Source organism: Peromyscus maniculatus, chromosome 3 (genome assembly GCF_049852395.1).
Source record: "Peromyscus maniculatus bairdii isolate BWxNUB_F1_BW_parent chromosome 3, HU_Pman_BW_mat_3.1, whole genome shotgun sequence".
In the NCBI taxonomy this organism is placed as follows: Eukaryota; Metazoa; Chordata; class Mammalia; order Rodentia; family Cricetidae; genus Peromyscus; species Peromyscus maniculatus.
Window position 1 is genome coordinate 146,341,949 of NC_134854.1, and position 61,927 is coordinate 146,403,875.

General features: G+C 40.0%; 3 protein-coding genes across 3 annotated transcripts; 1 reads left to right on the forward strand and 2 right to left on the reverse strand.

The window, feature by feature from the left end:
* Window positions 1-3,870: 3,870 nt before the first annotated feature.
* LOC121828242 (uncharacterized) lies at window positions 3,871-5,927 on the reverse strand. The gene is given in 2 exon segments (XM_076567942.1): window positions 3,871-4,191; window positions 4,193-5,927. Coding segments are annotated over 2 exon segments (1,902 nt in total). The 5' UTR covers window positions 5,839-5,927; the 3' UTR covers window positions 3,871-3,935.
* A 2,036-nt stretch (window positions 5,928-7,963) lies between these two features.
* On the reverse strand, window positions 7,964-16,487 carry Clec4e (C-type lectin domain family 4 member E). The gene is made up of 6 exons (XM_006991160.4): window positions 16,315-16,487; window positions 15,427-15,522; window positions 13,887-13,976; window positions 12,812-12,963; window positions 12,058-12,173; window positions 7,964-11,121 (listed from the first exon to the last, which is right to left on the reverse strand). The coding sequence occupies exons 1-6, from the start codon at window positions 16,349-16,351 to the stop codon at window positions 10,965-10,967; spliced, it is 648 nt and encodes a 215-aa protein (XP_006991222.2). The 5' UTR covers window positions 16,352-16,487; the 3' UTR covers window positions 7,964-10,964.
* An 11,259-nt stretch (window positions 16,488-27,746) lies between these two features.
* LOC102926866 (vomeronasal type-2 receptor 26-like) lies at window positions 27,747-58,386 on the forward strand. The gene is made up of 6 exons (XM_042274607.2): window positions 27,747-27,961; window positions 29,024-29,321; window positions 39,748-40,557; window positions 50,778-51,002; window positions 52,032-52,155; window positions 57,482-58,386. Exons 1-6 carry the CDS (start codon window positions 27,747-27,749, stop codon window positions 58,384-58,386), a joined length of 2,577 nt encoding a protein of 858 aa, XP_042130541.2.
* Window positions 58,387-61,927: the final 3,541 nt, after the last annotated feature.

The window sequence follows — 61,927 nt, forward strand, 5'->3', positions numbered from 1 at the left end:
AAGCCAGATTTAAATTTTAATTGAATAGGGACTACAAAAAGACCATTTGCCTTAAATGTCTGTAGAGAACAGTAGAAACAAACATTTAGGACGATTTATGAAATTTAATCCTGTTGGAAATGTGCTTTACCATTGGGCCAATTTACGTTTCTTGGGACATTTTCTCTAAGTAATTTGTCCTTCTTCAGATGTCTCATTTGTCCAGTGATCTCCAGATTCCTTAGTTGGATGCTTTCATTCTCCTGGGAAAAAAAAGCAAATCCTACCCCAACCCTAACTTTTAGAAGTCCCTTTTTGGCAGATTATGTCTTTGTTAAGACAAAATGGTTTTTTGGCAACAGAAAAGTATTATCATTTAATGATAAAAAATTAATTTTTTTCATACTGATCAAATGAAAGGCATTTGTTAGTCTTATAAGTTAGTTATGATTGAAAGACCAAGCTGTTTTAGGAACTATTGCCTCTCCTAATCAAGAGGTCCCTCTTGTTCAGATCTAATCTTTATTGATTTTGATGGTATCCATAGCTTTTCTTCCACTGTGGAAACAAAAGCAAAACCTCTTCCCCAATGTAACACAAATCCTGGTTTCCATTCTGAAGTCAACACATCTTTAAAATATATAGGCTGGTTTAATTCAGCAGTTTTTTCTATTATCCTATGTCTCTCTGCAGTTGTTGTTTCTTTTTCATTAGCATTAAAAAAATTAAAGACAATAAGGCACTGTGTAATCTATTTTGGGGGTCTTTATTACCCCTTTCTCTTTATTAAGCATATCTTTTTTTTCAATCAGAAAAAAACAATATTTTATTGTTTTAATATTTCAGGTAATCTTATTTCAGCATCAACAAGACAGCTCTGTTAGAAATGTCTGTGTTGTACAAGGCTGTGACCTCATCTGGTTCACCATATGAATATGAACAAAAGACCCCACAAAGTTGTCTTCTATTCTTCACACTTCTGTCATGGCCTAAACACCCATAGTCACATAAAACACACACACACACACACACACACACACACACACATACACACACACACACACACACACACACACACACACCAGATTTTTAAAGTAAATGTCATGTTATTACATTATCTGGTACCTCTATAATACACTTAAAAGGCAATACTGCAATATATTATGCCAAATGGATAACTGGTGAGGACATGAAGATGCATGTAACTTCAAATAATATATACATATACATAGTACATCAAGTTTTATTATAAAATATTCAGTTGATTCCTGATTAACTTGAATTATTAATTCTCTTCCAGATAGATGAAAATGTTTCTTTGGATACACATATATTAAAAACATTAAACATTAAACATTAAATACATGTGTTTTATACTCTCTATTAAGTATTTTAACATTAATATTGTTAAAATATTTTGAGAAAATAATTATTGGAAGTAAATCATCTAACCTTTGACTTGTACTCAGGAGACTGACACAAGAATATCATGAATTCATATAATATCCATGACTGATAACTGACATTCAAGCTATTCTCTCACATTCATTTGTTGATCTGAGAAACTGCTATGAACAAATGTTTGGTCCTCAGAGTAAACTAAATAATTTCACATGCAATAAAAGGAAAAACAAAAGAGATAGCAATATATCATTTTCACTTGGAAATAGGATTTATCATTCAATTTCTCCTACTTTGCATTATCTTTCAAGGAAAATATGTTTACAATCTGAAAAGATGCTATTTGATTAATTTAACATTACAACTAATTTTATTTGAGCATCATTGAGACAGCTGTGGTGGAAATGTCTTTCCTGTGCATATCTGTAATGTTATGTTGATCACCATATGAAGTTGGACAAAAGTAGACACCACAAAATAAATCTCACTGCTATTACATTACCCAGCATTTCTGGATAATTCCCTTAGAAGACAATACTTTGGGATGAATTGCCAAATGCATAACAGATGAGGACATGAAGATACATGAGACTTTAAATAATGTATACATATTCATAGCACATTAATTTTATTGTGAAATATACAGTTGATTACCGATTCACTTAAATAATTACATCTCTTCCAGATAGATGAAAGTGTTTCTTTGGATACATACATGAAGTATTTAATGATTTGTATATTCTCTATTAAGTATTTTAAAATTAACATCATTAAAATGTTTTTGTAAGTAAATAGGTTGCAACAACTCTGAGTTTGGTCCCAGATTTTGGCACCAAAATATGAGTTTTGCAAATCTGAGGAAAGGCGTGCTGACTACCTGAGAGTCAGAAAACACCTTGAGCTGCTTGGCACAGCTCTGATAGCTGCAACTGCAATAAGACAGTTCAGTCCTAGAGGGCAAGGTATCCCAGACACCTCAAGCTGCTCAAAACAACAACTCTGCCCTGAAGGTGTCTTGGACACCTGGAGCTGTTTAGTCCAACCCTGGAGGGAATATTTTCTGACTTCTCAGGAAAGACAGGCCTGGGAATGCTTCAGCAGAGAAGGGTATCCTGACTCTTCAGAAAATATCCTGACTCTTCAGGCTATACCTGGTGTGATGGGTCATGGTCTCCCTGTAGGATATAGCAATCCTGCTCCTCTCCCGGAGAGCCACTACAGCTAAGGTTTGTTCAGCACCCATTTAAGGGGGCTTTCTAATAAAGCCCTGCTTTTCTGGCCAAAGAAATTACAAAAATGTAGCAATTTCCTCTGGCTCAGGAGAAAAGTATTACTTTTCAGCTTTTTTTTGCTCTGTCTACTCAGCAAGGACCTTCTGTTCAGCTCCCCACTTGCTCAATCCACTTGAGCCATCTCAGCAAGGTTCTTTTGTTCAGCTCCTTCTTGCTCAATCCACTATGGGATATCTCAGCAAGGATCTTCTATTCAGCTCCACCTTGTTCAATCCAACTTTGGACATCCTAATAAGGTTCTTCTGTGCACCGGTGAATGCAGGTCTTCACACCCAAAACAATTTTAGATTATTGATTGGGAAGGAGGAGTCCAGGAGAGTAGCTGCTTCTACCAGGTTGGAGACGACAACTTTCAATTGACGAGGTAGGGCAGTTTATACAGGATGTTTTGGAGATGGAATCAACCAATCAGTTTTTTTTTTCTGCCCAGCGATTGGCCAGTTTTATGGGCTAGGACAGAGATGGTCCTGATTACAGGGACAAATTGTTTTTCTTTCACTGGCTTTTTCTTGGCTTTTTGACACTACCTTTAAGGGAAGGGCATATTTCTTTCACTGACTCTGATTCTAGTGACCAAGAGTGTTATTTTGTCACCAGTTTCAGAGTCAGGGCATGTTTCCTTGGTTCATTTCTCTGGCTCAGGTCCAAAACATAAGTTGTGTTTCTTTCCCTGGTTCTGGGCCCTAGGGACAGGATTCTATTATCCTGTTTTGTGGTTGATTAGTTTCACAAGTCAGTTGGCCAGAGGCAGAGATGGCACTGATTTGAGCCAAAGTGTGTGTTTTTTTAACTGGCCTTATCTGTGTCATCTTTTCCTAATTCTGGGCCCCAGGGTTACTGTGGGTTTCTTTACCCAGCCCCCTTTCCCTACACTTTTGACAAAACAACAATCAATGAAAGTACATCATCTACCCTTAGACCAAGCTTCTTGCTAACTGTGCTTATACCTTAAATAAACCTATTTCTATTAATCTATAAGTGGCCACATGGCTTGTGACTTACCATTATCTTAATATGTTACTTCTCACAGCAGCTGAACGTGCCTCTCTGCCTCAGCCTTCACTTCCGAGAATTCTCTTGGCTTGTTCTGCCTATACTTCCTGTCAGGCTACTGGTGAATCAGCATTTTATTTATACAGAGTGATATTCACAGCAGAGATAAATTACACACTAAAAGATTTACCGTTATATGGTTGCTCTGAGTTGTGACTAGGTAATAACACATTGATTATATTCATAGGGTTACTCTCCAGTATGTGTTCTTTAAAATACTTTAAGATGACTGGGCTGTGAAATGGCTTTACCACACTGTTTACATTCATAGGTTTTTTTCTCAATCATGTTTTCTTTCATGAAATTGAAGACCATTGTGATGAGAAAGGCTTGAACACATTGATTACAGTTGTATGGTTTCACTCCAGTATGTGTTCTTTTATGCCTCTGAAGATGAGAGTGATGAGCAAAGACTTTAACACACTGATTGCATTCATAGGGTTTTTTCTCCAGTATGTGTTCTTTTATGTCCATGAAGATGACTGAGCTGTGCAAAGGCTTTACCACATTGATTACATTCATAGGGTTTTTCTCCAGTATGTGTTCTTTTATGTCCATGAAGATGACTGAGCTGTGCAAAGGCTTTACCACATTGATTACATTCATAGGGTTTTTCTCCAGTATGTGTTCTTTCATGCCTTTGAAGATGACTGGGCTTTGAAAAGGCTTTACCACACTGATTACATTCATAGGGTTTTTCTCCAGTATGTGATCTTTTATGTACTTGAAGAACACTTGGCCATGCAAAGGCTTTACCACACTGATTACATTCATAGGGTTTTTCTCCAGTATGTGTTCTTTCATGCCTTTGAAGATGACTGGGCTTTGAAAAGGCTTTACCACACTGATTACATTCATAGGGTTTTTCTCCAGTATGTGTTCTTTTATGTCCATGAAGATGACTGGGATGTGCAAAGGCTTTACCACATTGATTATATTCATAGGGTTTTTCTCCAGCATGTGTTCTTTTATGTCCATGAAGATGACTGCTACGTGCAAAAGCTTTACCACATTGATTACATTCATAGGGTTTCTCTCCAGTATGTGATCTTTTATGTACTTGAAGATCCCTTGGCCATGCAAAGGCTTTACCACACTGATTACATTCATAGAGTTTCTCTCCAGTATGTGTTCTTTTATGTCCATAAAGATGACTGGGCTGTGCAAAGGCTTTACCACATTGATTACATTGATAGGGTTTCTCTCCAGTATGTGTTCTTTTATGTACTTGAAGATCCCTTGGCCATGCAAAGGCTTTACCACACTGAATACATTTGTAGGGTTTCTCTCCAGTATGTGATCTTTTATGTACTTGAAGAACACTTGGCCATGCAAAGGCTTTACCACACTGATTACATTCATAGGGTTTCTCTGCAGTATGTGTTCTACCATGCCTTTGAAGAGTAAAGTATTGAGCAAAAGCTCTGCCACACTGATTACATTCAAAGGGTTTCTCTCCAGTATGTGTTCTTTCATGCAATTGAAGGGCACTGTTATGAGCAAAGGCTTTACCACACTGATTACATTCATAGGGTTTTTCTCCAGTATGTGTTCTTTTATGTCCTTGATGATGACTGGGCTGTGCAAAGGCTTTACCACATTGATTATATTCATAGGGTTTCTCCCATGTATGTGTTCTTCTATTCAATTGAAGAACTTTCCAATAAGCAAAGGTTTTGCCACATTGATTACATCTATAAGGTTTTTTAACCAAGTGTGTTGTTTCATGCCTTTGAAGATGACTGTGTTGTGCAAAGGTTTTACTACATTGATTATTTTCATAGGATTTCTCTCCAGTTTGTGTTTTTTCATGCCTTTGAGCATGACTATGACATACAAAGGCTTTACCACACCCCATATATTCACAGGATTTCTCTGTGGTATGAGGTCTTTCATGCCTTCCATGTTTTAGAGAATTTTGACAATGTTCTTCAACTTCAAGATCTTCCCAATTGTAACCTATAGCTGTGAGGTTCATATAGGTCTCCACCATCACATCTTTGTAGAGATTCCTCTGTGAAGGATCCATTAATGCCCATTCTTCCTGAGTGATGTCGACATGCACATCATTATAGGTCACTGCATTCTTGTCAGGGGTTCCTAGGTCAGCCATGCTCTCTGCTCACCTCCCTGCAGCAGGGCTCACAGCACAGCACACAAAGCCAATAGCACCAGCTCCTCTTGAAAGCCAAGTCTGAAACCTATGGCCAAGCATATCTTTTAAAGTATGATTAGACCCTTCTATAACTGCTTGTCTTATAGGATTGTGTGCTATACTTGTTGCATGAATACTAAATGGTCTCATAATAAAAACCCAGAGTCAGATGTTGGGTAAATGCTGAAAGATCAGAAAGACAAAGGAACAAGTCACAGTCACTTCTCACCTCACCAACTCCTCAGCCAGTCCTGTCTCCATGAATCCTCAGACTGAATGCCTCTGAGTCCTCAGCCAAAAAGCCTCAAGTTCCTGTCTCCTCACACTTTATACACCTTTCTCTGCCCAGCCACTTCACTTCCTATCTCAACCTTCCTAGTGCTGGGATTAATGGCATGTGTGCTTCCCAAATGCTGGTAGCAAAGGCATGAGATCTCAAGAGCTGGGATTAAAGGCATGTGACTCCCAAGTACTGAGGTTAAAGATGTGTGACACCACTGTCTTGCTGTTTCTCCTTTAAACTGGATTAATCTCATATAGTCCAGGGTGATTCTGAATTCACAGAGATCCAGATGGATCTCTGCCTCCCAAGTGTAAGATTAAAGGTGTGTGCCACCACTGCTTGGCCTTTATGTTTAATCTAGTGGCTGGCTCTATCCTCTGATCCTCAGGCAAACTTTATTTGATACACAATATATCACCACAATACTTGTAATATGCTTTATGTTGAAATATGCAACAAACTGTTTCATTTTACTAGAGACATGATGGAGCATTGTCAGTCTTAATTTATACAGATATTCCTATAATGGCCATAACTTCTAAGAACTCAAAGCAGTTGGCCATTGAAATCCTGAGTATGTATCCATGGTATGGTACACATACTTTAATTTTCCAAACTCTGAAAAATGAAACACACCCATTTGCCAAATTTAATTTCTTTGAGTACCTTTTGGGTTACTTCTTGCAGGTGATGGACTTTGATTACACAAAGAACAAATAGAAGAGTTCCTTATAATTTCCTGGGCTTGTTGCCAAGTGATAGAAAAATCTTTCTTCAAAACTTTGCTATTAACATTGTAAAATTCTGAGGCTTCTCGCACATTTTATACCAATAGCTGATCAATTTCATTATTACTTTGTACTAGAGGGCCTGGTAGACCTATATGGGATCTGGTACATGTTATATACAAGGGATTAATTCTATTTTTGATTATTTCTTGTAATTGAATAAATAACAAAGTTAATTCTGAATCATCTGGAATAAGTTCTGTGGTTTCAATATGGATAACAACTCTTTCTGCATATTGAGAATCAGTAACTATATTAAAAGAGACAGGAATATCTAATGATACCATGAGAATAGCATATAATTCTGACTTTTGAATAGATTCATACTGGCTTTGAGCCACGCTATTTAAATTTCCTGTCTTATAACCTGCTTTTCCTAATTAATTTGCATCAGTATAGAATGTAGCGAGTTCCAGAAATTGGTGTTCCCCATACAGTATGAGGAAGGATCCAATTAGTTCTCTTTATAAACCAAAGTCTCTTTCTTTGGGGATATTTGTTGCTAATCTCTCAAAAAAAATTGCTGCAAGCTCTTTGCCAATGTTCATTTTCTGTCCACAATGAGGCAATTTCAGCATTAGTAAAAGGCAGCACAATTTCTCCTGGATGAAGTCTTATTTTCCTTTATAGATCAATTCAGAAACCTTTTCTGCATAGGTCTTTAATTTTTTTTTACTCTGTGTGTCAAAAATACCCATTCTAAAATATTTTCTTCTCTCTGTATAGGAATTCCTGTGGGAGAATGCACAGAAGGTAAAATAACCAGAATATAATCAAGTTTTGAATCCAAATGATCTACATGTCATCCTGCAATTTCTCAGTTGATACTTTTCTTGGACTATTTAAGTTCTTATCATCTTGTAAAGTTTGAAATAAATTACTTAGTTCTTGAGTTGTCAATCCATTTGTAGGTTGTAGCTAGTTCATATCTCTCAGCAATTTTTGAAAACCATTTAGAGTTTGTAATTGAGCTCTCTGGATTTGTTCTTTTTGTGATTGTCGTTTTTGTAAACCAATCTTATATCCTAGGTAGTTAATGGAATCTCCTCTTTGTGTTTTTGTATTCTTTTCAGGAGCCATTTGTAATACCCAACAAGACAAAATTCTCTTTACCTCTTCAAACATGTTTTCTAAGTTATCTGCATCTGAATCAGCTAGTAAGATATCAATCATATAATGATAAATTATAGATTGAGGAAACTGATTACAAATTATTTCCAATGGCTGTTGTATGAAATATTGACACAGGTGGGGCTGTTTAACATCCTTTGTGGAAGAACTTTTCACGGATACCTTTTAACAGGCTGGGAGTCATTATAAGTAGGCACTGTGAAGGCAAATTTTTCTCTATCCTGTTCTTGTAAAAGTATAGTAAAAATGCAGTATTTTAAATCAATAACTATAATAGACCATCCTTTAGGTAATAAAGAAGGCAAGGGAATTCCAGGCTGTAAAGAGCCCATTGGCTGAATCACTTTATTTATGGCTCTTAAATCTGTCACCATCCTCCATTTTCCAGATATCTTTTTGATGACAAATACAGGATAATTCAAAGGACTGGTTGATTCTTCAATATATTGAGCATCTAGCTGTTCCTGTACCAGCTATTCTATTGTCTGTAATTTTTATGATGTCATAGTCCCTTGTTCCACCCACACAGGTTTGTCAGTTAACCATTTTAAAGAAGGGCTGTTGGTACCCTTGAAAGACCACCAGCTGTTGTGCCCTGCTTATGTACAACCTGAATGGTCTGTGACTGCTCTTGATAATAGCTCTTAAAATTTCTCTTAGAAACATTCTTTATTTTATGGTTTGTTTCTGAGATTGGAGGAATGTTAATCTGGGTTTTCTATTGCAGCAACAAATCATGTCCCCATAAATTGATTGCTATGTTGGCCACATATGGTTTGAATTTACCTATCTGTCGTTCTGGCCCTATACACTCAACCCATCTTGCACTTTATTTTATCTGAGATAAAGTTACAATTCTTAGAAGCTGAGCATTTACCTCCTGAAGAGGCCAATCTTGATGCCAAGATTTAGTGAAATTATGGTTACATCTGCATCTGTGTCTACCAAACCCTCAATTTCAATACCATTTATTTCTATTTTTAGCTTTTGTCTCTGATCATTTATGGCAGTTTGCCAAAATGCTCTCCTGAAAAATTTGTTTTATCTAATAAGCTGTTCTGTCACCCGGGGCAGTATGGTTTTAAACAACAGGCATTAAGTTTTTAATTTCTCTGTGGAGGGTTTTCCCCAATGCTGACAGGGAATTATTTAATCAAAGTTGACATCAGGGCCTATGAGAGGCCCCTAAGGCATTTCCCAATGGCAAAGGATTACCTTGTCTGTCCCCTGTTGATCTGCATTCATTAGTCCAATGTCAGCCTTTGCCATACCTTCTGCATAGTACAGAAGGCTGGGGCCTTCTGTTTGGACTATCTCTAGAAAAAAACATCATTTCTAGGAATGCCTTGCCTGCAATACCTTTTTAGATGACTTTGTTTACCACAATTAAAACATCTAACCTTTTGATTTTTCTTTAAAAATTTTAGAAATTATTTCTCCTCTCCAAGTATTATCATAAGTGTAAGATCTAATATCAGCTTTATTTTTTATCCAATAAAACTTCTGGTGATTCTAGGGGCACAGGGGACATATCTCAACACAATAAAGGTAATAGAAGACATCCCAAATCCCAGCATGGATGGCATGGAGCTCATGGAGTGCTATCCTCAGAGGAGAAGCTATTGACAAGGGTTGGTTGCTGGAGGAGTTGGAGTGCAGGATGTGATTTTTGAGAGGCTGCCCATGCTCCATAGAAGATATTACACCCAAGTGCATACAAGCAGCACTGAGCAGACACTATGGGTTTCAAAAGAAAAGGAGCACATGAAGCTGGGAGGGGAAGGAAGTGAGGTGGCTAGGGGTAGGTTGTAGTGGAGCAAATGAGAATGGGTTTGTTAAAAGTGAATTCTATACAGTGCATGAAATTTTCAAACAGAAATAATTTTTAAAAATGAATTAGAGAGTCAAATGTATGGTTGTAAGATTTCTTTTAGTTTAAGTGACTTTGTGTTTAAAAGAAGGATTTTAATTTCAAAATCAGATTGTTAAGATGCCTAATTGAAATACTTGTAAAGACTGTTAATATATCAAATTGATTTGTTTAGTTAAATTCCCCTACTCAAGGATACATGTTATTCCAGCGTGTGAATGCTGCTGAAGATCTCTTTATGACTCTGTCTGGAAGAACCATGGTCTTCACTGACAGAATATCATATGATAAATGGAAAGTCTTGAGACAAGAAAGTGTGAAACTGAACTTCTAAAGGGCAATCTCACTTTGAACTCTGGTTCTACTTGAGCAGCAGATACAAACACAGGCAAGATCCAGTTGATAGAGGAAAACACAGAGAAAACGGAGGTCCAGGGAAGAGTGGACTAGACCACCCGTCTGTTTGGAGCTGAAGTTTGGCCTTTCCCTATGGAGATGTGCTGATGGCCATGCCATTCTTCTGAGCTGCAGTAAGCCTCAAGACTCACAGATGCTTCTTCCTTGCTGTTGGAGAACATGGACATGATCTATGCATTAACAACATGAGGAGATAAGCTAGATCCTTGGATGTCGAAAGAAGAGGAAGATCTGGTGACCATCCAAAGTCTATAGATTTCTTCACTAGACTGCATACTCACTCTCTCTGTACCTATATTTTCATTTTAATTCTCATAAGCAAGATGGATGTCAAAAGAACAGTCCCTTTTCTCTTGCTGCATTTATTAGTGGATTATTCCACAAGTTCTGAAAACAGGACTTGCAGGTTATGGCGAGAACATCGGTCAGTACTAGGGATTTTAACAATGGAACAAGTCACTTTTACTTAGAGTAACACACACTTAAGTGGTCCTTGTGGTCCATAATGGATGTTTTCCCATGTTGGATTTTGGGTGTTGTTACATTCCTGTTTCTCCTCACGCATTTAAATCACGTCTCCCCTGTTCAATTGCATTTAGTTCGAAGGACTTATTTCTGGCATTTCACAAATCCAAGGCATGCTGTAAAAACACGGAATATCATTCCAATTCTTCCTGGGATTTCCAGAGTCCCTTATGGTGACACAGTCCTCCACATAAACTATATTGTTAGGCTCTCCAGCATCCCAGAAACTGTGAAGAGGAAACACAGGAGATTTTCAGTCTCAAGAAAAGGAGTCACCACCTTAAACAACTTATATATCTGTCATTTAACTATCCTTTTGTGAAGTGAAATTATAAGATCCATTTTTACCAACAAAGAAACACCCGCTTGCCTATGTCATCGGCTGGTGGGCTCTTCCTGGGTTTCTATACTGTCGTGCTGCTTCGTAGACTTGGACTCAGAAAGAGATGTCATGGTAAGGGTTACCTGGACTGGTGACAGGGCAGATGCGCTGCCTCTGTCCCCCTACCTCACGCTACCCTCGCTCTCCTCCATGTTCTCCTAGGGCATCATTCACTGTGCAGTGAAGCACGCCTCCTCAGGACTCAGGGCAGCCAAGCCCTGGACTCACAGCTGCCGCTTGTTAGCTGAGTGGGTCCCTCATTCCCTTCCTCATTTAGTTTCTTCAAATGCTGGATAAAGATTAATAACATTGATATGACTCCAAAACCTATAATTATTTCAATAAAGAGGGATAATGAAAACCAATTGTAAACTCTAAAATGTGATGTTATAAAGACACAAGGCCATTATTAAGGGGAAGGGCGGTAGGATTAGAAGAGTATTCTGTCCTTTCTAAGTCACTATGTTTCACTTACTTATGTTTTAGAGCATAAGATTTAACTTTACTCTTTTTAAAATCTACACTGTAGATAACTTAATCTACACTACAGTTCTGATTTCCTTATTATTTTCATCTATCATTCCTCTTCTATTCTTTTGGCATTCCTAGGGAACAGAAGGGTTAGGAGCCTGTGCCTCCAATTTCCTTCCCTGTATTCAGTATCACCAATGATGGACCTGAACTTGCATCATCGGAGCAAAAGCCATTCTGAGAATTCCCCTCAGCGTGGTCTCACTTTAGGATTACCTGATGTAACCATTTTCCCACAGGATGTACTTACCTCAGGTTCTCTGTGAAAGGTGTGTCATCAACCCATTGCCACTGGCCCTCCACCACCTGGTCTGTCAGTCCAATATAAAACTCTTTCTTCTTGGGTTTTGTATGAAAAAGGAATTCCTGAGGGAGAACATAACAATGGCAATAATAGCAACAACAATGATGAAGAATGTGATCAATTATCTTGGTTCTGAAGAGATGCTGAAAGTAATTAGTTTTTAGGAGAGGTGAAGCAGAGTTGAGACTAGATGATAGATAAGCAATCTTAAAACTGTAAGATTACTGAAGACCATTTCCTAATTTTTTTATTGTGAGAAATTACAAGTAACACAATTCAACAGATAAAAACCCTCTAGCCTCTAAAAGAGATTCTATGTCATTCATTCAAAGTTGGTCTATAACTAATGGCAGTCACATCTGATGTATCTATCATGAGAAATTAATCAGAGTCTGACGACAATGGGTAATAGTTGTTTGCCCTCATTCATACAAAGTATTCGTCAACAAAATATTATTCTAAAATCAGCTCCCACTCCCCGCTCTTCTGGTTAATATCGGGTCTCTTCAGATAAGTCAACCTTTAAAGGTTCTCGTAATGCCGAGCCTAAAAACAAATCATGTGGTGGAACAGTGGCCGCGGCAAACATCTCAGCCCACTCCTTTGGCAAACAGTTGTGGCTCACACCTTGGGCACAGGTTTGGGAGAAAAGATCAGCGAAAACATCCCTTCCACACCGAGGAGCCCGTTCACCAATTACCTGCTCTTCCGGTGTGTTGATAACCACCAGGTGAGCCCCCATTTCTGAGCAATTCTTTAAACTTGATGGCCAGGTCAGGGTGGTCGTGGAGAAAAAGTAACAACTAGACTGAAAATGTTTCCAGTTCAAAGGACAGCAGTTCTTGACTGAACCTAGGAGGAGAGAGGCTTCAGGGAGTGTCGGGGAATTTGGCTTGTGATCCGGTGGAGTCCAACACTGGGAGCCCCGAGCTTAGAATCTTTCTAGTAGCCCGCACCGTGCTCTCTAAGACTGTTAGGTAATTCCAGTGTCAATAAACACAAGTAGCAACTTTGTCTTCGGAGCAGAATCTTTATTTTCTAGATATCAGGACTAGTAAATACAGCGGTATGTGCAGTTTACCTAGGTCAGGTAGTAGCCTCAGAACCCATGTTTGTGTGCTTAGGCAAGGCCACTCTTGAGTCTTCTCTGGGTGACTCCCAGGCAAACCCTCATGGCGGCTAAGCTCTGTACTCTGACCAATCCTCTGAACCCCAATAAATGTTTTAGAACTATAAAATTTCAGTTGTTGACATTTACTGAACTAAATCTCTCTTAATTGAAAGACAAAAAAACCAAAACCCTGTGGCTTAAAGAAGTAACTTGCTTTGCCAGCATCCAGTAGCATTTTGCTATGTCTTGGACTACGCTGATCTATAAGAATATTTGAGTATTTTTTTCTTAGGTATTTAAAAATTCTCTGTACATGTTTTTCTCCTCGACCTCATATTGGAAGCAGATAAATGAAGAAAAACTTCCATTACTGGCAATAAATCCTTTCTTTTTCAGAGTTCTCATTTAGATGTATACTTGAAATTTATGGTCAGGGTTTATTGTAATGTTCCTGAGATCTCTGGCCCAAGGACGCCTCCATTTCCAGAGTTCTGTCCCTCTGCTCTCATCAACCTTCCCCCGCTCTCTGCAGACAGGATTTATCATTTCATTTGGAAAAACAGAGACCAATCCCACTATAGTTTCCTTATTCCAAAGACAATCAAGAAACTAAAAATAAGGTTGTCGTATACACTTTCCTGATCAACTTGGCAGACAGTTGTACCTGATGTGACACTGTAGCAGGACATCTCCTTGACTGTTTCGTGTGACTGTAACTTTTTCTGCTCGTACATTAGACAGCTGCGATATGTTACTGCAAGAAGAGAGGGTTATGGTCAATGCCTCATACCATTTTTTGTAATGAAATCCTTGCCCTCAGCTTTCTGCTCATAACACAACAGCCAACAGTGATCAGGAAGTTTCCTTACCACCTATTTTCCCCTTCACACTGGGATCCACTTCCTCAAAGAAAGAGTAATTCACATTTCATGGCTTTCCTGACTTAACAAAGAATAAACTATTTCAGATCAAAAGTATGTTTGTAGTCCCTCCTATGCCAAGTCTAACCATCTAAAAATCTTCCATCCACAAAGCAAATTCCTGTGCCTTTAGTCCTGACCAGTCATCTAAGCTGCAGGTTAACATTTCATCAAGCAAGTTGGCCTAATGACAGTGGTCTGAAAGGAAGAACTCAAGAGCACCAAGGGGATGGAAAATATGCATCACAAAAATGTGTAGAGATGACTGAAATTCAAATATGATTTTAGACTAGTTGTGTTTCTGGCTAAGGAAATAGCCTGAACCTTGAGGGTGAATAGGAAGGAAAATGAAATTAAAAAGCACTATAAATCTGGTCAAAAACACATTGCAGGGGACATCATAGGCCTAACTATGAACCCTGCTGTTCAACTGAATTAATCCAGTGTCAAGTTGCCATCTAGATATCTGTGTTTATATCCTTAGGTAGAGGAACACTATTTGGTCTTCATCAGAGGAGTCTCTCCTTCTGCTGAATGTTCCAGTGAATGGTGGAGAATGCAGAAATGGATGAGTGCTCAGCTCTAAACAAGACATTTGCCATCCACTTTATGGCCCAGGGAACATTGCAGAAGAAGGAAAGGGTAGAAGAGCCAGAAGATAAGGCAAAGTGCTGTGGAATGTCATCTTCTGGACCTGACACAGCTATTACAATCTTAACCCAACAGCAGCCGCAGGTGACCACACTGGGCTTGCCATAGAGTAGGCCCATTCACTCTCAGGCATGGCTGGAGGAGGGCCTCTGGAAACCCTATCCTTTGTTGGGCTCTTGCCTATTGATAGATTCAGAGAGTAGGGAGATTGTTCCCTTCAACTGTGTCCCCATTGATGAACCCTACCTCCCCCAGTGGACACCCCGATAGTGATCATACAGATGGCCCATGTTAAACTAAATGGGTCACAAAGCCAAACCAAAAGTCATGAAACTGGGAAAGGCACCATGTGGAAATTGATAGTGAAGGGAGGGACATGAGAGGATGTGAGAGAATGAGTAATCGGATTAATATATATATATATATATATATATATATATATATATATATATATATATATATTTGAAACTATTAAAAACAAAATCAGTCAAGAATAATAAAGTATAACATATATGAAACTTTGTTTTAAAAAAAAAAACTCCTTGTAGGAAAAGTGATGCACTGCACTGAGCAAGAATCTACTGCTAGTATTAGCCCTGGAGAAATGGAGTGACTTTGACTTTCAGAACCCACCAACACATCTGGTGACGAAACAGACACTGAGAAACAGGATGGAGGCCCCAGCCATGGTCCATGAGAGCACTTGGGAATTTTTGAAACATCCTCTCTCTGTAAGAAGAAAGATAAAACACACGGTGGATCTTCCCAAAGCAACATACAAAAGAGATTTGAGTCAATTCTATCCTTGCCACTTCCTATTCATAATTGCCTGTGTCTAGTGATCCCCAGGCTCGCCCATGAATCCGTTGTATAGAGATGGCTTGCCCATGAATCCGTGTTGTATGCAGATTGCTGGGCCTCAGCCCCACCTTGGAGTTAGCAATTCAGGAGAGTTGTGTGGAATCCGTCTGGAAACCACACCTTAAGAACCCCTGCTGTAATCCATTGCTGGTGTTAAGACATGGACTTAGGTATACGATGAGCTTTTCATTTCTAATTCCTCCATTTGAAATGCTTCCACATCTTAAGGCCTCCCCTCTTTATTTCCTTCCTTCTTTTCTTCTCCTTTTACTTCATTTCCCCCTTTGCTTTTCCAGTCTCTCTCCTACTGTTGTCTTCTCCACATCTCATTTTCAAGATCTTCATAAATTAAATAAAACATAACAGTCAAGCAGCAGGTGTTCCCTTTTCCCCAACATACATTTACAGACAGGTAGAGGGAATTCCACAGAATCGAAGGACTTGTTCAAAGATATTCAGAGTATCACAGAAGGTAGAAACAGCAGAGTGGCAGCCCTTCCAGGACTCCTCAGCAAGCTTTCTGCTAATCCTGAGGACCCTTCTTCTCTTCCCTTCTCGTTCCATCTCACTGTGCACTCTTCCATTGTCCTACCCTTAACAAACTTTATACCCATTCTAATAAAAGAGCTGTACAAGCAAAGGAAGGCTTGAAGATTGTACCTGTGTGATAGGATGCAGATGAGTTCATTGAAGACATTCTTCTTTTTTTCCCCGTTCTTCCCTTTCTTTCTCCTCTCAACTTAGTAAGAACCCTAGAAAGTGAGTCTCAGCAGATGAATGCTTCACCCGTTTTTAAAAGTTCAGCCCTAACAGAGCTGATATCACAGTGTGCTAATGTGCTCTGTACAATTAAGTCAGAATTTCCTTTCTTGCACAAGAATAGGGAGTTTATTGGACAACATGCCACTTCTCACTCCAGACCACAAAAGAGGAAATGATGAGGTAGGTGATAAGCATCAAGAGAAATGGCTGAGAGGTCTGAAAAAAACCTTGTTTTATTTTAGTAGGTAAATGCCTCTCTTTCTCCAAAGTCTAACTTTGGCACTGTGGGACTCAGCACCACATTCTAAATTCTGTTTGTTTGTTTGGTTGGTTGTTTGGTTGTTTGGTTGTTTGGTTGATTGGTTGGTTAGTTTTGTTTTATTTTTTTGTCTGTACCAAGTACACATTTGTTCACAGGAGGCTGAGACTCTGAATTCTCCCCACACATAGCACACAGCTGGGTGCACAATGTGCATATTTACAAGTTAGCTATGGAGAGTTTCTTTTCATCTTTTGTGTCCCTCTTTCCTTACCAGCTTTTGGACACTCACTGTGTGAACTCTGGCCCCCTTTATCAAGATGTTAACCACTGGATTATTTTACAGATCAGCCTCATAGTATTTTGCAAGTCAGTTCAACTTCTTACAGTGACACACAATTTCTGCAGATTCAATGGGTACTTTAATTCTATTTTATTTATTTGGAAATTTTAGAGAAGGAACAGATTTGAGTGTCAGAAGAAGCAGTTTCAGCTAGACATTAGAATGGAGTGCTTCTCTGGAATCTTCCTTAGAAGACACTAAAAGTCACATTAGCATCACTTGTCTAAAGTTGTGAGTGTCAGGAGGCAGAAGTGCTATACACATGACTCGGGAATCCCCGTGTTTGGTGAGCCAGACTTCCTATATGCTACACAATATTTTTGGTCTCATGGAAGCTTTCTATTATTTCAATAGATTGGAAGTTTTCCTCACTACTTTTCATTTTCAGACACATGAATTTATTTAAGTATTTTAAATCGTACTTTTAAATTCATATGACTTTGCATTTTCACTAAAATTCCACATGCAAAAGTTTGGTCCCTAAGAAGTTTTGTGGACTTTAAGAGCTGAGCCCTTGTGAAAGGCCCTTAGCGTCCATGGTTATGAAAGAGTCTGATGTGTTTTAGTCTTCTATGGTTTCTTGGCTTCTGTTTTGGTGTGCCACCTTTATAAAGACTCAAACCACGGGGCTGCCCAATCTTTGACCTGATGCTCCAAACAAGCATGCCAAAGAAAACTCTGTTTCCTTCAGAAATGACTCATGTCAGGCATTTTATTATAGTGATGGTAAGATACATAACATACACATTATACATCATACATGCATTCAATATACATATTGTTAGTAAAAGCTATTAAGAAACAGAATTGTCATAGTAAGTTTTTTATTAATCTTAATAAATCAGTAATAACTTATATTAATAGTTTTGCTAAAGGTTATATTATTTATTATAAATATGCAAATAACTAGATATTACAAAGTAAATATTTTACTAGTCAGAATGTATATTTATATCATTATATCTTTCTCTTTTGCAAATGTTAATTATGCATTATAATGGACTTCATTATGACATTTTCATGCACGTCTATAATGCACTTTTATCATACTCACCTGCTGGGGGATGTCTTTCTGTATGCTGTGAATATATGTTGTTTCCATTGGTTAATAAATAAGTTGTTTTGGCCTATGGCAAGCGAGGCAGCTTAGAGGCAGGCAGGAAATCCAAAGAGAGAGAAAGGTAGAGTCTGGAGAGATGCCTGCCTGCAGCCCAAGCAGCAAGATGCCAGCAGACTGGTAATGCCACATCCACATGGCAACTTATAGATTAGCAGAAATGGTTTAAGTTATAAAAGCTAGCTAGTAAGAAGCCTGCCATAGGCCATACAGTTGATAATTAATATTAAGCCTCTGAATGATTATTTTATAAGCACCTGAGGGACCCTGGGGCTGGGCAGGACCAGAGGAACATAAGACTGGAGGAACACAGGACCACGAGGCCAGGTGGGATCTGAGAAAACTTTTGACTACACTCACCCTATTACCCTCTTTTGTTTTCTTCTCATTTCCACTGATCCCAGTCTTCTTACAAGCTGGTCTTCCTACATTTATGATTTTTTTCCTGTAACCCATTGCATTTTACTAGGGCTTCTTGCAGGGTGCTGGGTGAGAGATTATTTACAGATGCATAACTCCACCTTCCTGATCTTGTTTATTTATCCCTGGTGGCCAGTTGTGTGTGTTTCTCATTCTCTTCAGACTGAAGCAATACGCCTAGAATCCTCTATAGAGATGCTTAGGGGTCATAAATTCCTATCTATTTTTACCATGGAAATTTTTTACTTCTCATTCAACTACAGGTGTAGTTTTATTATACATAATGCTCAAGGTTGACAGGTGTAGTCTTTCGGAATTTGGAATGCATCTTTCCAGACTCTTCTACTTTAAATGTTTCTATTGAATAATCAACCTGTTGTTATTCTGATGAGTCTGTCCTTGTAAGTGACTCTGCTTATCTCTGCCGCAGCTTCCAATGCCCTTTATTTTGTATTTCTGGTATTTTAACTATAGTGTGTCACGTGAAATCTCTTTTCTGATACTGTCTATTTTGTTTGCTGTAGGTCTGTTGCCAAGTGGATAGACATTTCTTTCCGTAGACTTGGGGAATTTTCTACTGTGACTTTTTTGAAAATATTTTCTGTGCTTTTGTGTTGTTGGTTGTTTTTGCTCTTTTGGGGGCTCACCAGCCAACTCCCAAATAAATACACAAGAAGGCTTATTCTTAATTATAAATGCCTGGCCTTAGCTTGGGTTGTTTCTAGACAACTTTCTTTAACTTAAATTATTCCGTTTATCTTTGGCCTTGTGGATTTTATCATTCTCTATTCCTGTACACCTTTCTTTGTTTCTTACATTCACATGTACTAAATTCCAATTCATTTTTGTCTGGTAAAGTTAAAGAAAATACTCCATAATCTATCCTATCTTAGTAAATCCAAAATTTTATACTTAATTGACTTTCTATCATATCTAAGGAAAACTGCAACTATAACTATCTAGTCTTCAACTCCATCAAAGGCCCCAGAGGGATATAATATAATTTAAGTAAACAAAAATTGCATTGCAAACAACTCTAGATGACAGAAACATCTGACTGCCTGGACAGTCATCCAAATTTCCTCTGCAATGGTGGGGCATCCATCTTCAACCTACAGGCCCATAGTATCTGGCAGACTTTTCAATGAAGCAGGAAATTTGAAAGAGTGTCCCACCTATATTGGCAAAATTTGTTAGTCACTTTCCTCTGTGTCCTGAAGAATGTCTGGCAGTTTCTTCTGTGAAGCAGGAATCCTGAAGGACCATCCTGCATTGTTTTAGCAAAGTTCAGCAGTCACTTTCCTGTGGGTCCTGCATGTCCAGTTTATACAACATACTGTCAAGCAGTCCAGGCAAGAGCAGCTTCTTGACTAAATGGCAAGCCTTCCCACATTGAAAGAAAACTCCACAAGAAGTTTCTTCGATGCCCATCATCTCTAAAGTAAATTGGTGCTGCCAGGAGCAGATGTGTCTCATTGTCATGAAAAGCCCTAAGTTAACAAAACATTTTAAATGCCATATTCTGTAGATCTTTGAAAGTTTTGAAGACCATCTATCTAAAATATATCTCTATATGATCTGGAAAGCATATCTAACATATTTATAATTTTGATTGTTATAACTGACTAACCTATGTTTCCTGATTATCCTATATAGTTTATAATAATAGGTTTCAAAAACTAGAACTTCACCCTACATTTCCAAATGAACTGCATAGGCATAATACCTCAAACAAAAAAAAACATAATACAATATGTCGTAACAAAAACAACCTTAAATTTTTATCAATATACAAAAATCCTTTAAATAAGAGTAGAAATATATATACAATGTTTTGCAACAAAAGTTACCTCAAATTTTTATCAATATACAAAAGTCCTTACAAATCCAAAATATTTGAGATTAAAGGTTTTTTAGTTTAAAATAGATTCAATAATCTACAATATTATCTTATCATTCCTATATTCCCCTAAATGATAACAAACATCCATAACCCACCAAATAACCAAAGACCACTCACACCCCCCAACTCTTTGGAATGTGGGCATCATTTTCTCTAGACTGCTTTCTGCTGTCTGTGGATGAAGCATCTTCAGGGTCCCAGAGAGAAAATTTGAGATAATGACCAAGTTCTGGTAAGGCCAGTAGTAATCTTTGTTGACAGATATCTCCTGCCAAGATTCAGGAGGTCTTCCCTGATCCATTTAATTCCTGAAGGAACCCACAACCTCTCATCTCCTGTGGGAACAAAACTCCAAAGCATTCTTTATTTCCATTTGACAAATATATTTCTTGGCTTCCTTTTTAAAGGTAAGGAATTCTTAAAATATCTAGGTTGGATTATTTCAGCAGCCCTTTCAACTTCATGTCTCTTAGCAGCTGTTATTTGCTTATCAACAGTCAAAAACTTCAAAATCAACACACATTCAAAATGTAACATACAGGATCCCAACTCCCTGTGTATCTCCCATCTTACTTGGCTTTTTTCTTTTATATTACTTGTACTGTTGTGGTGATATTGTGTTCCCCAAAATATTGTGCACCCTAATAAATTCATCTGGGGTCAGAGAACAGAACAGCCACTAGATATAGAGGCCATAAAGTGGTAGCACACACACCTTTAATCCTAGCATTCCAGAGGCAGAGATCTGTCTGGATCTCTGTGAGTTTAAAGCCACACTGGAAACAGCTAGGCATGGTGACAAGAGCCTTTAATCCCAGGAAGTGATGGCAGAAAGCAGAAAGGTATATAAGGTGTGAAAACCAGGAACTAGAGCTGGTTAAGCTTTTAGGCTTTTGAGCAGCACAGTTCAGCTGAGAGGCATCCAGTCTGAGGAAACATCCAGCTGAGGAATTGGCAAGGTGAGGTAGCTGTGGCTTGTTCTGTCTCTCTGATCTTTTGGCATTCACCCCAATACCTGGCTTCAGGTCTGATTTTATTAATAAGACCTTTTAAGATTCATGCTACACCATCTCTTTAAAGACTTTTTTTTTAAACTATTTATTTCTATGACTGTCTATACCCATTTTCTTTTCTTTCTTAAGCTGGAACCTGTTTAGAGTTTGTTGTTGTTGTTGTTGTTGTTGTTTGGGGTTTTTTTTCCATCTTGACCTCTTTTACTGTGTATCTTTTAGCCTTTTTTGACTGCACAAACAAACTTTTAAACTGCCAACCTACACCTGGATCCTCCACGCAGCTCTCTTGGCTGGCTCCACCTGCTTCTCAGGTCGTGAAAGCCAAGCCTAAAGCTCATGGCCCAGTTGGAGATGTGTGACCAAGAACTGCATTCAACCCTCCTAGAGCTCTAACATGCTGGTGCTTGCACCATGGCAGGTGTTTTTACTTAGTTTTTGTTCCTACTTAACATATTGGCTGCTCAAGAGCTCACCAGCAGGCAGAAACTTTTAAAGGTACTGTATTCTCTTTTATGTCCTCCCCCAGCTTTCTTAGCTCTACGTGGCAATACTGGCACATGTTGGTACATCAAAATGTTGTTGGTTGTTTCTATTCTTTTGGGGGCCCACCAGCCAGCTCCCAAATAAATACACATGGAGGCTTATTCTTAATTATAAATGCCTGGACTTAGCTTGGCTTATTTCTAGCCAGCTTTCTTTAACTTAATTTGCCCTGTTTATCTTTGGCCTTGGGGCTTTTATCTTTCTCTATTCCTGTATACCTTTCCTTGTTTTTTACTCCATCACTTGCTGTGTAGCTATGTAGCTGTCCCCTGGAGTCCTCCTCCTTCTCTAGCTACTTTTCCTCCCAAATTTCTCCTTCTATTAATTCTTTCTGCCTGCCAGCCCCACCTGTCCTTTCTCCTGCCTTGCTATTGGCCATTCAGTTCTTTATTAGATCATCAGGTGTTTTAGACAGGCAAAGTATCACAGCTTCACAAAGTTAAACAAATGAAACATTGCTGTAGGATGGTCTGTATGTCAAATTACTCTGATTGGTCAATAAATAAAATACTGGCCAGTGGCTAGGCAGGAAGTATAGGCGGGACTAACAGAGAGGAAAAAAGAAAGAACAGGAAGGCAGAAGGAGTCACTGCCAGCTGCCACCACAAAAAGCTGCATGTGAAGATTCCGGTAAGCCATGAGCCATGTGGCAAGGTATAGATTTATGGAAATGGATTAATTTAAGCTATAAGAACAGTTAGCAAGAAGCCTGCCACGGCCATACAGTTTGTAAGCAATATAAGTCTCTGTGTTTACTTGGTTGGGTCTGAGCAGCTATGGGACCGGCAGGTGAGAGAGATTTGTCCTGACTGTGGGCCAGACAGGAAAACTCTAGCTACAAAACATAAACAGAAGTAACACACCTTAAAATAATATTCCCAACACTTTTGTTGTGGTATTCTCTTCCTTTGTGTCTAAAATGTGAAGATTGGTTGTTTTTATTGTGCCTCAGAGCTCTCCCATATGCCAAACTAATATGTTTTCATTTGTCATTGACCATTACTGAATGATAAAATTCCTCTACCTTGTCTTCCAGTCCTGATAGTCTCTCTTCAACACTGTCTATTCAATTGGTGAGGCTTTCCACTAGGCTTACAGACTTTTTCTTTTCTTTTTTTTTTTCTTTTTTTCTTTTTTTTTTTTTTTTTTTTTTTTTTTTTTTTGGTTTTTCGAGACAGGGTTTCTCTGTGTAGCTTTGCGCCTCTCCTGGAACTCACTTGGTAGCCCAGGCTGGCCTCGAACTCATAGAGATCTGCCTGGCTCTGCCTCCTGAGTGCTGGGATTAAAGGCGTGAGCCACCACTGCCCGGCAAGTTTTTCATTTCTAGCCTCATTTCAGCTTAGCTTTTCTTCAGCAATTGTATTTCATTATTGAATTCTATTTTCACAGTTTGAATTGACTTCCTTACTGTTTTTTTTAAAGATTTTTTGGTTGTTATTGTCTTGGAGTATATTTACGCTTTCTTTCAATTGTTTGAACAGAGTTTTAATCATTCTTTTGAATTTTTTGCCTGTAAGTTCTTCCAAAGTGTTCTCATTGGGAGCAACTATTCTAGGATTTTCTTTTTGTTGTTGTTCCTACAAATCACCTTTCTTCTTGCAGTCAGGTATTTATGGTATTCAGGAAAGGACTAAGTTGTAATAAGACTGACTCTCCTTTTCCCTGGGCCCATGAGTCTACTCAGTGCAGTCAGCTACTGTTCTGTGTCATTTCTATCCTCCTTCCGGTTCCCAGTTTTTGACATTAGTTGTGGAACTCCCTGTGCCTGGGTACCATGTCTTGCTTCAGATCTGGTCCCCCTGTAGGTCCACAGCTTCTGCCATGAGTTGTGAAACTCCATAAATCTGAGTGCCTATCCCTAGGTCAACTTTTATCTCCTCCCCAGGTCAACAACTTTTGCTGTGATTTATAGAACTCCCCAGTCCTGTATGCACTGCCCTGAGTCAGCTTGAGTCTTTTCCCTGGATCTGCAGAGTCTACTATGAATTGTGAAGCTCCTTATCCCTCTGAAGACCTTATGCTTGGTCAACTCAGTATCCTCTAGGTCTACAGTTTCCTCCACACATTTTGGAGCTCATCAAGCCTAAATGTCTTACTCTTGGTCTATTCTTATCTCCTCCCTAAGTCTGCAGCTTTGGCCATTCATTGTGGAATCCCCCTACACATACCTGTTCCCCTTACCTTAGGTTAACTCATGTCCCTTCCTTGGGATAATAGCTTCTGCCTCATGCTGTAGAGGTTCCCTTGCCTGAGTGCTTTATCCTGTTCAGTTATGACCTCCTCTCTGGGACTGTAGTTTGCTCTTTGAGTTGTGGAACCCCACTCCCTCAACTGAGTATTTGACCTGGATGGACTCTGGTCTCTTCCCTTGGGTCTGTAGCTTTTTTCCATGAGTTGTGGACACCCAAAGTCTGGCCCTGGGTCATTTTTCATCCCATCCTGGTCTTTTAATGTAGGCATGTACAGTTATAAAAACTTCCTCTTAGAGCAGGGTTCATTGTATCTTACAGGTTTTGGTACAATGTATTTTCATTTCATTCAGCTATCTTTATTGAATACCATTTTCATGTTCTGTATTGATTACCTTATTCATTCAGTTTTGTATTTGTGTCCTTATTCATTTCTTTGAACATATTTAATCCTTCCTTTGAATTACTTGTCTGCCACTTTGCTTTTGCATTGGAATTTTTACATCTGGTTAAGGGTGTGTGTGTGTGTGTGTGTGTGTGAGTGTGTGTGTGTGTGTGTACCATTCACCTCCCAGTGAGAGTGTTTGAAATGTTCTGAAAAGAAAGTTATAGAGTTGAAGAGTAAATGATCGGAATAGAATTAGAAAGTGAAGAAGTCAAATATCTCTATTTGCAGATGACCTTATCCTGTATCTAACAGACCCTAAAACTCCACAAAAAAAAAAAAAAAAAAAAAAAAAAAAAAAAAAAAAAACCTCTTAGATGTGATAAACACATTAACTGAATTATCAGGATTTAAAATCAACATACAAATCAGTATCTTGTTTATATGCCAATCACATGCATACTTGAGGAAGAAAAAGTAAAACAACCCTACTCATACATGTGCTGAAATTTTGTTTATAAATTCACTAAAACTGCAAGAAGTCATTGTGAAGTCTTGAGCACATTCTAGGCTGTTGGACACAATTGTTTTTGTTGCTCTTTACCCACAACAGAGAGTCAAACAAGGTTATTAATTGTGAAAATAAATGCATTTATTTGGCATTTATTAAAAATTTTGGAAATGCGCTTCTAAAAATCATTTTGCAGAGATCACAAATTGTTTCTTGAGAGCACATTGGAGAATAATTACACCATTCATTTATACTATTTAGCACTTTAAAATTTAGCTATTAAAAAGTAAAAGATCTCTACATCTGCTTCCATCAGTCATTGGATGAGAGTTCTATCACAACAGTTACGGTGTTCGGCCATCCGATCACCAGAGCAGGTCAGCTCAGGCTTTCTCTCAACCATTGCCAGTAGTCTATTGTGGAGGTATCTCTGTGGACTTCTGGGGACCTCTCTAGCACTTTGCTTCTTCCTATTCGCATGGGGTCTTCATTTATCATGGTATCTCTTTCCTTGTTCTCCCTCTCTGTTCTTGGATCCAACTGGGATCTCCCGCAAACCTAGGGCCTATTTTGGGACATTTTGCTCAGCCTAGGTGAAGGGAGGAGGGGACTGGACCTGCCTGAACTGAATCTATCAGGCTGAGCTGAATCCCCAGGGGAGTCCTTGCCTTGGAGGAGGTGAGGATGGGGGTGGGTTGGGAGAAAGGTGAAGGGGGATGCGGATGCGGGAGGAGGGAGGACAGGGGAATCCGTGGCTGATATGTAAAATTAAATTAAGTATAAAATTTAAAAATAAATAAATAAAAGATGGGGGCTGGAGGGATGGCTCAGCGGTTAAGAGCACTGACTGCTTGCTCTTCCAGAGGTCCTGAGTTCAATCCCCAGCAATATGGATGTGGTAGCTCACAACCATCTGGAGTGGAATCTGATGCCCTCTTCTGGCATGAAGCTGTACATGCAGCTAGAGCTCTCATGCAGTAAATAAATTTTAAAATTTTTAAAGTAAAAGATTATAATGTGTAATCAATAATAACAATTGTATCTATTATTTATATAAAATTATAGTCAATAAGAAATTCTAATATGCATTATAAATTGCCCAGTGTATCCTGAAGTAATTGAAACATGTTCAGTAGAAGCCAGATAAACATGCATACATCTGGAGTAGAGCAGATGGGCCTTGTTCTAGTTGGTTTGAACGGCCTTTGTGATTGAACCTGTTAGCAATATGGATAAGTTAGGAGCCTCTGAGGGACTCTATAAAGTGGGCTTGGACTTTATATTCTTACAAGGTGCTCAGTATTTCTTGTGGATAAATTCTAGAATCAGAACACTCCCTGACAGAAATAGACTGCTTCACAATTTTTTTCATCTTACTAAGTTTGTGTGTGTGTGTCTGTGTGTGTGTGTGTGTGTGTGTGTGTGTATGTGTGTGTGTGTGTGTGTGTTTCATGCTTTCCTAGGCAAAAGATGTCAAATTTCTAAGAACTATCCATAACACTGACAAACAACATGTTGTGCAGTTTTCCCATACCCTGATAAAACTCCATATATGTCAGAACCTGTCATTATTTCAACAATATATTTCTGGTGAAACTTTGATGTGACCTTCATTTAACAGTTGGATTTCTGGCACCAGGACCTTGGGCATCAAGAGATGCCTTTGACTAACATTTAACCCAATAAACAGAGCCCTCCTTCAGAGACCCAAAGTCCCCAGACTTGAAGGTGACTGGCAGAAGCTGAGGATGAGGTGTGGTTTTCTTCATGTTCTAAGCAACAAAACCTGTGTATAATGCTACAGGTTCTTCCCTCTTACGGGATTTGATGAAATGAACATTCAATGAGAATGGATTTAACAGGATTTGAAGAAAACAAATTACATATCTCTTATACATCAGATTTTGTTATTATAAATATATGGCTGGGTTTTTTTTTCACATCAAAATATGGTAAGACCTAGACTTGGTGGTGCACACCTGTAACCTCGACTAATTGGAAGGCTGAGACAGGAGGGTCACAAATTCAAGGACAACCTGGGCAAGTTAATAATTGATTCTGTGAAGTAACCAGAAATAATTGTGTCTAATGAAAATGCTCTGACTTGGTTTTTCAGAGATACACTAAAATGTCAATGTTAAATGACTAAGAGTCCAGCACTGTCCCCTGACTGGGCCCTCTGATTCCCTCCTTCAGAAGATACTTCATGTCTTGAAGAATAATGGTTCCACTAGTTAGTCTGCCCTTACCTTGGGATCTTTAAAACCCTCAGCTCACTGAGCATACACACCCGACAGATGTTTTAGTGGAATTCACACTTGTTCTTAATTGTATGTTTTTCTTCTGAAATCAGGATTCCTAGGTACCAAGTGAGATGTCTGTGACCCCTTGGAGACTTACAGTGACTGCAAAGGGAACATAATTGAGGGCTAAGCATGTGCGATGCAGATTATACTCCCAGGAAACAAGGGAGTGTTTGGATATTGGTACATCTGAATCAGGACAAAACAGTGCCTTATAAACTTGACCCACATTGATCAGAGAGCCCACATGTTCTATCAGTTTGTCCCTGTACTATCAGGGCCAATTAACCCAGATTCTCAACTCAAACGTTTTCTGGTTTTATCAATTATTTGTCAGTGTTATTATGAAATTATTCATTGCTTTCTCGCTCCTGATTATTTTCATTGCATTCCAGGGACAAATTTCTTGTTTCTCCTTAAATATACCTGCATCTCCTGGCTACTATCAAGATGGAGATTTTGTTATTGGAGGACTCTTTTCCCTTAAAGTGACTTTTGGAGACATGAGAAACAGATTTGGCTTTGAAAGTACAACCTATATGCCGGATTATGTTTATGCGTAAGTGGTTGGCTTCTCTCTTTAGAATAATTATTGTTTCAGGATTTCATATATGTATATAATATATTTTGATCAAGTCCACCCCTACTGCCTCCCCTCCAATGTCTTCCTCTCTCCCAACTTCATGTACTCTTTTCTTCTTCTTTTTTTTAATCCACTGTGTTCATTTAGTCTACCAGTACTGCATGAGTATAAGACACCAGCTGGAGCGTGGGCGAGCTACTAGGGCCAGCATCCTGGAAGGAAAGTGATGCTCCCTTCTCCAGTAGCCGCCAAATGCTGATAGCTACTCTTTGTGGGTCCCTCCCTATTCATGCTGAATCCTCTTAAATGCATGAGAAGGCTTTAATAGCACTTTGAAATTGAGAACTTTTTTATTTATTTATTTATTTAGGACGTTGTACTAAGAATATTTTATTTTTCCTGCTTAAATTTGCTTGTCACTGTTTTTTGAATTGCTGTAGTTGATCAAGCACTGTATATTTCCCCGAGATTTATGTAATTATTGAAGACCACAGGAAATGCTACTTGTTAAGGTTTGCCGTTTCCCACATGCTTCCCTCCTCAATTTTACTTTCTCAGACACGAGTCTCACGGTAAAAAGTTAAAATTGTGCATTTGAATGTGTGTGGTGGTGCGAACTTTTAATCTCAGCACTTGAGAGGCAGAGGTAGGTGGATCTCTGTGAGTTTGCGGTTAGTTTATTCTACATCATGAGCTTCAGGCCAGCCAGGGCTGCATAGTGAGACTGTCTCGAAAAAAAAAATCCAAAACCAAAAATTGTGAATTTGATAATGAGTTGTACTATGAATCTGGTTTTTTTAGACCAATTTCTCCACATTTTCAATATAGAGTATCTTGCTTGTTTCTTAGATTGTCATGTATATTCTTTATGTGACTTAGATTTTTAGAAATAAAAATCAATAATTTGGGAGGGAACAAGGGGAGGAACATGGGCGAAGCAGGAGGGAGTAAAGCGAAAGGGGTAAATGATGTGATGATACTTCAATTAAAAAATTAAGATAAAAAGACAGAAAATTGTCTTTCAATTTCTCCTCCTAGGGATCTCACTAAACATTATCAGCACATGCTGGCAATGGTTTTCGCTATAGAAAACATCAACAAAGACCCGAACATTCTGTTCAACATGTCCCTGGGATTCTACCTCTTCAATGTCAACTTCATTGAGATGAAAGCCATGGAGAGCTCTATGGCTTTGCTCTCGGGAGGGAGCCCCCCCATTCCTAACTACAGCTGCAGGCCCGAGAAAAGTCACAAGCTGGTTGCTGTGATAGGAGGCATTTCAACAGGAATGTCAACCCAGATCTCCCGAATCCTGAGTCTCTATAACGTCCCACAGGTACGCAAAGAATCCTGGCTCCTTGGGTTAAACACAGTGATGTAGTAATAAATGCTAAATAATTCAGTTAGTGTTTCTTGGTGAGGTGTGGGACTGCTTAATAATTTACCAGTTGGTTATCATTTTAACTAAAGTATAATTTATTCATAAGATAAAATCAGGTTTATAAAATAAAATTTAATTTAAAAACCTTTAAAATGGAAAAATATAAATAAAAATGATGACAACCTGTAATTTCCCCACTCCAAGAAAATCTCCTTTGCCATTTCTCATCGTTAACACCCAGTCTTTCTTTCCTGTGCAATTGCAGAGCAGCAACAAGCATGGGACTGTGACAGTTCTTCTCGTGTATTTTACTGTAACTGCTGTGGACAGATGCTTGACTATTTTTCTGTAGTGTTAGCTTAGGTTGCCACATAATACTTGTTTTTATAAAGATCAGTGGAGACATTCAGGCTGTTGGTAATTTTCCTCTGTTGGGAAGGAAGTTCTAATCCTTGTCTCTGTTTAAAAATCTTTTTGTTGACTAGTGACGACTCTAATAAACAGTGCCTAATAGTGGCATTTCTAAGTCAAATGTGTTTGTGTTCGTAAGGCTTACAATAAACTTGAAAATAAATATGTCAGTTCACAAATAACAGTGATCCAGTATTGCTGTGGATATCACTCTATATAAATAAAACACTGATGGCCAGTGACCAGGCAGGAAGTATAGGCGGGACAAAGAGAGAGGAGAATTGGGGAAACAGGAAGAAGGAGGAGAGACACTGCAGCCACTGCCAGGACAAGCAACATGTGAAGACGCCGGTAAGCCACCAGCCACATGGCAAGGTATAGATTTATAAAAATGGGTTAATTTAAATAAAAGAACAGTTAGCAAGAAGCCTGCCACGGCCATACAGTTTATAAGTATTATAAGTGACTGAGTGATTATTTTATACGTGGATTGTGAGACTGCGGGGCTTGGTGGAAGCTGGAGAGAAGCCCTCCAGCAACACAGTATCTATTGTTTCCTGCTAATGTCAGTGAAGTAACTTAAAATCTTTGTCAAGTGCATTAGGCTACCATGTTTTTATTTTTAACTTTTACTTATTTATTCATTTTTGAGACAGGGTCTCACTATGCAGACTTGGCTGCCCTATAACTTACTATGTAGCCAAGGATAGCCTCAGACTCACACAGATCCTCATGCCTCTGTCTCCCAAGGGCTGGAACTAAAGGCATGCACCCCCATGCCTAACTAGATTTTTGTTTTTATGAGTTAATTTTATTTCTTCTTTTAAATATTTTACTTTGGGCACATGATTATTATATTTGTAATAAATACAATTATTTATAAGAAATACATATCAATTGTACTTTGCTCATTTTTGTCGCTGGTCCTCCTACCTGCCTCTCACTGGTCCCTGTCCTCCCACCAAACAGCCCCACTTCCGCTTTCCTGCCCTGGGATCCTCTTTGCTGTACAGAAGCGTTTAATTCCACGCAGTCCCACTGAGCAGCCACATGAAGATTTACTGAGCTATCAGTCCTTTCAGAAGATCCTTGTCTGTGCCAATATTTTGAAGTGTTTCTCCTAGGTTTTCCTTTAGTTATCTCAACGTTTAAGCTTTTACCTTAACGTCTCTGAGCTGATTTGAATTGATTTTTGCACGGGGTGGCAATACAGTTCTACCTTAATTTTTTTTTTTTTTACATGTGCATGGGTATTCACTTTCCCTAGAAATTTGTGGAAGAAACTGTCTTCCACAAGGTATGTTTTTGACTGTAGTTATGTGAGTTTATTCATGGGTCTTCTGTTTCATTTGTCTAAAGGTTTATTTTATGCCAACATCATATTGTGTTACTATGGCTCAGTATTTTGAGATCTGGTGTTGGAATATGTGTACCATTACCAACACATGTACCAGATCTCAGTAACTTGAGATCTGGTGTTGGAATACATGTACCATTACCCTCTCTATTTAGGATTTCTTTGTCCATTTGGGGTCTTTTGTGCTTCCAGATGACTTTTAGGATTGCTTTCCTAGTTTTGTGAGGAACATTGTAGGAAGGTTGATGAGACATATGGTTAATAGTATACAATTCTGGCATATTTTGTAATAGTAATTCAGCCAATCTGTGTGCACCTAAGTTCCTTTCATCTTCTGGAGTTTTCTTCAACGTCTTTCACCTCTTTGGTTAAGTTTATTCCTACATGGTTTATTTTTTAAGCTACTGCACATGGGATTATTTCCATGATTTCTTCCCCTATAAATTCATTATTGATATATAGAAAACTACTAGTTTGTGTATGTTTATCTTGTGTTGTTACTTTGATGAAAGTGTATATCCGGTTTGAGAGTTTTCTAGTGGGCTCTTTATGGGATTTTAAGTATGTAAACATATATGTGAACAGGGATAATTTGCCTTCTTGTCCTAATTGTATGTGTTTTTCTGCTACATTGCTGCTGGGATTTCAAGCTGAAAATGAATGGCAAAAGTGAATACTCTCTAGGCCTTTGTTACTAGTTTCACTAGCAAACTTTCGAATTGTCCATCTGGTACTTTATCCACTTCAGTGTCATTGAATTCAGTAACTAAGGAGTTATGATCTTTTGGGGGAGTCACGCTGTTTTAGCTTTTCATGTTTCTTTTGTCTTTGTGCGGTGAGTTGTGTATCTGCTGGCTTGGATATTTCTTTGGGTTGTACTCGTGTATCTTATTATTGAACTGTGTTCTTTTTATTTAGATTAATTTTTATTAATTTTAATGCTGTGTGTGTAGTGTGTGTGTGTGTGTATGGTATGTGTGTATGTGTGTGTGTATATATGTGTCTGTGCATGTGTGTGTATAGGTATAATGAGTGCAATGTCCACAGAGGCCAGAGGAGTTGGATCCCCTGCTCTGGAGTTGGAGGTGGTTATGAGTCACCTGACACAGTTGCTGGGACTTGAACCTGGGTCCTCTGGGATAATGTTTTTATCAGCATATGCTGTATGGTTTCATTACGGGGCACATACACTTTGTTCCTCCAGTCTGCTCCCTGATGCCCTCTCACAGCCTCCAGCCCTGCTGCTCCACTCTCTGAACAAAACCCTTTCAGCTTTTACTTCACACTGTCTCATTACTGTACCCACATTAGCATCTCTTTTTCCATTCTAGTGGTTCCCTTTCTAGTTTTTATTTATTTATTTATTTATTTTACAGTACTATTCAGTTCTACACAATAGGCACAGATTCCCTTGTTCTCTCCCTTCCTGCCCCCTCCCCTTCCCCCCAGCCCATCCCCCATTCCCACCTCCTCCAGATCAAGGTCTCCCCCGAGGACTGGGATCAACCTGGTAGACTCAGTCCAGGCAGGTCCAGTCCTCTCCTCCCAGATTGAGCCAAGCGTCCCTGCATAAGTCCCAGGTTTCAAACAGCTAACTCATGCAACGAGCCCAGGACCTGGTATCACTGCCTAGATGCCTCCCAAACAGATCAAGCCAATCGACTGTCTCACCTATTCAGAGGGCCTGATCCAGTTGGGGACCCCTCAGCCTTTGGTTCATAGTTCATGTGTTTCCATTCATTTGGCTATTTGTCCCTGTGCTTTATCCAACCTTGGTTTCAACAATTCTCGCTCATATAAACCCTCCTCTTTCTCACTAATTAGACTCCCAGCACTCTACCAGGGGCCTACCTGTGGATATCTGCATCCAAATTCCTCAGTCCTTGGATGGGGTTTCTGGCACAACTATTAGGGTGTTTGGCCATCCCATCACCAGAGTAGGTCAGTCCCGGCTGTCTCTCGACCATTGCCAGCAGTCTTTTGTGGGGGTATCTTTGTGGATTTCTGTGGGCCTCTTTAGCTCTTTGTTTCTTCCTTTTCTCATGTGGTCTTCATTTACTATGGTCTCCTATTCCTTGTTCTCCCTCTCTTTTCTTGATCCAGCTAGGATCTCCCACTCTCTTTCCCTCAACCCTCGCCCTTCATTACTCCCACTCATGTCCAGGTTGTTCATGTAGATCTCATCCATTTCTCCGTGTCTTTCTTGGGGTCCCATTTTCCAGGTAGCCTCACTGGTGATGTGAGTAGCAGTCCAGTCATCCTTGTTCCACATCTAGCATCTTCCTATGAGTGAGTACATTCACCTCTAATATATGTAAATGCATCCATAATGTATGTAAATTATTCTGTCACTAAATATTACAGATAATCCTTTCTCCCCATCTGTTTTCTTTACCAGCCTGGGTTACATTGGCTCTTCAACAGTTCCATGTGTTAGATCCTCTGTGTCCTAAACCCCACATCTGCCTTTCTTGATTTACTACACATTATGCAGAACACGTCCCTGAGTTGAAAATTTACAGGTTTTCCAGTTGTGGTTTTCACTGATTGACTTACTTTCCAGCAACTTCACTTGGTTGTTTTCCAGAATTTCAATTTCTCTGCTGAAATTTTCCTCCACATTTCAAAATTCCTCCACCAAATTCCTGTTTGCTAACTCCTATTTAGGTTCTGATCAATTCCCTCACTACATCTGCCTGCTTGTTTGAGTCTTGTTTGTGGCTGTTGACCATTCTATAGAACGACTCTGACATCCTCTCTCATTTCTTCTTTTTAAACTATCTTTGATTTCTAGTACTGAGGAGTTATGACCTTGTGGAGGTTTCCTAGTGGTTTGTTCTCTGTCTCTGTCTCTGTCTCTGTCTCTGTCTCTCTCTCTCTCTCTTTCTCTCCTCTCTCTCTCTTCCTCTCTGTGTTTGTCTCTGTGGTATTTTGTGCATCTGATGGAATGAATTTGTCCTCTAGTCCTTTATTTTTCTATTTTATCATTTTATCTTATCTTTTAGATTGATGAGTGTGTGTGTATATGTGTGTGTTTGTGTGTGTTTGTGTGTGTGTGTGTGTGTGTGTGTGTGTGTGTGTGTGTGTGATGTGGTCAGGTACGGCACATGCACATGAGTGTGCAGGAAGGTGTGTCAGGACACCCACACATGGAGGCCAGAGTGTCTTCCTCCATCACTTTCTATGCCACTGCCTTGAGACAGGGTCTTTCACTGAACTGGAAGCTTGGCATTTTGGCTAGGCTGACTTGTCAGCAACCTCTTGAGATCTGCCTGTCCCCACCGCACAGTGCTGGGGTACAGGCACATGCAGCTACATCTGACATGTTGTGGGGATATTGAGGATTCTAATGCAAGCCCCCATGCTTGCAGAGCAAACATTTTCAACCTGCTGATCCATCTCCCCAGCCTCATGATTTATATTTTATTAATTTCTTAAGTTAGCGTACAAAGTCACGGGTTTATCATGGCTTCTATCATTATGCTTTGTTCTTCATTTCCCTCAGAATTTGGCCACAAGACTCCACAGTTATCCTCTGATGTTGAAATTAGCACCTCACCCCCAAGCCAGTGAACTGAATCCTCTCTCTCCATACTGCCTGAGCCAAGCCTCCTCCCACCTAAATATTCAGTTTGTTGCTATCATGACCTCCCATTTTCCATACCCACCTCCTGAGACAGCCTCCTCCAGGCCTGTTCAGGTGCCTGCAGGCTCTGTGATGTGTGGTTGCTCCCTGTTCTCAGGGGGAGCCCCAGAGGAGCTCAGTGTTAGACCATGGGCTCTTTCCTAAGACAGCACCTTGCCACAGTCCTCTGAGTCATGAGGAGTGACCAACTGTAGCTTTTCTCCATTGTCAGGCCATCTCCTTGGAGGAACAGCTGTCTTCCCAAAAGCTACGTCTGATTTTGAGTCCTGAAAGAACCATGGGCTTGTCCTGCAGACTGGACAACAGGTCTCTCCATCATAGACCCTTGCCTTATCCTTTGGATGCGGTTTCCTCCCATTGTGGGGAGCAGTGCTGGGGTGCCGTGTGTGGTTGACTTCTCGTGGGGCTGTCCTTCTGTCTCTCCATACTCTCCTGCTGTCCTACAGCCCCGCATGGGTTTCTGCTCTTCGCTCTTTCTGTTGTTGGTGCTTTGCTTTGTGTTTTATTTTTATATTATCTTTTTTATTTTATTTTACTAATTTTTTTTACATCCTGACTGCAGTTTCCCCTCCCACCTTGTGGAGGCCCACAAAGGTTTCCTAGTGTGTGGTTACTAGGAGAATGGAAGGGTCTACACTTGGCTGAGCTAGGGGGAGGTCTTTGCTCCACCCTTTGGCATTCCTATAAATAGCCTTTTAGAAGACACAGAAAGGGCCAGTGGATAAGGATCCAGGCCCTCCTGAGGCTATCCTGTGTTTCTATCTGTTTCTCTCCCCTCTATTTTTCTATCTAAATCTCTTATCCCTCACTCCTCAAGAGTACCCTAGGGTAAAATGTAGGAGTCCATCTTCCAGCTGGCCTCCCACACCTCCTCTCCTCCTAGTCCCTGCCTCCCACCTCCCCTTTGCTCCCCCTTGCCTCCATCCACTCCTCCTCCATTTCTGCTCAGGAAAGGGCAGGCCTCCCATGGATATCAACCAAACATGTCATATCAGGTTACAGCAAGAATAGGCACCTCCCCCTCCTATTAAGGTTGGGCAAGGCAACCTAGTATGAGGAATAGGGTCCCAAAAGCTGGCAAAAGAATCAGAGACAACCCTACTCCCACTGTTCAAGTCTTACAAGAATACCAAACTAACAACAACAACATATATGAAGAGGGTCTAAGTTAATCCCATGCAGGCTCCCTGGTTGTTGGCTCAGTCTCTGTGAGCTCCTATGAGCCCAGGTTAATTGTTTTTGTAGGTTTTCTTGTGATGTCTCCTTGACCCCTCTGGCTCCTACAACCCTTCCTCTCCCTCTTCAGTAGGATTCCCTAAATGTGGTCTAATGTTTGGCTGTGGGTCTCTGCATCTGTTTCCTTCAGTTTCTGGATGATGCCTCTCTAATGACAATTGGGCTAGGCACCAATATATGAGTATAGCAGAATATCATTAGGAATCATTTCATTGACTTTTTTTTTTTGCCAGTCATGTTTGGTTCTCCCTAGGTCTCTGGGCTATCCTACCTCTGGGTCTTGGCCCTCCAGGCAGTGTCATGGGTGAGCTTCCTCTGGGGGCATGGGTCTCAAGAGTGGTTGGCCACTCCCACAATTTCTGTGCCACCATTACCCCGGCACATCTTGCAGGCAGGACAAATTGTAGATCAAAGGCTGTGTGGATGGGTTGATGTCCCAATCTCTCCACTGGAATTCTTACCTGGTTACAGGAGATGGCCAGTTCAAGCTCTGTATCCCCCATTGCTAGGAGTCTTAGCTAGGGTCACCCTCATAGATTCCCGGGAGTTTCTGTTGCACTAGGTTTCTAGCTCATTCCAAGACACTCCTTTCTCCCTTTTCCAATTGTCTCTCCTATTACTTTATCCCTCCATCTTCCCCCACCTGATCCCTCCTGTGTTGATGTAACCAACTGTCTTATTAAATAAGAAACACAGAACCAATGTAAAAGAGAAAGCCAAGAGGTCAGAGCTCAGAGCTAAAATTTCACCCTTCCTCCTGCGGTGGTCCTAACTCTCCAAAAGAGAGCTACTTCCTGTGTGTATGTCTTTTCATAGTTTTTTTGTTCTGCCTTCTCATTGGTTGTAAACCCAAACACGTGACTGCCTCATCACTGCCCGTATGTACAGCCCCCCAGGTCTTAAAGGTGTATGTCTCCAATGCTGGTTATATCCCTGAACACACAGAGATCTACCTAGCTCTTCTACCAAGTGCTGGGATTAAAGACGTGTGCCACCACCGCCACACTCTTGCTATGGCTTTAATAGCTCTGACCCCCGGGCAACTTTATTTATTAACATACAATCAAAATCACATTTCAGTACAATTAGAATACCACCACACTCCTGTTCTCATCCCATCCCCCACCTCACCAATCCACCTGTGATTTGGTTTTGGTTTTTTAAAGATGGGGGTCTCTCTATTCCATACCTCTAGCTGTCCTGTAACTTGCTATGTAGACCAGACTGCCTTTAAACTCACAGAGATCCACCTGCCTCTGCCACCTGAGTGATGGCATTTAAGGAGCTTTTCCATATTTTGAGTGGAATCTGTTCTTTGCTATGTTGACTCTTCTCATTCATTGTATTGAATGGAAGAAGCTTCAAATGGACCAGCTTTTCTTCTTGTGTATTTATAAAACTAGAACACTCTGCATATGTAAGAGACAGTTTCATTCTTTTCCTAATGACTTTAACAATCTTTCATGTGCCTTTGTGTAAGTGCATGGGGTGGGGGAGCAGTCACGTTTCTGCTCATGAGTGTGGAGGCTAGAAGTTAACATCAGGACCCTTCCCAATGTTCTTCACTTTGACAGCACCTCTCAGTGAACCTAGAGTTAACGGATTTGTGACTGGCGGACAAGTCCCAGGGATCAGCCCATCTCCACCTCCCTGGGATTCCAGCCATTCATAACTGTGCCCAGCTGTGAAATGGGTTCTGGGGATCAAATTCAGGTCCACCCTGCGCACAGCATGCTCTTTAGCAGTTAAGCCATCTCCCCAGGCCTCTGAAAATGTTTTCTTTTTCCTTTTCCCTACAAACAAATGTATTCTCTCAGGCCACATTAAAGAAAGGAAGTATTTTTGTTGCATTTCAAACATTTTTTAAATTTATGGCTTAAAAGCTGTTCATTTCAGGTTTTTAGAAAATTTTAAATAAACATAAAAATAAGCTAGTTTCATGAGTCTTGTGAGCCAATTATCAAAGTTTAATAATATAAAAATATGGCAATCTTGTATCATCTATTAAAATTGCTTGCTTCTGTGCATTTATTAAATATTATTTCTTTATGCTACCTGTCTTCTTCCTCAAAGTATTTATGTTTATTTTATTTTGTGATTTTATTTCTTCCTCCTCCTCCCCCTCCCCTTCCCCGGCCTCTTTCTCTCAGCCAGTTAACACATATTGAATGTCTATGTTCAGTTGTCATGATTTTGGATCCAATAAGTGAAATGTTCACTAAACATTCAAATTCAGATGCGTGGTGGGAAGTTGGTGTACCAACAAGAGCCAAGGTGTGAGCTAAGTGGGGTTGTAATTTTAGGATATCATTTAGGGAATTTGTGTCAAAACGGGGATCAGATCCCAATCTGAGCCATGGGACATTCTGATAACTCTGATATCACCAGTTCGGGGAGATAGAGAAGATTTAGTAAGGCAGGCTGACAGTGGTGACCAAACCTTTTGATAGAGGAAATGCATTCCTTGATCAAAGAAAGAATCCTGGAACGCATTAAGAAGCACATTTTTAAGAAGAGGATTGTATCATGCCAATGTTCGGTTATGTGAAATAAATTTTAATAACTGGTCATCTGATTTAGAAGATTAGGTAATTAATGATCTAGCCTTTTTTTCCCAAGAGGAGATGCCCTGAACTGCACAGGAATAACAGTATAGACATCGCAATCGAAGTTTCCTGGCAAGAATGGCAGCAATGTGATGGGGATAGCCAGAGGGCACTGGGTAAGGAGAGATTTTACAACAGGCATTGGGAGAGATAACCAGGTCTTTACCCCCAAGCAAGCTTATTTTAGAGCAGTTGATTATGAATTAAGCATTACAGAAAAACAAAAGGAATAGGAACCTCTAGGGAAATATAGAGCTCACTAGTGGATTTTAAAATGTTTCATGGCTGTTTGAAACCTGGGACTTATACAGGGACGCTTGGCTCAATCTGGGAGGAGGGGACTGGACCTGCCTGGACTGAGTCTATCAGGTCAATCTCAGTCCTTGGGGGAGGCCTTGATCTGGAGGTGGGGGGTGGGCTGGGGGGGAGGGGAGGGGGCAGGAAGGGGGAGAACAAGGGAATCTGTGGCTGTTATGTAAAACTGAATAGTACTGTAAAATAAAATAAAATAAAATGTTTCATGGATTCCTATTTATCAGTTAATTAGTTTTCGATTCATGACTTCCAGGGTGAAAAAGGCCTTTCATGTTAACATGTCACCACTTCCATTATCAGGAAAAAAACAAGGTTTGGTACAGGAAGTGATGGATTTGCAAATGCTATTGGTTTGCTTGGTAATACCAGAACTGAGGGCAGGAGATAGACACTCTGTGGCCTTATTTGGTATATTTTTCAAAAGTGTTGAGAGCACTGAAGAGATGGCTCAGAGGTTAAGAGCATTGGCTGCTCTTCCAGACATCCTGAGTTTGATTCCCAGCACCCACATGGTGGCTCACAACCATCTATAGTGGGATCCGATGCCCTCTTCTGGCAAAAGTTATGCAGAAAGAGCACTTCTACATAAAATAAATACATACATCTTTTTTTTAAGTGTAAAGAGAAATATATATGTCATGTAAGCCATAACAATTAAGTGATGGGTCATAGGTAACAAATTAGTATATCTTAGTAAAGTTATTTAATTGTTTAATTTCTCCTAGAGTGCATTAACAGATAAGATAAACTAAACCATTTGGGAATAAACGTCACTGTCTTGTGTAAGTAATAACTCTGCTTTCCATTTAGATCAGCTATGCTCCTTTTGACCAGAGTCTCGGGACCAGAGCCCAGCCCCAGTCTCCTTACCAGTTTCCTATGGACACTGCAGCTCTCTATCAGGGGATTATTCAACTGCTGCTGAACTTCAGTTGGGTCTGGGTTGGCCTTGTGGTCCCAGATGATATGAGGGGAGAACGATTCCTTAGGGACATCACAGAAGAGATGACCATCCATGGACTTTGTGTTGCATTTGCAGAAAAAATTCCAGAATTTCCTGCTAAGGACACAACAAACAGGCTACGGTTCACAGAAAGATTCACATTGACAAATGTCGTTGTTGTATTTGGAGACACATATTCTCTTCTGAGGCTTGTCTATAACATCTTTTGCAATATTCCTCTTGGTAATGTCTGGGTTACAACTTTGGACTGGGATATCACCACATTACCATTTGAACAAAGTCTAAGTTATACATACTTCGGTGGAGGATTATCATTTTCTGTTTACATGGATGAAATTCTGGGATTCAAGGATTTTCTCAGGAGTGTTCAACCTGGGAAATACCCTCGTGATATCTTTATCCAGGATGTGTGGTCAGTATTATTTGAATGTCCATATTCAGATCGGGACTTTATCAGGGAATTGAGTCAGTGTGAGCAAAATGGCACCCTGGGCACACGAGCTCTGCATGCTTGGGATATGAATACCTCCCCCCCAAGCTACAGAGTCCATACTGCAGTGTACGCCATCGCCCAGGCACTGCATGAGGAGCTGTCACTCAGAATGGAAGGAGACTCACTTGATAAAGGTGCACCCCCGGCTCCTCTCCCATGGAAGGTAGCTGGCTTTGTGTTTTTTGGGGGGTAATGGGCCCTGGCTTGTAAGTTCTGTGCTTTGATTCATGATCTTCTCATAGTTACCCTCAAATTGAAGAAAAGGATTTTTTTATTAAGAAAAACACATTTTAGAAGGATCTTATTTAAATTTAAATTAACATTTTCATCAAGAAACAATACATGCATGATGTTAGGAGAAATAATGATCATGTCTCAAGCATATTCAAACAATGATATTTATGCCCAGTTGTCACAAATATTTTGGGAGTTTTTTGTTTGTTTGTTTGTTTGTTTTGTTTTGTTTTGTTTTGTTTTGTTTTGTTTTGAGACAGGATTTTTCTGTGTATCCCTGCCTGTCCTGGAACTTGTTTTGTGGACCAAGCTGGCCTCAAACTCATAGAGATCTACCTGCCTCTGCCTCCAGAGTGATGGGATTAAATGTGTGTACCACCACACCCAAATTGTCACATATCTTTTTTCCTTACTGCTTTTATTATTCTGTGAAGAAATTAAAATTAAGAGATTTTTTTACATGTATAAATATGGCCTATTTTAAGGAATTTTAGGTACATGTGGTCCAAATAGCTTGTTCTGTTTTGATAAACGGATCCGAGAAAGAGCACATAACTTCTATAAGGCTGGGCATTTTATGGTCCATGCCTGTTATCCAGCACTTGGAAAGCTGAGGCAAGAAGAGCGTAAGTTTGAAGCCAGCCTGAACTACATAAGTAGATCTCATCCCAAAAATCAAATCCCAAACCAAACTAAAACAAAAATAACTTCTTTGTAAATGAAGCTGGATTGGGTGGAGTGGCACTAAATCAAGTCACATCGTCAACTTGCCACGTTTTCCCTTTGTATCTGCTCCACTCCTATTCACATTTCCAACAATGTACAAGAGTCCTTTCTCTCTGCATCTTTGCCAACACCTTATCTTTTGATTTGTTTTAAATTTGCTTATTATTTAATAGTTTCATACACTTATGTAACGAATGTTGGGCATTTTCTGCCCCACCCGATTCCATTCTCTCTCCCCTTCCATTAAAGCCTTTCTTCCCATCAAGTACCCTCTCACTTACTTACTTCCATGACATGTGTGTGTGTGTGTGTGTGTGTGTGTGTGTGTGTGTGTGTGTGTTCCTCTGAATTTAATTGGAGTTTCTTGCCTAAGAGTGGGAGGTTATTTACCGGACTAAAGGCCAATTGTCTCTTCGGTTCACATAAATCTTTGGTCTGTTTTGAATTTTGGCATCAGGCATCCTAACACACACGAAGTGGTACAGCTTGTGGTGAACTGCTTTTGCCTTCCGCTGGAGACCAGTGATGCTAAACATCTTTCTGTATACTTCATCAGCATATTCGTGCCTTTCTTGAAAAAATATCTATCAGATATTTTCCCCTATTTTAACGTTTTGGCTAAATAATTTCATTAGTTACCTATAAATTTAGGGTATTAACCCTTTATTGGTGTCTTGTTTACAAATGTCCTCTTTCATTCTGTGAATTGTCCTTTGACTTTGTTGGTTGTTTTCTTTGCTGTGCAGAGTCTTTTATTTGGTGTAGTTTAACAGATTTCATTGACTGCTTTTGATGCTGTCTTTGAAAATATCATCATCAAGACCAATGGCATCGAGGGACTTCCCCCTCTGTTTTATTCTAGTTTTATATTCCCGGATTTTGACATGTTCTTACTTTATTTAATGTATGGAATAAGGCAAAAGACCCAGCTGCAGTTATTTACATGTAGACACCCTGTTTTTACAACAGCATTTATGGAGGAGACTAAATTTTCCCCTTTGTGTGTTCTTGGTGTTTTGTGTGTTCTGTTTGTCTATGGACTTTCTGTTCAGTTCCTCTGGGATGTGTATGTGTTTTATGCCATGTTTGTATTGCTGTAGATTCTTAGAATTGTTGGAAATAGGAAGCGTAATGTTTCTAACTTTGTTCCTTTTGATCAAGTTTACATGAGGCATTAGACTTCTTTGTGGATACCCCCATGGGAATTTTAGGACTTGTTAATCTATGAGAAAGATGATTATGTAAATTTTGATGGTGATTGTCCTAATCTGAAAAATGTTTTGTGTAATGGTATCATTTAAACAATATTAATTGTTCTAATCTTTGATGTACTTACCTTTCTGTGTTTCTTCAATCTCTTTTATCAACATCTTCCAGGTTTAACCATAGGGACACTTTACCTACTTGGTTAAATATGTTCCTAACTAGTAAAATAATTAGGAATTTTGTTTACATTGGCATAAATTTGTTATGCACTATACTGGGTCTCATAAGATAGTTACATTCAAGAAGACACTAGACTTTGACTATGTTTCCCTTTAATCCCCTGACTCCCTTTCCTATGCCCTCCCGACTTGTAGTGGCTTGAATGAGAAATGTCCCCCATAGGTTCAGGATTTGAACAATATGTTTCCTGGAATGATATTTGTTTAGGGGGATTAGATGATCCAGTCTTGCTGGAGGAAGTACATTGCTGCAGAGAGTTTTGAGATATATATATATATATATATTTCTAAATGGTCTTATTAAATAAAAAACACAGAGCCATATATAGGGGTGAAAACCTTAGAGATCAGGGAAATAGTGAGAACCACCAGCTAACCTTAACTCACCACGCCATAGCTTCCAAAGAAAGCTACTTCCTGCTATTCTGCCCTCTCATTGGCTCTTAGTCCAGCTACCTCACTTCCTTGTCACTGCCTGTCTGTACAGACCTCCAGGTCTCTATGATTGGTACTGGGATTAAAGGCGTGTGTCACCACGCTTGGCTCTGTTCCCTAGAGTGGCCCTGAACACACAGAGACCCTGCCTGCCAAGTGATCGGATTAAGGACGTGTGCTACCACTGCCTGACTTTTGTGTTAATGTTAATATATGTTGCTATTTCCTCTGACCTCTAGGCAAACTTTATTTATTAACATACAAATAAAATATCACCACATATATCTATTTCCATCTAACTTCCAGTTTACCTTCTCTTCTTACAGCTGAGGAGCATTCAGCGTCCTGTGCCATCATCACACCTGCCTGCTGCCATGCTCCTCACCATGAAGGACTCTGATCCCTCTGGAACCATAGGCCCAAATAAACTCTTCCTTCTGTAAGTTGCTTTTGGTCATGGTGCTTTATCACAGCAACAGATCAATAACTAATACGTAACTCCTGTTAGTCATCTTTGTTCCCCTAGACAGTTCTACCTCTACATCTTCTGTGTGTGTGTGTGTGTATGTGTGTGTGTGAGTTTATGTATCTATAAAAACCCTAAAATCCACAAATGAGAGAAAAAATCCACAATATGTGACTTTCTGAGTCTGACTTTGCTTAATAAAATAATTTCCAATTGCAACAATTTTCCCATAAATGGCATAACTTCATTAGTCTTTATAGTTGGATAAAATTCCATTATGCCTGTATGCCAAATTTTCTTTAACTATTCATTAATTGTTAGACACTATATTAATTACTTTTCTATTGTTGTGATAAAACACCATGACCAAATAAACTCTATTAGTTTATAATAATAAAGGTGTAGTTTTGGGCTGACAGTTCCAGGCGGACAAGAGTCTATCACGGCAAGGAGGCATGGCAGCAAGCATGAGACATGGTGGCAGGAGCAGGAAGCTTGAGAGACCATATTTCAACCACAAAACAAAGCAGAGAGAGTAAGCTGAAAATTCTGTATATACACTCAAAACCTACCCCCAGTGACATGTTTCCTCCGGCAAGGCTGCATCCCTGAAACCTGAAACAGTGCCGACCAAGTGGGGGACAAGTGCTGAAATCCCTGAATCACATTTCTTAGTCAAGCCACTGTGTACACTAAAGCTGAGACCGTCAGCTCTCTGTTGTTGCAATAAACCCTACTGTGAAGTACCCTAATACACTGACCTAAAAGTCCTTCAAGTAAACACCAAGACGTGGTATAGCTGGGTCATATGGTAGATCCATTCTTGTGGGGGTTTTTGTTGTTGTTTTTCTTTTTTCTTTTTTTTCTCTTTTCAAGACAGGGTTTCTCTGGGTAGCTTTGTGCCTTTCCTGGAACTCGTTTTGTAGACCAGGCTGGCCTCAAGAGATCTGCCTGGCTCTGCCTCCTGGTGCTGGGATTAAAGGCGTGCACTACCACTGCCCAACCCATTCTTGTGTTTTTAAGAAACCTCCTTACTGTTTTCCATAGTGGCTGGACTACTTTACATGTCCACCAGTATTGTATAAGAGTACTCTTTTCTCGGTATTATAGTTGGCATTTATTGTTATATGGGTTTTCCATTGCTGTGATAAAACACCATGACCAAATGAGACTTATGGGGAAAAAAAAAAAAAAAAGAATGTGTTTTGGCTTAGCTTCCAGAGGGAGGAGAGTCTTTAATGGTGGGGAGGCATAGCAGCAGATGGCTGGAATAAGAAGTAGAGAGATCTCATCTTCAGCTACATACAGAAATCAGAGATAGCCAGCCACAGGTGGGATGAGGCTACATACTCTTAAAGCCCACTCCAGTGACATACTTCCTCCAGCAATACTCCATGACCTAAAAATTCCACAACCTCCCCAAACAACACTATCAACAAGGACCAAGTATTCAAACACCTGAACCGATCAGGGGGTCACTGCTCATTCAAACCACTATATGTAGTTTCATGCACAGGTGTGTGTGTGTGTGTGTGTGTGTGTGTGTGTGTGTGTGTGTGTGTGTGTGTGTGTGTATCTTTAAGAATTTTGAGAATTTTGTACACTGTTTTAATCGTATTCATTCCCCACTTCCTTCCACTCTCCCTTCCTCCACCCACCCGAATTTGCACCCCACCCCTTAAAATTCATAAAGACCTAATTTGTGTTGCCCCAACAATGTTGGATATGTTGCCTTCTGCAGGAGCATGGTCAACTCTCTTAGAGAAAACTGACCGTCCCTTCCAATAGCTGACAATAGCCAATAACACCTCAGCTGGGGTGGGACTTACTACCCAACTGCTTTGGTCTGGTTTGGTCTTGTGTATGCTATCAAAACCGCTATGAGCACACATGCACAGCCACCCTGCAGAGGCAGAAACTACTGCTTTCAATCTTTCTTTCTTTCTCTTTCTTTCTTTCTTTCTTTCTTTCCTTCCTTCCTTCCTTCCTTCCTTCCTTCCTTCTTTCTTTTTTTTTCTGTTTTCCCCCCCAGAGCTGAGGACCAAACCCAGGGCCTTGCATTTGCTAGGCAAGCGCTCTACCACTGAGCTAAATCCCCAACCCCAAGATACTGTTTTCTTGTAGTCACCCACTGCCTTGGCTTTTATTATATATGACTTCTTTTTTATTATTTAAAACATTTTAAAAATTTGACTATATTTTGACCGTATTTCCCCTAACCCAAGTCTCTCCAAATCCTTCCCCCTTCCCTACCCACTCGACTTTAAGTTCTTTTTCAAAAAACACACCAAAAACCCAATACAACAAAACAAAGAAAACAAAATAAAACCACACCCAAAAAGAAAAGAACAAAACAAAATATCAAACTATAACCAAATGAAAGCGCACGCACGTGTGTACACACACACACACACACACACACACACACACACACACACACAATGTGGAGTCCATTATTTTTGGTCAACTACTCCTGCCCTGAAGTGGTTGATGTAGCCAATGTCACTCCATTGAGGAAAACTGATTTTCCCTCTCCCAGCAGGTATAAATAACAGTTCAGTGGTTAACCTTTACCCTAGTGACTAGGTTTTTGTTCATTCATTCATTCATTCACTCATTCATTTTTCTTAAATATAAAAAATAAAACAAAAACTATCACACTGAAGTCAGACAACACCGTGTGAGAGACCTTGGACTCAGTGGCAGCCTGGTATTCCCAGGTGCTGTCATTTGAGGAAGGGAGTTGTCTGTTGGTTCCCAGTGTTCTCAGCCTATCCCTACACCTTGTCTCAATTTCCGGAGTTCCTGGATTCACTACCTGTTCCTGAATGGCCAGGGCATATGACTTTTCTAGGTTGACTTTTTGTCCTACAACTTCACTGAATTCAATTATTAGTCATGACTTATTCTTGGTAGAAAAGGACTTAGTGGGATTCTTGAATAAGATCATACCATCTGTAAAACTAGATAATGTAGTTCTTTCCTGCTGGTTTGGGTGCCTGATACCTTTTCTCTTATATGACACTCTGATGTTCACCAGAAAGGAGAGTGTGCATTCTATTTTTATTATTTTTAAAATAAAATAAAGCAAAAACCATCCCTTTGGAATTGGACAAGACAAGCCAACAGAAGGAAAAGAGCCAAAGAGAAGGCATGAGAATCAGAGACCCGCTCATTTGCTCAAGAGTGTGCATCCTTATCTCCTCATTTATCTTAAAGGAGAAATCTTCAGTCTCTCCTTTTCTTTTCAAATTTCTTTGTAAATTGCATTTGATTTTTAATTGAAATCTAATTACATAATTTTCCCCTCCCTCCCTTTCCTCCCTCCAATCCTTCCTATGCCCTCTTCTGACTCCCTTTCAAATTTCTGGCCTCTTTTTCTTTAGTCATTATTGTTTATATATGTGTATATACATATTATATACACACATATATGGAACAATATATATTATTAATTGTACATTAATAATATAATATATGATTAAATATACATTATAAATACAACCTGCTGAGTCCACTTAGTGTTGCTAGTCTGTATATGGTTTTAGGACTGGCCATTGGGTATTGTATATCCATTAGTATGCCCACTTACCCCTGGGCAAGACAATTCTCCCTGTCTCAGCAGTTATGAATTCCTGTAGTTCCTCATTAGGGGTAATGTCCCCTGAGATTTTCCCCATCACATTCTCTCATCAACTGTGTTGTCATTGATTGGAGGTCTTTTCAGAGACCTTTGGCCTATGCTTATCTCTATAAGTGCCTTCCCCCTGTTTTTGCATGTTTTATTAGTTTCAGGCCTATGTGAAGGTGTTTGGGCCCCTTGGAACTGATTTTTCTGTAGTGTGAGAGATAACGATCTAGTCAAATTCTACTGGCAGCCATCCAGTTTCTCCAGTTTGTTGAGGACATTCCGGTTTTCTTTAGGCACAGTATGGGCTCTACCATACATGGCAGTTAATGTGTTGAGGCAAATAACTTCTCTACTGAAAATGTTGAAAGTTTTGATTAAGCAAGTATCCTGAATTTTTCCAATGTTTTTCTACATCTGTTAAGAGGAGCATTTGATTTTTTTTACTTTATCTATTATTGAGTTTTATTAAATTCAGTAATTTATTTAAGTTGAACATCTTTGTATCCCAAGCACTTGGTCACAGTATTGCATGAATCCTAAAAGGTCTTATAATAAAAAAAAAAAACCCAGAGCCAGATATTGGGGTAAATGCTGAAAGATCAGAGGAAACAAGCCATGGCCACTTCTCACCTCACCAACTCCTCAGCTAAAAGAGAAAGATCCTGTCTCCATGAATCTTCAGACTGAATGCCCCTGAGTCCTCAGCCAAAAAGGCCTCCAGTTCCTATCTCCTCATACCTTATATGCCTTTCTCCACCCAGCCATTTCACTTCCTATCTCAACCTTCCTAGTGCTGGGATTAATGGCATGTGTGCTTCCCAAATGCTGGTAGCAAAGGCATGAGATCTCAAGAGCTGGGATTAAAGGCATGTGACTCCCAAGTACTGGGGTTAAAGGTGTGAGCCACCACTGTCTAGCTGTTTCTCTTTTAAACTGAATTAATCTCGTGTAGTCCAGGGTGGCTTTGAACTCACAGAGATTTAGAGGGAGGGAACTCTGTCTCTCAAATGCTAGGATTAAAGGTGTGTGCCACCATTGCCTGTCCTCTATGTTTAATCTAGTGGCTGGCTCTGTCCTCTGATCTTCAGGCAAGTTTTATTTGATACACAATCTATCACCACATCTCAGTATTGTTTTAATAAGATACTGCAAAGTATTTTGTTAAAGATTACTGCATATGTGTTCATTTGAGGTAAAAGTCTGATTTTCTTATCATATACTTGTCTGACTTTGGCAAGGGGCAGTGATGGCCTTTTAAAATAGAAGAATGTGTATTCTGTTTCTTGGAAATATATATATATACATATATATATATATATATATATATATTATATATAGTTTTCTGCCTTGCCCACAGTCAGGAAAAATCTCTGTCACCCGCCAGTCCCACAGCTGCTCAGACCCAACCAAGTAAACACAGAGACTTATATTGCTTACAAACTGTATGGTCGTGGCAGGCTTCTTGCTAACTGCTCTTATAGCTTAAATTAATCCATTTCCACAAATCTATACCCTGCCACTCGGCTTGTGGCTTACCGGCACCTTTTCATGCTGCTTGTCAGGGTGGCAGCTGGCAGTGACTCCTTCTGCCTTCCTGTTCTTTTATTTCTCCTCTGTTAGTCCCACCTATACTTCCTGCCTAGCCACGGGCCAATCAGTGTTTTATTTACTAACCAATCAGAGCAACACATTTGCCATACAGAGCATCCCACAGCACAGCCAAGTGCAGACCATCTCAGACACCTGCACTCAGGCCCATGGTCCTAATCATCCTCTATGTGGACCTGCTGGGTAAAGCCACGAGGAACCCAAGAACAGGCTCCCACAGGACATACAGAACATCCCACAGCATACATATATATATAGTTCATTTGATCTACTAAGAACTTCAAGTTCAATATTTCCCTTCAGTTTCAATCTGAATCATTTATTCATTTCTGAAAGTAGAAATATAGATATCTACCACTGTTATTTTGCTGTGGCCTATTTCTGATTTCAGATCTGCTAATATTTGCTTTATATACTTGGATATATTTACAATTGTTGTGTCCTCTTGATGAATTTTCCCCAGTCATTATTTGACATTCCTTGCCTTTTGTGATAGTGTTTGACCTGAATTCTGCTCTCCCTAAAGTTACATTCAAGTGTAGCTATTCTTGTCCTTTTAGTCTATCTACCTACCTACCTGCCTACCTACCTACCTACCTATCATGTATCCATCTATCTCAGTGCTATGCATTGAACCCAGACCCTTGTGCATGCTGAGCAGGTATTACCACTGAGTTCCATCCTCCTCATCATCTTGATGATCACTTACATGAAATTTCTCCATCCTTTCATTTTCAGCCTATGTATTTCCTTGTGGCTAAATTAAGTCTCTGCGGACAGTGGCTAGTTGTATTGTCTCTTTCAAAAATAGTTTTAGCTTGTTGGGGGGGGGCAGTTGAATTTATTCTTTGTATAAATACAGTTGGTGCCACAAAAGAATGTATTAGTCAAGAAGAAACCACACGATACAGCTAATGATGGTGTGGTCACACTCATTTGTGCAGTCACACTCGGAAATGTTTGCTCAGTAACAAAATGTCCTAATAACGAATGTCTCAGCTTAGTTCCAGCCTAGTTTCTGTGTCTTGCAGCCAGAGTGTGTGGTGTCTTCAGCAACAGGGTCTTACTACACAGTTCTGATAGGTAACCCAGGGCAAGGATCATAACCTGTATAGTTTGGGGCCCTCTGGGGGATTCCTAAATAAAAGGGAGGTTTCCCACATCTGCCACTGGGATTTCTTTTTAATAAACTGTGATACTTCTGTTCAAACACTTTTTAAATTATGTTTTTTTCAAATTAGCTTATGAAGCTGTAGCTTCCCATGTGACTTCTTCATGTATCTTCAGTTGGGTTAGTTTACCCAACTTTCTGTTCTCTCCTACTCTCATCCATCCTTACAGCTTGCCACCCCACTATGCTCTCCATTTTTAGCACACATGTTCTGCTTTCACCTCCCTCCTTAACTGCAACTTCTATTTTAAAAAAACTAAAAATTTTACTTTATTAGAACTCTTTCTTAAGTAGTTTATATTTGTGAAAGGAAAGAGTATTTTTTTTTGAAATGCCATCATGCAAAGAGTTTAAAACATCTCACTCAAATCGCTCCTATTTTTTCTTAAAAGTTACACCCAGTATTCTCATCTCATCACTGATTTAGAAAAGTTCAGTTTCCAGATTCGCAAAGTGTCCAAAGTGTTCGTCAATGGCAGATAACAGTGTCACTGTAGACAAAGCCTACAGGAGCACTTCTGGCCTGTATGAGCCCTATGGTAAGTGTTGGATATATGGAACAATGGTGAAAGCCCCTGGAACGTAGTTAGAGAAAGAGAGAGTGCCAGGTTTGTTTGCATTCCTGCACCTTATAGCTCAAGTCCTGAAAGTTATCTTTCACTTTTAGCTCCATCCATTCTTAAAAAGGGGCCAACTTGGAAGAAACACCGATGAGGAGAGCGTTGTAAATAAGGAGGGACGGACAACCAAGCTTGACATCTTTAACTACCAGTCTCTGCAGAATGGTACCAAAGCTCAAGTGAATGTTGGCGAGTTCATCTTTGAATCTCACAGTGTTCAGCATTTTTCCCTAAATGATAAACTGATAACTTGGGGCGAACAGTACAGTAAAGTGAGTATCTTTGGAGTCGACACCACATGCTATTCCTCTGAGTGGAGTTCCTTGGAGAACAGGGCTTAAGGGAGCCACTGAGTGTCATTAGGCCAAGAGTGACCGAACTTTGTCCTTTCCAGTGCCAAATACCAGAACTTTCTAACAGCAGAATCATTGTAAGAGTTACAGATTCATTTTGGGTTAATTCTTTAGCCCCTTGGCTTACCTGGTAAGAAGAGACAACTCAGACAATTTTCTAGATGATCATACAGAGGTCAAGGCTTTAGTGGAAGGGACCTACTTGGGTGAAAGAAATAAGATGAAAACCTGGGGACAAAAGCGGTCTCTGAAAATAGGGATTTCTGAATTTGAACTTAAAAACCATGTGCACATTCATTGACCTTATTGTTGGAACTTTTCACCCTGAATGATGTGATGAAAATCGAAGTGATGCATATTCATAGGGATGTTATAGTCTTCTAGGATCCTGCTTGGAGGGGGGAATAAGTTTTCTCTAAGGGAATTACACTGTCTATATCAACCACTCCAGGGCAGGTCTCACATTCAGTAGTTGGCCAGCAAGTAAGGGAATACACAGGTTTTGGGTTTTGTTTGCTTGCTTGATTTTATTTGGTTAGAGTTGGGTGGGTTCTGTTTTGTTTTGTTTTCCTTTTGGGATGTTGTCATATTTTATTTTCTAGGTTTAGGGAGTTTTGTTGTTATATTGGGATTTGGGGGAGTTAAGAAAAAACTTAAAGTTGAGTGGATAGGGAGGAGGAGACAATCAGGACAGATTTATAGGGGAGGATATAATCAAAATACATCTAAACTTAAAAATTATTTTGTAATAAAAATAAAAACAGGTGAATGAAATAAAATAGAGCAAGAGTTCAACAGAGAGAGAGTTATCTTTGGGCATCAAACTCTAAAAACATGCTAGTTCTTGTTGTTACAGTACACAGAAACTCTGCTGAAATCTACCATCTAGATGCTAATCCTAGATTTCGCCTATTGCCTGGCATCCCTCCTCCCATGTCTCCTATACAGACTCCTCTCGCTGTCTGCAATCCAAGCTGTCTACTCGGATTCAGAAAAACACCTCTTGAAGGAAAACCATTTTGTTGTTTTGATTGCCTCCCTTGCCCAGATGGAGAGATTGCAAATGAAACAGGTATTTCTAGAAATGATTTTGAATGTGGAAATAATACATAATAAGACAGAGCTAAGTAACACAATGCCTGAAGGTCATTTATATTTATATAGTTAACTCCCAATACTTTCCTAAAAACAAAAGTTCTTGCAAAGCAGTGGTGGTACATGCCTTTAATCCCAGCACTTGGGAGACAGAGGCAGGCAAGTCTCTGCATTCAAGGCCAGCTTGGATGACCAGGAATACACAAAGAAACCTTGTCTCAAAAAACCAAAGGGTGGGGGGAACCAACTTGATTTTGGCCCAGTCATTTTTGTTGCTACTGTTTTTGTTTGTTTTATTTTGAAATTGAGCCTTGCTACCCTGCCCAGATTGGTCTCAAACTCCTGGGCTCCAGCGGTTCTCTTGCCTCAGTCTCCTGGATGACTACAGGAGCGTGCTCCTGTGTCTGACCCAGCTTTGTCTTCAGCACATCTGTGCTGAGTTCAGTTTCTTCTCTTCCCACCCCTGTGTAGATGTAACCAACTGTCTTATTAAATAAGAAACACAGAACCAATGCAAAGAAGAAAGCCAAGAGATCAGAGCTAAGAGCCTTACCGGTCTGCAGCAGCTAGCCTTTTCAGCCAAGAGACCTACTTCCTGTGTTTTTGTCTTTATATAGACTTTCTGTTCTGCCTTCTCATTGGTTGTAAACCCAACCACATGACTGCCTTGTCACTGACTGTCTGTACAGACCCCCAGGTCTTCTATGGTTGGTATTGAGATTAAGGGCGTATGTCTCCAATGCTGGCTGTATCCTTGAACACACAGAAATCTACCTAGCTCTGCCTACCAAGTACTGGGATTAAAGGCATGCACCACCACTGCCCAGCTTTTGCTATGGCTCTAATAGCTCTGACCCCCGGGCAACTTTATTTATTAACATACAAATCACATTTTAGTACAAATGAAATATCACTATACCCCTGCTTTTCATTATGGCTCTATTATTGCTGTAGCAGTAGTAATGGGTAAAGTTAGTTCTCCTTGAATACCCTAAACTATGAAATGCATTGCAAAAGCATGACCTTATTTCATGCTTACAAAAGATGACTAATAATAATAAATATATAACTAACAAGGAAATTGAACTTCAGAGAAACTATATAAATTATTATGATCATACAACCTAGAAACAGCTGAGACAAAATATGTCCTTGTCAAATCAGAGATACTGCTAAAAACATTATAGCCAGAGGGATACTGATGGCAGACATACTGCTCCTTTCCTGGGACCTGGTGGTCACTGTTTGAGACACTTCCTATGGTTAATAGTAGAAACTCCATAAATACTCATTTAATGACTAAATAAATATTCGCTCTATGAATTTATCCTTTTCTTTCAAATTGCTTTTATTCTTGTGGGAGTTCTCATTGTAAATATACTCCATGGTACTGCAAGCTAGCATGAGGCCACTGTAGAACCAAGCACTGAGTGACCTCAGAGGATGCGAGTGTGGGGATGCTCCTCCCATCCCGCTGACATCACCGCCTCCTCTAAATGACTCTAATTGCAAAGCCTCTCCAGAGCACATTGGCAATGTTCCCTACCAGTATTTGGTGCAAAAACTTCACATCTAATATATATTTCCCTGCAGGCATATTGCCATGCCCATTTTACTCTCCTGAATGAAATCTTCACCGATGCAAAGAATGTTTAAAATAAGTCTCTTTGCTTTTCTGTGGCAGTCACCGACAGCTAGATTGACTGCCTCCCAAGTGCTGGGATGGGAGATGAGCACCAGGAAGCCCATGCTCTGTATTCTCTTCAACATCAAATATCACCATTCTCTTAGAAAAGTAGTACATTTGACTTTAATAGATAAAAGACAAGAAAATATATCCACCTTCATACTTTCTAGGGACACCTTCATTTTTAAGTGCCTGTAGTTCTACCTAACATGCTTGTGGTGGTCTTTTCCTCTTTACCCCATATCAGTATGTTCTAAGCCATGAATGTAAGGCTGGATGTTTACAAGTCTATATGGCTGAATTGTTTTTCCTCCATAGCCTAGCATCTATCAAGTGTAACATTATCCTTGTACCTCAGTACTTAGGCTTGTCATAGTCTGGGACAATAATTTTTGTGCTATGCCTAAAAACATTTATTTTAAGTTTGCAAATGTACAAATTTACATTTACTGCAAATCAGGAGTTTAATTGGGTAATATGATCCCGTGGTACTAAACAATTTTGAGAAAAATAATCCTATCATCATCACGCATTTAGCACATTTTTTGTGCTGGGTTTTGAACCTAAAGCCTCACATATGCTAAGCATGTGTTCTATATACAGCTGCATCCACAGATTATGAAAGTATTATTACTTGGACTAAATTCAACCAGGGCTCACCGTACATCTTTAAAAATAGATTCAGCCTGGGTTCTAGGGCCCATTGGCTTTTCAGTGGCTGGTAATCCTTCTTGATTTGCCATTTAGAACATTGCATCTATGCTCTGGAAGTAGTCCAACCAGTTTTTGTTTCCTGTGTACCCTTTTTCTTCAAACCACCAGTGTCTAGCTGCTTATGTTAAAGGATGCATTCTTCAAAATCGAAAGGGACAGTGAGCAGAGCTGATATCAAGCACATTAACTTTTGATAATGACCATTAACTCTGAAAACAACCTGTGTATACCATTGAAAAGAACTGGTTTGAACCACTCTTTGGAAGAAAAATTAACAATATAGAATGATCAATGCTTTACTGGTATTTTAAGATTTTTGTGGCATATAAACTCACAGTTAAATATGCAATTGTTTTTCTTCGTTCTTTCCTTCCTTCCTTTCTTCCTTCCTTTTCCTTCTTTCCTTCTTTTCTTTCTTTCTTTCTTTCTCTCTCTCTCTTTCTCTCTCTCTCTTTCTTCTTTCTTTTCTTTCTTTCTTTCTTTCTTTCTTTCCTTCCTTCCTTCCTTCCTTCCTTCCTTCCTTCTTTCTTTCTTTCTTTCTTTCTTTCTTTCTTTCTTTCTTTCCTCTTCTTTTGAGACAAGGCCTCACTGCGAAGCTCTGTCTGGCATGGCATGTGCTATGTAGACCCGGCTGGGGGGGCGGGGGGCAATTTTCTTGTTTCTGTTTCCTGAATGCTGGAATTGCAGATGTGCGATATTGTGACTTGCTGAAATCATTTTTCTAACTAAAGATGGGTCCCATGCAAGTGTCCTTCAGAGTAAATGACATCCAAGCTTAGTGAATAAGACTTCCTATTGCACTGCATTTGTTTTAAGTATTTAGACTTACCTCTACTTGTATCTTTTTTTCAAAAAGATATTATGAGAAAAAAATTACTTTTTCAGTAAAATTGCAGAAAACTCAAATAACATAAATGTATGTGACAAATATACATTGATAATTAAATGCAAAATTATTTTTACTTTAATAAACTTCTAATCAGAATTCAATGAAGGATTTTAAGGAATTCACTAAAACAAGCATTTTTATCATAAGTAAAAATATTCACCTCACCGGGCAGTGGTGGCACACGCCTTTAATCCCAGCACTCAAGAAGCAGAGCCAGGCAGATCTCTGTCAGTTTGAGGCCAGCCTGGTCTACAGAGTGAGATCCAGGACAGCACCAAAACTACACAGAGAAACCCTGTCTCAAAAAAAAAGGGAGGACTGGGGATTTAGCTCAGTGGTTGAGCGCTTGCCTAGCAAGTGCAAGGCCCTGGGTTCGGTCCTCAGCTCTGGAAAAAAAAATATTCACCTCTAAAATATATTGCCCTCAGCATTTCTAAAGCAATAATGCATTCTTTGTATCAAAATAAAAAAAAGAAAGAAAGAAAGAGAGAAAGAAAGAAAGAAAATACTACAGTTCCCAAACATAGATGGCTGAAAACATTAGGAAACTTTAATTTCTAGGCCTTCCATGGTCACAACCAAGACCCACCTCCCAGGGATAAGAGCCCCAAGGGATCATGGTGGAAGACAAGACAGAAAGGTTGTAGGAGCAAGGGGTAGGGGACATCTGTAGTGAAGCAGTATTTGTCAGGTATGACAGGGCCCTTGAGCACACGAGCTCACAGAGGCATGCACCAGATCAAGCCAGACAAAACCCTTGCATGGAGGAGGGACGGAGCTCCTGAAGTCCTACCCCCACCTAAGGAGCTCTTGACAATTGATGGTTGCCAAAAAGAAAGAGTTTTCTTTAGATATGTGGCCCTTGGTAGGCCACCCATGTTCTGGTAGATGGTCCTGTATCCATGGGTATGCAAGCAGCATTAAGTGGACTCAGTGAGTTTTTAAAAAGAACAAGTAAAGTTGGGAAGGAAAAGTGGGGTGGAGGGGGGTAGAGAAGGAAATGGAGAGGGAAGAAATGGGTGGTGAATTTGATCAAAACACATCGTGTGCACATATGAAATTCTCAAGCAATAAAAAGAGTTTAATATGCCGGGCGTTGGTGGCGCACGCCTTTAATCCCAGCACTCGGGAGGCAGAGCCAGGCGGATCTCTGTGAGTTCGAGGCCAGCCTGGGCTACCAAGTGAGCTCCAGGAAAGGCGCAAAGCTACACAGAGAAACCCTGTCTCGAAAAACAAAAAAAACAAACAAAAAAAAAAAAAAAAAAAAAAGAGAGTTTAATATAATTAAGAAAAGGTACAAAAAGAAAAGAAATTAAAGGTGTCCTTTCATATATAATATAATTTTCATATTGTCTGATTTCCCCTCAATATCATTTTCAGATTTCTGGCTCCTCTCACACTGTTCAATTCCACTCACTTTCTGTATATTTTATGGATTCAATTTTATATGTATTTTTCTTTCATGAAAGAAAAATTAACTTATTCATCTTTTTTTCAATAGTATGGTTCAGTGAATATAGCCAGGGGCATTCCTGTAGTCAGATTTTCCTGTCCCACCTGCCGGCTCCCAAATAACCACCCAGAGATTTCTTATTAATTATAAAACTTGACAAATAGCTTAGGCTTGTCCCTAACTAGTTCTTATAACTTAAATTAACCCATATCTTTTAATCTACATTATTTTATGTGGCTGGGTTACCTTTACTCTGTACTCCTCTCTGCTTCCTCTGCTGCTTCCTCTGTTTGGCTGGTGATTTTTCCTTTCTTCTTCCCAGCATCCTCTGTGTCTAGATGTCCCTCTTAGACCTCCTGCCTAGCAAATGGTATTTAGCTGTTTATTAAGCCAATAAGAAGGGGCCTTGGCAAAGACACATCTCCACAGTATACAAGAAGATTATTCCACAACACATTCCCTTCAGAATTCAACAATGGTTCTGCTCAAGGTATACTTCCAATCCATATATTTGGGAAGTGACTGGTGAAATGTAATAAATCAATCTGCTTCCCTTTCAGATATGGATCAATGCATCAAGTGTCCTGAAGATCAGTATCCAAATAAGGAGAGAAATCAGTGTCTCCCTAAAATTATGACATTTTTGTCCTATGAAGATACTCTGGGAGCTGTTTTGGTCTCTCTGGCCATTAGTTTGTCTGCCTTCTCGGCTCTGATTTTAGGATTATTTATCCGCTATCGGGACACACCCATTGTCAGAGCAAATAACAGAAATCTCAGTTATATTCTCCTTGTTTCTCTAATGCTCTGTTTCCTTTGCTCATTGGTATTCATTGGCCAACCTAGAACAGTCACCTGTGTCTTGAGACAAATGATTTTTGGGGTTGTGTTTTCTGTTGCTGTTTCTGCTATCTTAGCAAAGACCTTCATTGTGGTTGTGGCCTTCAAAGCCATCAAACCAGGGAGCACATTGCAAATGTGGATGGTGACTCGACTCTCAAACGCTATAGTCTGCAGTGGTTCCCTCATCCAAGTGTGCATCTGTGCAGCCTGGCTGGGAACATATCCTCCTTTCCCTGATGTTGACATGCAGTCAGAGTCTGAGCAAATCATCCTTTGGTGTAACGAGGGCTCCACCCTAGCCTTCTATTGTGTCCTGGGGTACTTGGGCTTTCTGGCCATTCTGAGCTTGCTTATTGCTTTTCTGGCGAGGAGGCTACCAGACAGATTCAACGAGGCAAAAACAATCACATTCAGCATGCTGGTTTTCTGCAGTGTGTGGATTTCCTTCATACCCGCTTACCTGAGCTCCAAAGGCAAAACCATGGTGGCTGTGGAAACTCTTTCAATTCTGGCCTCCAGCACTGGCTTATTGGCCTGTATATTTCTCCCTAAGTGCTATGTGATCCTACTAAGATCAGGTGACCAGACAAGAAAAAAATTCTTTAAAAAACTTCCTTCTTAAGGCAAAGAAATTTGGTGTGATTTGTGTGAGACAAATTATGTAGAAATAAAGATTCAAAAGAGTGGTGTGAAGTCAATGCATTTTACTAAACATAGTACCTGCTCTTTAATCAAGTGTCTCTGTCATCCTTGGAGACAACTAGTCACAGTGAACAAAGCCACCAGGGGTTAGATTCTTGCCAACTAGCCATGACTTTTAATGTGTCATTTCTTTAAATCACAGTAAAAAGAACTAGGGTGAGAATGAAATAAAACTATCTGTGTAGAAAAACAGATGTTTAAAAATGTGTTGCCGGGCGTTGGTGGCGCATGCCTTTAATCCCAGCACTCGGGAGGCGGAGGCAGGCAGATCTCTGTGAGTTCGAGGCCAGCCTGGGCTACCAAGTGAGCTCCAGGAAAGGCGCAAAGCTACACAGAGAAACCCTGTCTCAAAAAACCAAAAAAAAAAAAAAAAAAAAAAAAAAAAAAAAAATGTGCTTCCTGTTAGACACAGGATGACTCTTTATATTCAACACAGATTAATTTAAAAGTAATTAGGAGTTCTGATGTAGAGCTCATGGTCTTGTGAGGGCAATACAGACTCCATCTTAGGGTAGGGCCACCATCTCAGACCACCTGCTGTTCTCAGTTCCAGGAAGGACCTCAGGAGTGTGCCATGATACCTGGAACAGATACAGGGCAGTATCCTCCTGCAGACATCCTGTCTGTGGTTTATGGCCCTTGAAGCTATCTAGATAATCCTGCTGAGCAGACCAGATAATGAACAGCAGACCACTGTTCAGCAAGATGTGGTTCCCCACCAAAAAGTCCAACCCAATAGTTTCAAATGTGGTTTGACGCCAAAAGTCTAGACCAATGGTTAAAAAAAAAAAATCACCTTGCCCCATATCCCTTCTACCCAATCCAAAGTTGCCAAAGCATGTAATTCCCGGCTTGCAGGTTTTCCCTATAAAAACTCTGTACCCCTGGCCCACCGCCACTGCCACATTTCCCTCCATCTGCCTGGCAGTGGCCCAGGTTTGAACCTGACAATAAAAGAACTCTTATGTGCTTGTATCAGAAACCGGCTCCTTGGTGGTCTCCAGGGGTTTCTCGGAACAGGTACAACTGTGACACAGTCCGTGGGAGTCACCAACTAATAACTGATTTGACTTAAGGCCCAGTTTGTGAGAAGGAACCCAGTGACACTGCTTGGGTGACCAAGAACCCAAGACTAGATAGCCCAGGGACTTATGGAAAAAAACAAATAATGCTGGTCTAAACAAGCAAACAAAAGGCAGTGATAAAATGACTCCCAATAATATTCCGCTATACTCTTATATCAGTGCCTTGTTCAGTCATCATCAGAGACATTACAGAGTGAGAGACCTTAGAAAACTCACCACTAACTAAAAGAGATGACACCATCAAAGTCCTCCCCGCAGAGCTCAGGGAACCCTGCAGAAGAGGAGGTGGAAAGAGTGTGAGAGCCAGAGGAGATGGAGAACAGAATGAAACAAGGCCCTCTACATCACCATGAAGCTCATGTGAATCACAGAGACTGAAGCAGCATGCACAGGGCCCGCACGGGTCTGCACCAGGTCCTCCTTGTATTTATTGTGGCTTCCAGTTTAGTGTTTTTATGGGATTCCTGGGTGTGTGAACTAGTGGGTCTCTGATTCTTATGCCCTCTCTTGGACTCTTTTCCTTCTGTTAGTCTGTCTTGACCAACTTTGATGTGTTAGTTTTCGTTTTATCTAATTATATTTTATTATAAAAAAATAAAAGCAATAAAAGATATTTATTCAAGAGTGAGGATTAGAAATAAAAATAAAAGACAGGAATAACAAAATAAACGAACAAGCATTATACCACCAGTCAGCGTTATTTTTTCTTGATGGGATTCTTCCAAATTCCATACCACATTGTGAAGTTTTAAGGAACCAACTGTTCTGATGGGAAGGTGTAGTTCATAGCTCCAGTTTAAATCTGGAAAATAAGAGTTAGTGTCCCAGAGAATGGAAACAGATGGATTGTGGGTTGCAGTTCTGCTCAGTCACCAGTAGATGGCAGTCCTCCCTCCGGTTTTGCCCAACCCTCACAGGGAAAGTGTGCTGGACAGTCCTGAATCTGTCCCCTGCCTGGCTTTCTAAGACCAGAGAAGTGTGGCCACACCCGTGTTCTGGGTTTTCTGCTGGAAATGTTCCCTTTCCAGGGCCCTGCCTGCCTTTGCAGGGGTCCACTGCACCTGTTTCCAGCAGCTGTGGGTCAGATCCACTTATTAAGTGTTGGTCTTCTGTAGCACCCAGCCTAACTGGGTTGCCTTCATCAAGCCTGTCCCCTTAAGGCTCAGGAATCTGTGTGGAAGAGGAAGTAGAAAGACTGTGAGAGAGAGCCAGAGGGGATGGAGGACTCCCAGGAAACGCAGTGTCTTCCCGACACAACAGGACTGGTGCAGGGAGGAACTCAGAGACTGTGGGGACATGCACAAGGCCTGTCCAGGTTCAAGTCAGATGGGGTCCCAGCGTGGAGAGAAAGAAGTGGATACACAGTCCCACCACCTAATCAAGAAGCTATTTGCAACTGATGTCTGCTAGCAAAAGGGGGGAGAATCAGTTTTCTCCAATGTAGTGTCTATCAAGCACACTCCAGGACAAGCCCAGTCTAATATAAAATGAACTCCATGTTTTGTTTCCAGGGGAGGGGCTTTTGGTGTCATTTTGTTTTGTCTGGACACTTCTTGTCTTAGTGTTTGTTTGTACATTTTGCATTTTGTGTTTTGTTTTTGAGAGAGAGAGAGAGAGAGCATGAAGTTGAGATGGTAGAGAGGTGGGAAGGACCTAAGAGGAGTTGGGGGAGAGGAAATGATTAAATATATTACATGAAACTATTTTAGGATAAAATGTCTTATACAAAAAAAAAAAAAAAAAAACCTTTAAAAATTATTGGTCTTAGCCGGGTGTCAGTGGCGCACGCCTTTAATCCCAGCACTCGGGAGGCAGAGCCAGGCGGATCTCTATGAGTTTGAGGCCAGCCTGGTCTACAGAGCAAGATCCAGGACAGACACCAAAACTACACAGAGAAAGCCTGTCTCGGAATTTCTACTTTACCAATAAATCTAGAATGGCTCTTATCTCCTACTCACTTGGTCCAATCGGCATGACATCATTAATATAAAGTACTAGTGTGGTAACTTGTGGACGACACAGGCTCTCGAGATCCAGGTGAACTAAGTTATGACACAGAGATGGAAAATTAACATACTCTTCATGTAGAACAGGTAAGCAATACTGCTGCTCTGTCAGCCGGAAGCAAATTGCTTCTAGTGGTCCTTACATGGACAGGCATTGAAAAAACTTACCTGCAAGATCAATAGCTATATACAATGTAGATATGCTCAAGTAAGGAAAGTCCATCTGGTTCAACAGCTGCAATTGAAGTCACTACTTAATTGAGTTTATGGTAATAAAACTGTCAATCACGGTCCAGAAGACCAGAGAGGTGTGATGGGATTTATGGATTCTGTAGGAGTGAGTTCCTGCAGTGAAACTGTGGTTATTTGT

Coding starts and splice junctions, on each gene's coding strand:
- Clec4e (XM_006991160.4), bottom strand. CDS start 16,351: ATGTCTTCAATGAACTCATCTGCATCCTATCACACAG. Junction 12,964..13,886: donor CTGCTACAGTGTCACATCAG/GTACAACTGTCT, acceptor CTCTCCTCCTAG/GTTCAGTCAAGAACTGCTGT. Junction 11,122..12,057: donor CCTTTCACAGAGAACCTGAG/GTAAGTACATCC, acceptor TCCTCTTCACAG/TTTCTGGGATGCTGGAGAGC.
- LOC102926866 (XM_042274607.2), top strand. CDS start 27,747: ATGAAATTATTCATTGCTTTCTCGCTCCTGATTATTTTCATTGCATTC. Junction 29,322..39,747: donor GTCTCTATAACGTCCCACAG/GTACGCAAAGAA, acceptor CTTTCCATTTAG/ATCAGCTATGCTCCTTTTGA. Junction 51,003..52,031: donor GGGGCGAACAGTACAGTAAA/GTGAGTATCTTT, acceptor TCTCCTATACAG/ACTCCTCTCGCTGTCTGCAA.